Source organism: Notothenia coriiceps, unplaced genomic scaffold (assembly GCF_000735185.1).
Source record: "Notothenia coriiceps isolate Sejong01 unplaced genomic scaffold, NC01 NC01_scaffold00010035, whole genome shotgun sequence".
Lineage (NCBI taxonomy): Eukaryota > Metazoa > Chordata > Actinopteri > Perciformes > Nototheniidae > Notothenia > Notothenia coriiceps.
In genome coordinates, this window is record NW_011342736.1 from 45,080 (window position 1) to 104,829 (window position 59,750).

The 59,750-nt window shown below is 41.0% G+C and overlaps 3 protein-coding genes across 3 annotated transcripts in view; 1 reads left to right on the forward strand and 2 right to left on the reverse strand.

Annotated features, from left to right (window-relative positions):
* Positions 1 to 8,550: 8,550 nt before the first annotated feature.
* Positions 8,551 to 18,510, reverse strand: LOC104945795 (protein phosphatase 1H-like). Its single transcript, XM_010771511.1, has 4 exons — positions 18,506 to 18,510; positions 18,291 to 18,456; positions 15,187 to 15,543; positions 8,551 to 8,634 (listed from the first exon to the last, which is right to left on the reverse strand). The coding sequence occupies exons 1-4, from the start codon at positions 18,508 to 18,510 to the stop codon at positions 8,551 to 8,553; spliced, it is 612 nt and encodes a 203-aa protein (XP_010769813.1).
* Positions 18,511 to 23,682: 5,172 nt separating this feature from the next.
* On the forward strand, positions 23,683 to 40,429 carry LOC104945796 (protein phosphatase 1H-like). Its single transcript, XM_010771512.1, has 9 exons — positions 23,683 to 23,691; positions 23,941 to 23,946; positions 27,901 to 28,013; positions 28,171 to 28,255; positions 28,443 to 28,561; positions 33,244 to 33,307; positions 35,117 to 35,224; positions 38,313 to 38,464; positions 38,750 to 40,429. The coding sequence occupies exons 1-9, from the start codon at positions 23,683 to 23,685 to the stop codon at positions 38,895 to 38,897; spliced, it is 804 nt and encodes a 267-aa protein (XP_010769814.1). The 3' UTR covers positions 38,898 to 40,429.
* A 6,777-nt stretch (positions 40,430 to 47,206) lies between these two features.
* mon2 (MON2 homolog, regulator of endosome-to-Golgi trafficking) overlaps positions 47,207 to 59,750 on the reverse strand; it is a 22,867-nt gene continuing 10,323 nt past the window's right edge. The window contains exons 8-17 of the mRNA XM_010771513.1: positions 55,076 to 55,775; positions 54,176 to 54,319; positions 52,455 to 52,472; positions 51,800 to 51,928; positions 50,169 to 50,359; positions 50,026 to 50,086; positions 49,577 to 49,700; positions 49,103 to 49,310; positions 48,368 to 48,450; positions 47,207 to 47,926 (exon numbers count right to left, since the gene is read on the reverse strand). Coding sequence (XP_010769815.1) covers positions 47,763 to 47,926; positions 48,368 to 48,450; positions 49,103 to 49,310; positions 49,577 to 49,700; positions 50,026 to 50,086; positions 50,169 to 50,359; positions 51,800 to 51,928; positions 52,455 to 52,472; positions 54,176 to 54,319; positions 55,076 to 55,775 — 1,822 coding nt within the window. The 3' untranslated portion in view covers positions 47,207 to 47,762. The remainder of the gene's footprint in view (positions 47,927 to 48,367; positions 48,451 to 49,102; positions 49,311 to 49,576; positions 49,701 to 50,025; positions 50,087 to 50,168; positions 50,360 to 51,799; positions 51,929 to 52,454; positions 52,473 to 54,175; positions 54,320 to 55,075; positions 55,776 to 59,750) is intronic.

The following is a 59,750-nucleotide window of genomic DNA, read 5'->3' on the forward strand; positions in this document are numbered from 1 at the left end:
GCGTTGCAGAATTGGCTATTTGCATCATTATCACAGTGGTTAACAAACATACCAGCCTGCATTTGATACTATCTACCATGACATCCTACTTGAAAGACTAGAGCACTTAGTTGGCATAAAGGAACTGCTTTAAGGCTGGTTTACGGTCCTATTATCTAACGCTCTCAGTTTGTATGTGTCACGATGAATCTTCCATGCAAACCAAAGTTAGCATGGATGCCACGGGCTCATGCTTGGACTATTTTGTTCACATTATATATGTCCGTTTGCAATATATAAGGAGAGATCATGTCTGTAAATGTCATTGTTATGCGCAGACATGATATCAACTACATATTTATCTCAACAGCCTGAGAATAATTATCTAAATACAAATGCAAGACGCTCAAGGCACTTAAACGTGGATGACTTTAAACTTTGATGTAACGACTGCCAACTGATTTTGATACTGACGGCCATCCCAAATTACCTAAAGGATTCACTACTATGGATTGGCATTTAATTTGGTCAGTAGGAACTGTAAGGAACTTTGATTATACATGCAAATTCAATTTCAAGGACCGCTACTTTCCATCTACTTAATAGCAAAATCGGCATATCTTGCCATCCTCCGGACTACTCCATGCATTTGTTCTTCAGGCATGGATTACTCTTTATTATCAGGTTACCAAGAAGTCAGTTAAAGTCGCTTCAGCTGATTCAAACTGCTGTCAGGCACGTGTACTAACCAGTAGTTAGGAAAAGGGACCCACTTACTTCCTGTTCTGGCTGCTTACACTGGTCTCCCTATAGAACACATTGGATAGCATCTTAAAATTCTGTCTGCTCTCGCCTACAACCCCCTTAATGGGCAGGCGCCCATCGTCCTTTTTTGATAAAGCTTATAGTTAGGGGCTGATTAGATTTCAGCCTAGTTTTGCTGGCTATACGGCTTAAGACTGTCGGGGTACACCTTTACTTCTCCTTCTCCTCTGTCTGTACATGTGTACTCTCTCATGTTCAAATAACCAGCTGCCCCAAATGTTCTTTTTGGTGTCTCAATCTACGGCCGGGATTCTGAGTCGTGGCTGATCCTGTTGCTGTCGTCCTGGATCATGCAGTGCTGGTATGATATCCTTGTGGACTTCATCTTCTATTTTATAGACAACATGCTTTTCCAAACATTTGGACTACCCCTATGTTGTAAAATGTATTAATCTTTTCAATTTACACACGCATCCTATTGCACGTCTGTCCGTCTCCCGGAAGTTTTTCCTTGTAGCCTACGAGTGAGGGTCTAAGGACAGAGGGTGTCGTATTGTCATACTGATATTCTGTACAAACTGTGAAGTCCAACTGAGACAAATGTAACCATTTGGTGATATTGGGCTATATAAAATGAAAGCAACATTGATTGAATTGAATTGATTGATTGTTGGTGGTGCGGTGTAAATGACCAAAATGCCAATGTTATTCGCTCATTGAATGTGGCTCAAAAACACATTATACACATGGTTTGGGTCTGTTAGCGTTGAATATCTTTGAAAGGAAAGTGGTCCAATTTCAGACATAGGTGTCCGATTATGCATTATTGTACTTAAGGCAACACACACATGCAAATACTGCACCACAATTCCTAGAAATTCCAAACCTAGTGGTCAAATAAGGTTTACCCTGACAAGGTTCTCAGTTTACTCTGGTGACATCTGCTGGTCACAGAATGAAACAGCATATTATCTATAATAATAATAATAAAAAAACTAACCGATTCCAGCAGAGTTGAGCAGGTTTTTCATATGTGAAGTCTTTGGTTCATAATAGTTTTATAGTGAAATCAGCCTTATTTAACAGAAATTGCAACAGGTTAAAAATGATACCATGAATGTGAATAGAGCCTTTGCAATCATGGCAATACAATATCAATACCACTTTTTTTTAGGATGGAAAATAATCCAGGAGATCCACAGACCACCGGCCTCTGCATCATCGGGATACTCACACAACTGGTCCACCACCTCCAGATTAACCTCTTTGAGTGTGTGTGTGTGTGTGTGTGTGTGTGTTGTGTGTGTGTGTGTTGTGTGTGTGTGTGTGTGGTGTGTGTGTGTGTGTGTGTGTGTGTGTGTGGGCGGCCACCTGGTCCATCTGCGAGTCGTCATTAGTTGAAGAGCTAGTAGGCTGATCACACACACACACACCACACACACCACACACACACCACACACACACCACACACACACACACACACACACACACCACACACACAGCACACACACACACACACACACCACACACAACACACACACACACACACACACACACACACACACACACACACACACACACACACACACACACACACACACACACACACACACACACACACACACACACACACACAGGCTTAAACAGAGGCATTGTTCAAGCCTTCTTGGCCCCCGTTACCGTCATCATGATCGTGTGATGAGTAACACAGGGACAGTGCTGAAGGGAGATGATGGGCAAGGAGTGGACACAAATAGAAACAACCTAAATTAGCTTTCAGTAGAGTTGCAGTAGATAGTAGTCCAAATGTATTGACCAATAGTGAAGAATTACGTAATCTGGCCGGGGAAAGAGTCCTAAAATCATGACGACGTATTACAATTCTAAAGTCATAACAAAATCATGCTTTTTGGCCTATCATTTCTATTTTACGTATTTATTAAATTATGAAAGCAATCTATACAAAGCATGTGAAGACCCGATGTTTTTACTTTTGTGATAGATGAACATCTCATTTCAAATCCATTACTCTGCAGCTAATAACAGTCTTAATTGCCTGTGAGGGTTTTCTACTGGCCTTAGGAAATCAGTGATGTCAGGTGATGTCGGATGTTAGGTGCTAAGCCAAGGCCTGGCTTGCAGTTGGTATTTCACTATATATCACATTTGTCAAATGGGTTGAGATCAGAGTTGTGTTTTGGCCACTCATGATATTGAATATTAAACTAGAAACACAGAAGGAAGGAACTGTCATGTTGAAACAGGATGTGGTTTAGATCAGGGTCATATTCAGTGCACTGTGTGTAATAACTATGATTGATAACTGTGGCTGACTAACGTAGAGTACATCCTAGGCCTGCTGTGTGTAATTAGGTCAATAAAGCTCTTTGCTGGCAAACTCGTGAATTATTGATTAGATATAGTCTGCCAATTTGGCAACTCCACTTTGATTGGAGTTCATTTGCACTGGAGACATTCTGTATAATGAGTCAGGGCTCATCGTTTTAATGAGCATTCTTTGTATGTGAATATAAATTAGTTACAATAAGCCTGGTTTGTGATCTTCAGAGAGTCATATTATTTTCAGTTTTAAATCAAAAACTTGAATCGTTAAATTATACTTGTAAAAACATGAAAGAGGCAGAATAGATAGAAGATAAATAGTTAGCATTTTAATGAGCCTTGTGTCTATTACGAATATTAAAACATAATTATAATAATTGAAGGCATTCATTCATAATCAAAATGCTTTAAACTAATAATAATTACATGGCATTTTATAATGAATTTGAGGTAAAATTGTATAATACTTTCTAGTTACACTAAGATTTGTGTTGCAAGTCTATGCATTTTATGCATTATAAACACAATGCGTCATACTTCATATAGTAAATTATTAAAATGCAGTACATTTAATTATAAAAAGATAATTATGTATTACAATTATTGGAATAATAACACACTATAATCCTAACAAGAAATGTCAGAAAGGGACCAGCAATTATGAAGGATACATTTTAAGTCAGTATTACATGCTCTTCATGTGTCATGATGTTATAATTTAAAGCTATATGTGTCTATATGTATAATAAGACTGCCTTTTAAGAACATGTTAACGCATTAGATGTATGCTTATAAAGCGAAACATGGCCAAAATAATGTCTTAAATACATTCACATACTGTATAGAGTGAATTAATGGATGTATAGACAGCTTTGCTCAACTTCTCTGATTGTCTGGTTTTGCATGACCTTAAAAAGCGTGCTTAATCGATTACCATAAAGTATAATCATGTATGGTTTTCAGACATTTCCCATGTGAAGTATTATATCAGTATACTGGTATGTGTGTATGAAGCAGGAGGTGTGGGTAGTAAGAGCCAACATCAATTACTTAAGGCAAACAACGACGTAACTGAGAATTATTAGAAGTCAAAACGACTGGCTTGTACTTGAAAGAGAAGAATGACGTACATGTAAAGCCTTACAAATGCACATAAAAGAGATGCGATTCGTTTCTTAAAATCAGTTCTAGTTGTGATTTTGATGCTAAACAAGCAGAGTTCTATTTGAAGGCTAATCAGACGTCTGCCAACTTCCAGTAGACTGCTGATGAAAACAGTCCCTGTCTGTCCAAAAGGCAAAATATTTCCAGAGAACCTTTGTAATGAATGGATTTGAATCAATTCCCAGATGAGTGTAACAGTGCCAATTTGCATCAGTCTTTCATCATCTGTTTAAGTGGAGCAAAATTAAGTTGTTTTCTCAGACTTTCATTACTTTAAATAGATATATAGTTTACTTTATTAATCCCCTGAGGGATTTCAAAACATCATAACTGCAAGATTATTAAAATACACCAAATGTCAGACTTCGCCTTTCAGCATGCTGGTCCATCGATAGAAAGAAGCCGGTGAGTCTGATGTGTGGTTTGGCTTTTATACAGTATAGACTGCGGTATTGTATAACAGATACTTTTGTGAGGCTCACTTCTCCAAAATGCAGCACTTAGTGTGTTTTTAAATTCATGAATGTCTAGACACACATCCTAAAGATCAGATTTAAACCAACTAAAGGCCAGAAAAACTGACAAAATAATTTGAAAACGAGATCAAAGAATAGACAGAAAGTGATACTCCACAAATCTTGCCAGATTAGAGAAATATCTCTGGTTTTAACTGAAATGTTGTGGGTAACGTAACCTTCCTGTTTGTAATCTGGAATAAATGCTGATTCTGTGTGTGGAATAAATTAAAGAACACTATTTACCATAGTTGAATGTGAGTCAGTCCGCTGGCAACATTGTTTGAGGAAATAAGGCCGCCACAGTCAGTATCATATCCCAAATCTCTTCTGAATTTGTTTCCCTTGAATTGTTTTGCATTTATTGTTTGTAGACTGTCTCGGTTGTCCACTCACAGTGCACAAAGCAAATACTAAACATCAGCTTTATGCATTGTATGACTTATTCAGATTCTTTTTATAAGAATTGTCCTAACACCTGATATTTAACTGATTACAAGTTTATAAAATTTGTCCAAAAACTGTATGCATTGCTTCTGATTGTGGGATCAGGAACCCCCAGCTGTAAAACACAATGGATTTACAGTCTATGCACCGTTTATACAGATCTATGGTCTGCACCCTTTTTATATAGTCTATGGTCTGTACACTGTATGCAGGTATATGGTCGGCACTCGGCATCCTTTATGTACAGCCTATGGTCTGCACCCTTTGCAGTCTATGGTCCGCACCATTTAGTGTATACAGGTCTATGGTCTGCACATTGTATGCAGGTATATGGTCGGCAGTCTATGGTCCGCACCATTTATATTAACTGTATACAGTCTATGGTGCACGTTATATTCTATTGTCTGCACCCTTTATATACTGTATACAGGTATATGGTCTGCAGTCTGCACCCTTTATATGTACAGTCTATGGTGTGCACTCTTTATACAGTCTATGGTCTGCATACTTCATATGCAGTCTGTGGTCTGACTCTGCACCCTTTGCAGTCTATGGTCTGCACCCTTCATATGCAGTCTGTGGTCTGCACCCTTTATACAGTCTATGACTGCAGACTGCACCTTGCCTGCAAGAGGTAATCGTCATTGCGGGATTACCCACCTTTGACCTCCAGCATTGTCAACAGTAAACTGCTCACTGAGACGCCACAGCGACCTCGCCGAATCCACCAGCAGCAACCGGTTTGTCACATGACCAGCGTGCAGCTCTGTGTCTGCTGTGAGATCTTTTTTATTTCCGCGTTCACCCAATAGTAGCGCCAGGCTGAATGAGTGAATGTGTTTGTACCGCTGTGTGTCTACCTTTCACGCCGCCAAACTGCGTCGCCTTGCGGGGGGATACTCACGCAATCGCATCGCCTTGACCCACGCTGCAGCAGGACCATGCTAACGCGGGTGAAATCGGCAGTGGCCAATTTTATGGGAGGTATGATGACTGGTGGATCCAACGGAGACCATCCCGGAGGCTCGGATCTGCCGCTGAAATACCCGTACAGCAGACCGGAGTTCCTGGGTCTGTCCCCCGACGAGATTGAGTGCTCGGCGGATCACATTGCACGACCGATCCTCATCCTGAAGGAGACCAAGAGGCTGCCGTGGGCCACCGGCTACGCAGAGTGAGTATTTAACCTGTATGCGTCCATCTTTTCTTGCACAGCATCCTTTGGAAGTGAGCGATGAGATCACCCTGGATAAAGGCGTAAACATGAGCCCTTTTGTTGTTATTACTGCAGGATTCACGTGTGGAATAAAATAAAAATAGGCCCAGGTGCAGCAGCTTGCACACAAGCATATATTTCTATAGCTTACATCACAGTGTAAACATATACAGTTTCCTATAGGACGTGAAAACTAACATATCTACGCCATAGTCTTTATTATTGTGATGGCCTACCACATGAAAACATATTATAAGCTATCTGTTTTGCAACATCCTTGTAAGACAGGACATCTTAGTCATGTTTTCCATTATGAGCAATTAACTGAACCAACAAAGGTTTTATTTTGAATAGCAACAGCATGATTTATTGGCCCTTTGTATGAGACAAGGTAGGGAAGGTCTTACAAATAGTCACCATTTTGTACCCCTTTACCTTTTTCATTTCTTATGCAGTTCAGTTTAGAGCCAGAAAAACCTGTGCGGGTTCTTTACATGGACACACAGTAGATACTTGTAGAAAAGCAGGTTTGAAGTTCTGCTCATTCAATATTTCCTTCTTCTACTTGGCAACTGTCACCTGAATTGCATTGGACCTACTGTAAGATCACCTGTTTTATAATTGATATCACATTTTATGTGTTGGTGTACTTAATCTATTTGTCTCGTTGCCCCTGCAAAGCTGTGATAAAGCAGGGCTATGTTGTATTTTAAAAGGACATATTATAAACAGCGTTTAGTGCAGCAGCCTGACTCATGAAAAGCTAAGTTGTTACTTTGCTTCAGTAAACTGTGTAGTTAGTTCTGAGAGTGCAGCTGCAGAAAAATGGCATAGCATGAGAAAATGCAGACGTGGGGAAATGTTATTCTAACGTCAACAAACGCGAGCGGAAAGCCAGGAATGACTTGATTTGCATGCTGGTGGAAGAGCAGGGTGCTCTACGCCACCTCAGGCAAAGATAAGAGCTGTTTCAGAAAAACAAAACCTTTTCACGTCATGTACTTTACACTTAACTTGGACAGGACACAATTCAAAAGTGGGATAAACTCTTGTTCTCTTCATCCTCTAACGCTCGAGAACACAGAGTCACAATCACTTCCACTCACGCAGTCCCGGATAAAGTATCACTGGTTGCTTTGGAGGTCACAATTCAATCCTTCAGACTTTCCTAACTACACAGTGTGTGACACAGCAGTTTGTTGGCCTGAGGTCATACATTCACAAAAAAAAGTTAGAAAGCTCTGTTACATTTCCATGAGTGTCCTCTCCGTCAGTTTCTTTGAGTTGTTTAAATGATGACGTTACACATTCAGTAAGAAACTCACCCTATCTCTTTGCATCTAATGTTTCAACTTCACCAATCCAGTGTAGATGTCATCTTTAACACCACAAAGGAGGTCAGTTTCACTCCCCCAGGCAATTGTTTTCCGTGTATAAGGTGAAAACAAGACATTTAACTTGCAGATAGAGAGAGATTATGATATTATTCACAACCACTATTAATTAAGGAGCTATGTTTCCTTTTCACAGATAATGGTTTGGAAAAGATTGTCAAAAATAGTTTAGGTGATGTATTTCAAATGATGGTTTTGTCTGACCTTCAGTTGAATTTGATTCAATGTTATGTAGAGCACACAAAGCAGCAGCAAACCCTCACATTTCAGACACATTTTTGCTTCATTCAATACTTTTCATTTTTTAATTTCTGCTGATCGAGTGATTGATTATTTGAAAGTCAGAACTAAAACAGATCTAAGTGGGCTCTCCCTCCTACAGAATGAACAAATCCTTTGAAATGGTTTGATCCTCATACCCTCCTCCTGCTATTCTTCTTTATGCTAATCTGCCATGAAGAATTTGTCATCTCAAGAAAGAAAAGAAAACCCTACACATTCATGTGTTCTTAAGTAGGTTGCATAATTTGAGTTATTATTAGAATTATTTCTAGTTTGATATTGAAACATTGCACTCATGGTACTGACATGTCCATTTCTTGTAATAATAACTGAAAATATATGTTATATTATACAGAACAATTTCACAGCCCTGCTTCATGAATACATGCCACACTGATATCCGTGTGTGTGAGTGAGTGTGTGTGTGTGCCAGCTTGGCGGAGCCTCATGAGAAATACTGGGGATTTGTCAACAGCTGGCTGACCAGCGGGCTTTGTCGTTGTGAAATCTCACTGCCAGTGGAGAAAACCTGAGCCCAAATGAGATGAAGTGATGTCAGGGTTAACAGGGTCCTTCACCGATGGGTCTCTCCGACTGATAACACGCCGAATAGATACTGGCAGTGCAATTGAACACTTAATTTACAGCTTATTGGGTAGCGCTGTGAAGGGCTTTAATGCCTGATTATCTTCAACTTTGCATCTATATATACATCTTTTAGTTATATTTCTATTTATTATATTATAAAATGGAGCAACTGTCACAAAACCCGATTTCCCTTCTGGAATAAAGGAACTATTTATATTCTTGTTTTGAATATTATATACAGCCTATATTTTCTTTGAAGCAAGCATTGTTCAAAAGGAATCAGATAGGGGACTGTGTGCATTCTGACAATTTTAGTAAATACTAACAATCATGTCCAGATTATATGGGACAGTTAGTTGTCCTTTTTTACCTTTCTTATATTTTTGCAATATCCTTGTATTTTACCCCCATTTCCAATACCTAAAGCGGGTTTTATAGTGCTAGTATCAGTAGAAATGGCTGAAAAACCAAAAGTTTGGGAACATTCTGGATGAATTCCACCTTCTTCTCTCTACTCTTTTCCCTTCATACCCCTTTCTTTGAGTGGGCCTCTGACTGAGGTTAACCTGGGTTATTGTGTTGCACACTGTGGAGAAAGGAAGAGCAGTTGTGGCTCTATGAGGCTGATTCTGGGGCACAGTCTCTGAGTGCGTGCACTGTCAGATCCGGTGAGCACCATCATTTGGATGGATCAGTGGGTATTGCTCACCGCCCTCTCTTCTCCAGGCCTCCTTATTTAGACAGGCTACATTTACTGCTGCTTCTCTCTCCAGTCGCTTTCCACCCATCATGTGTTTTGTTCACATTGTTTAAAGGTGGGGTAGGTAAGTTTGAGAAACCGGCTCGAGATACACTTTTTGTTATATTCCATGGAATGCTCTTAACATCCCGATAGCAATGAATATTTTAAGTGCTTTGACAAAAAATCCATAAACAAATGTCATCAGTGGAAGCCGTAGTACTGTAAAAAGCACGACCAATCATCTGAGCCGGCCCGGCTAAAATAACTGGATGGCCTACCTGCCTGTCAGCCTTCCATCTGTGCACAAACTTATCTCGTGCCCTCATTGGTCATGTGCACGTCATGTGTTGGAGGAGGGGCTCTGTAAGGAAGTGGCAGATTTTCTCCGGTTGTGTATTTTCAAATCCTAGCGCACTCGAGCTGGTTTCTCCAAAATTACCTACCCCACCTTTAAAATGTGTTACTTCTGTATATGTTTATTACTGAAGTCACACTTAAATGTGGCGTTGTACTGGACTTTATTATATTGAGAGGTGTTATGTTCTTTTTTGTCCTTCCCATGTTATAGTGGTGTAGCTTATAAAGTGGCTACTGTGATCACCACCTTCAGATTAGTGTACACACATACAACAGTCTGCTTAATATCCATTTCCATTTTAAACTGAAGTTTCCCTCACTCCTGGTTTCTTCCTCATAGTTCTTCGGATGCACTCAAAAGTGATCTAAGTGAAAACATTAGGACAATAATCATTAGTTACATTCTTAGCTACATTGACTTCTTAACCTGGTTTCGGTTCCTCTTATGTTTTAAGCTGAACATCATTATGTATGTTCCCATACATATTCAAATTGCATAATTGGTCATAGCCTGTAACTTGTTTGCTCACTTTTTGTAGTGATGAGGGAAACTCCTCATGTAGAGCGTTAGTAAAAGTTAGACATGGAGTATTCTGGTTTTTAGAACAAATAGATGCTTGATAATAGCATAGAAGACAGCAAGTTTCTATCCAGTGATGAAAGGATTATGCCAAAGCCAAATGTTTACTTATGAACCAAAATGAAGAGGCTCACTAGGAACTCAGGGTGTCCGCGGGGTTTTAAAAAGTATTACAAGTTGATAAATCAATTTAGCGAAAATTAATGCTATTAAAAAGTATTAAACGGCTTTTTCCAAGGTATTACATTTTGTAGCTTGTTTTCAATAAGTATATAAATTGTCCAAAGAGGTTGTATTCTACAGTCTGCCTGAATGTAATCATTGCGTATGTGTGTAGTGTGATTCTGTGTAGTTTATTTATGGCCTCCCGTTGGATTGGACGTCATCTGAACAGGACATCGCACGCTCACTGCTTGATAGCGTGCGAAGGTCCGTTTACGCCGGTTGTTAAACAACATCGTTATGGGGAAATGCAAGTCTGCGTCCAAATGGTTGGAAGATGAGGAGGAAGGACAATCAATACTGTATGTAGTCAATGTGAGGTAAAGTGTGTCTCCAATGTAACCGGTTAAAACTCAAAGTGGCGATGAGGTCTTAAAATGTATGGAAAGGGTCTTAAAAGGTTTTACATTTGACTTCAGGATTCCTGCATATACCCTGAACGGTTAAATCATGTTATCAATATTAGAGATTTAATAGTGTATCTAAATAGGATTCACCTCAGCTCCCCTTCTCCTCTTTGTCTTTCCTATTTACCACATCCAACATGGTTGTTGGAGCAGTGGTGGCACTAAGAGGTCAAATAATAAGTTGTGACAAAGCTTTCCCAGCCATTCACTTATTCACTTACTCTTTCTGACCCAGGACCAATATAATCCTGAAACCTCGGCGGCGGTCTCATCAATACTTAATCAACATGCGGGTTTGTAGGCTAAACACTATAGCATCACCACTGCTCACTTTATGTTTTGTCTGCAGGTAAGCTTCACAGTGAGAGGGTATGAAGACTGTAGTTTGACATTCTCTAAGTGAAAATAAATAAAAGCTCCTGCTTAACATTGGTCATGGATTTACAATATAGCGAAGGGTTGAACATAAAAGCTATTAATATGCATGTCTTCATGTCCTTCTCTGTTTTAATCGTACAGTAGGTCAATCCATTTCTTTGTTCCTGGTAGTGTTTCACTCTAGAGGAGCTAAATGAAGTCAATGTTACCACTCAACTGTGGAGAGGAAGCACATGAGCAGCCCTCTTTATGTATAAAGCTTCCCAGTGCTCAATCACATGATACAGCACATGTTTTTGTGTTTCTGCTACATCAACACGCCACATCGCTTTGAGGCAGAAAAGACGTAATGCTGTTTCAGTTCAGTGCCACTTAGCCCTAACGTGTAGTTTAAATACGAGTTACCATTGAAAGAGAATGCTATAATCACATGGATCATCTTTATAGGTATCTTACATGATGCGCTGGAGGATACTGAGATGTTGCAAGAGTATACAACCACACAACTAGGAAACCAGTAACTTGAAGAATACAGAATTGAAGGAGGACATATTATGCTTATTTTCTGGTTCATTTTTGTATTTTGTTCCTCTTCTGTGACATTTCTCCATGTTTTAATGTTCAAAAAGGTCTTCATTTCTCTCATACTGTCTGTGCTGCAGCACCTCTTTTCACCCTTTGTCTGAAACCAGAGCCCAGTCTGCTCTGATTGGTTAGCTGGCCGACTGTGCTGTGATTGGTCAAACCTTATAGATGGACTTCGCCCTTAGCCTATCACGTACAATGTCTAGCATCGGAGTGCTAGACAATAGAAGCATGAGTGTAAACAGGAAGTGTGTGAAAGAGAAAATCCCTCTGGAGGGCGGAGCAAAGGGCCTTAGCAGACCTTTTACATGCATTACCAATCTGTCTACAAACTACAGGAGAGGGAAACCCCAGAAAGCATAATAGGGCCTCTTTAAAAGTAAAATGCAGTAATATTGTTTTCAAAGATAAGCTTGAGAATTTACAATAAATCCACAAAATATACATTGAAGTGCCGGAGGAGTATCAGTTACATATGAGGTAATGCATTGTTTCAATAGTTAACGATAATAACCTGTGTTTTGGAAACAGTGTGTAGTTGCCCTCAGGTCAGAATTCTCTGAGAACTTGGCATCACTAATGTGTGCGTTTAGTTGTGCAAGAAGAAAGATGATCCAGAAAAAAAGCAAGAATCTAGTTTCAAAAAATGTCATCCAATTGCCAAATAATCTGTTATTTTTGCAAAGTTATTCATGAAATGCTCATTCGGTTAAACATGAAGGAAACACAGGTAACACATTCACATCACATATATGACCTGTTGCTGACTGATGCAGTAAATCTTCAGGTCAAGTGTTACTGAAAAGAAAGAGATTCCCAGAATGCATGCACAATGTAGGTTACGACTCTGACAGAGTAATTAAGGTCGTGTCATTGTCTCAGACGTGAAGTGATGTCTCAGACGTGAAGAAATGAAACGAGGTAACTGAGTCGGACAGCCCTGCTCCTGCCTCGGGGTCTGGAAGGCTCTCCCTCTCGTATCGGAGATGAAGGGATCGACGGCTCATCTGTAATCTTGTGATCGACTGAGGTCAAAGGAACATGGCTCCCTGCTGTGCTTTGGTCTCAGACATGCATGATGAAGTGTGTGGCCTCTTTCCATCATCAAGTTAGGAGAGGAACACGTAAACTACACATACACTGTATACCTACATTACTGTTGGTCATTTTCCTGACTACATGATTTCATAAACTGATTTTAAGGTTGAATAAAAAAATCAAACTATGTGCACAATTTGAGAGTTGTGGCACAAACTGAAACCAAATGCTACCTGGAACATTTGCAGAAATTTAGAATAACACTTTGTTTTAAATGCCATGTTTTCTCTAAAACTAGTTCGCACTGTTGACACCCATACAGGTTACATTCTTAGGTCATATTGTGAAAACTATGGGCTCAGAACAGTCTCATAATACACACATGCACACAGAAGGATTCACACTTGTATTTCATGATCCGCAAAAGGATTCACACTTGTATTTCCGGATCCACACTTCTGTTTTTCAATGCACACACAAATGTGTTCCGTTTTATATACATGTAAATAAAATCCAAATACAGAAAAAAGTTTTACATATTTTTTTTCCTCACATATTTGTTTTCCGTTTAAATCGCCTGAACCTGCAAACACAAACCGCTTTCTGTGCACGAATCGCTGTGCATTCGTGTGTGGGTTTTTTGAGACTCCCCTGACGGTCAGCCGATTCGTACTTGTAATTTTTTCTATCTATAGCCAATCAGATGNTCATTTTCCTGACTACATGATTTCATAAACTGATTTTAAGGTTGAATAAAAAAATCTAACTATGTGCACAATTTGAGAGTTGTGGCACAAACTGAAACCAAATGCTACCTGGAACATTTGCAGCAATTCAGAATAACACTTTGTTTTAAATGCCATGTTTTCTCTAAAACTGTAGTGACTAATTAAGCAACAATTATATTAAAGTGCAGTCATCCCAATGTCCAACAATTGAGTGTAAGAGGATATTCCTGATATTAGAAATACCAGTTTGACAGACAAATGTGTGCATATATTATACTTTTCTGTGAGTTTCAACCACGTTTTTTAACAGTGGATGTAGTTCGCACTGTTGACACCCATACAGGTTACATTCTTAGGTCATGTTGTGAAAACTATGGGCTCAGAACAGTCTCATAATACACACATGCACACAGAAGGATTCACACTTGTATTTCATGATCCGCAATGAGACTGTTCTGAGCCCATAGTTTTCACAACATGACCTAAGAATGTAANCAATTAAATATCGTCCACCACAAAACGATCGTTCTTTTAATTTTTTTGGTGGTCTAATGGATAGTGAAGTGGGCTGATGATCGGAAGGCTGCGAGTTCAAATCCTGCCTGGAACATGACTACTAGTGTGCCCTTGAGCAAGGCCCTTAGCCCTCGGTTACTCCAGGGAGAATGTCCCTGTAATTGGTCATTGTAAATCGCTTTGGAATAATGCGTCTGCTACATGCCTAAATTGTAGATTGTAAATTATATTTTTGGGAGAATAAACCCCACAGATCCTCAACTCCGGTGTGTTTCACTCATTAACAACGCAACACAGAGCAAAAAGAACAAATAGAATCAAATTCTGTGGGAAACACTGTTATCATTAGTTTATGTTTTTATTTGTATTCTGAAAAAACACAACAGAGAGGTTTAGTTTAATTGGTGTTTTTTGTTTTGATATATATTTGTTTACCAAAAGAGTAAAATAAATGGAAATAATAATAAGGGATAGGGATTTTAAATTCTCATAAAATAGATAAATGGATAGTTTGGAGTGTAATTTCACTGGTTTTAAGTTGTTGAGAAAATTATTTAAAAACATGTTGCAACAGTCTATACCAGATTAACACTACCGTTTTTGTAATCAGAGGATCGCAATTAGCAATGGATTTATTTCATTGTGCAACAACTAGCTGTTTTCAAGCAAAGCAGATGGGAAGCTTTGATTTATGCTTTGGGAAAAGGGACAGGACTAGCCTTTCTCTTCATATACACATAAAACCATAGATGGAAGTAACTACTCCCGGCGATTTGACAGGGGGAAGTCCAATGTTATTCTGGGAATTATAGGAATTCACTATCTAAAGCAGCAAGGGAAAGTCTCTACAACATCCATGTGTGGTATTTTCACTGCACATTGAAAGGTCAACACGTACTATTAAACACTTTGAGACTTGTACTTCACACACGCCTCTTACCATGTCTTTGAAAGCGTTCTCGATGGCTCCGACCACCAGGCTCTCGTGTGAAACCTTCTTCTCCGTAAAGAAGCGTGTGGGGGGGTTGCTGGGTGAGCCCGGAGCCCCTGCGGCGCCGCGGAGCGAGGCGGCCCGGGTGAGGGCGCGCTGGGACGTCGGGGTGAGGTGGTGATTGATAGGCTCCTCCCCCAGGCACGTAGGGGGCAGCAGGTTGGGAGTGCAGATGATCTCCAACACCTCCTGAAGGTGCAGGGCCACGTGGTGATGCAGGAGGCGGGAAGCCATCACAGCCACCCCGGAGCCCGCGTGGCCATCGAACATCGCCCAGTAGTGGAGCGTTAACTCTTCAGAGCTGTCCTGGAGACAGGTAAGGGTCAGACAAACATTAGACAGTGACACGTTGAGCACTTAGGTCAATGAAGGAGTGGGTGGAGGAGTTTGGTAAGACCTTCATTCACCCTCATCAACTAACTAAACACTGGAAATTCATTTTTAGTTTAATAAAGCAACCTCATCCAGTGTGTGAATGATCATTATGTCTGTCAGTTGAGAATACTAGCCGTGTTTTTATAGTCACCAGAAAGGGTCATCACATGGTTCCTTAATAATATACCTTACTGTCAGAAAATGATAACAGCCAATCAAATATGTCAAGGTTCAATTAGCATTTCTAAATGAATGCTTGGACAACAATTACATCAAGTTTCTGATAACTCCAAGGAGTGGTTTGAATGAGTATATTTCTTGTTATCAAAAGGAATGAAAAGTAATGACTCATCATCCAAAATGATAAAAGATTATAATGTAATTCTTTATCCTTACAACATTATGATGTACTGCTGTGGTTCCTTACTTGAAAGGATGAACCGTATAATACAACCTTAGGCAGGGTAACACATTGATGATGGGTAAAAGGCCACAACCCAAATAGGTTGGGATCTACACATACAGTATATGGAGGCTGTGGCTTAGTGGATAGTGTGCTGGACTTCGAATCAGGGGATAGCAAGTTCAAGCCCCACTGCAGTCAGCATGTCGTTGTGTCCCTGGGCAAGACACTTCACCCCAACATTGGGGATTGTCCACAGTACTGAATGTATGTAAGTTGCTTTGGATAAAAGCGTCTAACAAATGAAATGTAATGTAATATCAGTGACCAGAAATATAAAAAGCCTTGTTCAAGAAGATGTTCGAAAGACTTTAGCCCCGAGTACAGCTGCCACAACAGAAACTGCATGGTCCAGGTGTTTAGGGCTTAACACATTATCCAAAGTTCAAGCATAAAGGCCATTGAAATAATAAAATGGGATTAAATATTGTAGGAGTTCAATAGGAATGCTTTAAGAAATGCAACAACTCTATGATCTTCAGCCCTCCTCCTGGAGCAAAGGGCCATGCTTTTTCCCGTCTGTTCGGATACTTGACTCTCTTTTAACTAATAAATCACACGTAATGAAAGTCTGGACATAGAGTTGCTATTGCACACATCTCACGAGGCCTTAACACACATATGTAAGTGAGGAGGAATAGACTTCCTCTGCATGGGAAGGGTTTATGCTGCATTTTTGTGTGAGTGTTGATCATTGCAAGAACAAAAGCTTTGATTGTTGGACTATTGCAACAGCCTCCTCCTCTATGGTTCACCTGCAGAATACATCCAGAACTCCGCCGCCCGTCTACTCACCCACACCCGAATCCGTGAACACATCACCCCCGTCCTCATCAAGCTCCACTGGCTCCCCATCCCCCAGAGAATTCAGTACAAAATCCTCCTGATGACATACAAAGCCCTCCATAGCCTGACCCCATCCTACCTGACTGACCTCCTCCACAGACACTCTCCCACTCGCTCCCTCCGCTCTGCCACTGCCAACCTCCTGTCCCTCCCCACTCGGACCAACCTCAAGTCTTGGGGCGACAGAGCCTTCTCCGTTGCTGCACCCATCCTCTGGAACTCACTACCCCAATCCATCAGAGATTCTTCCTCCCTCACCGCATTCAAAACATCACTCAAAACCCACCTGTTCAACACTGCATTCAACCACTGACCCCCCCCCCTATTTTCTGTTTTGTTTATCTCTTTTTCTTTGTTTTGTTTGTTGTTGTTTTTATTCTCTGTCAAAGCGTCTTTGAGTTTCTTGAAAAGCGCTATACAAGTCTCATGTATTATTATTATTTTCTAAATACACAGTAGTGCAAGCTGATGCTACAACATGAGCCGATGAAGCAAGCAAATAGCACTAGAAAGGCTTGACTCGTTGTGGTCCAGTACCTCTGCAGTAGTGAGTCATGAGGTACTTGCATGAGTTTGCTGTAGGCTCTGGCTGGGTCTAAGTAAAGTACTGGTGGGCTAAGGGGACATGTTATCTGCAGTATTACCTAATATAGATATCTTTTGCCTGTGGAAAATGAAATGACAAAGTGCTCAGTATAACCGGTTAGAGATAAAGGACAGTGAGGGAAAACAGTGCATGTCGAACCCGGAAGACAAATCGAACAACAGGAGATCAGTGTTCAGTTATTTCTACGCTTTTTCAGGTTAGTATCAGAAAATTGACCGAGTAGCCATTGTCAGTAGCTGGATAGAGTGTGTCAAAAACAGTGCTAGTTTATAATTCACAATACCTTTGTATATATGGTTTTTGGTCTAACTTAAAAGCTTTACTTGCTTTCACCTGGCTGTTGAGAGCTGAAGACCGAGGCTGTGATGTGTAAAGGACGCTGTGCTGTACGCACCAATAAACTGCTGATGGGACGGGATGAGGGAACACTGCGTCCCAACAGCAAGGACTACAGCCACCATTACCTGGATTTCATGGGTGAACAAATGCTTGAACGTCAAGGATCTTAGTCTATGTACAGTATTAACAAGATATCAAAAAGATGGCTCAGAAAATGTGCATTTGTCCTCAAGTTTTATCTCATGAATTCCTGTTATGTTAAAATCAGAAACAGGTTTATTACCAGGTAGGTTGACACATACGAGGATTTTGACTTGATGTCGTGGTGCGTACATAAAAGTAAAACAAAAATGTGATCCCAGTGAAAGATGATGGAAAGGAGGATATTTGTTATTTGGAAACAGACGTTTTAGTTCGACTCACATTGCAGTCCCGGGGGCTCAGACCCTCTCCGTTTGGCAGGGAAGACCTCCTGCGGGCCAGGGAGGTCCGGTTGGGTGTGGAGCATCCTGAGGGTCTCCGTTTGACCACCAACACCTCGCAGCAGGCCTGGTCCTCATTCAACGCACTCTTTCCTGCATTGATCACCCTAGATAGAGAGGGGATAACAGAACACAACAAGGGAAGGTGAGACATACTTCATTTTAAGGACAACTCGGATAAGAATATATATTTTTTTTAAATCAATCAATGACATGAAAAATAAATTAGATTATTTAAGAAATTGCATTAAAATTACTATACAATGCACTGTAAACATAACAATACTGTATAGATAACTTCGATCGCAAATCCGATAATCTTGCACTGCAAAATGAGGGCTTGGTATGTCTACTATTCAAGATAAAAACATAGGTCGGTTTAAAAATGTACAATCTCTTGCTGCTAAAGCTTGTTCAGATGACTGAGAGGATTGCTCTTTGCCTTTAAATGGTATTTTATGTATTTGGGTTGTCGAAAGTTCTTAAAAATAAATGCCAATTTGTAAGGAAGGTTTGTTGAAACATTAAAACAATGTTTCGTACAGTGAGAACAAATCACAACACTATGGTTTAACCATGGAAAACTGAAAGGGCAGAAAGAGAATCAAATACTCTCAGTCCCTCTTCACTTTTGAGAAACAGTTCAATACAAATTAGAAGATGCAAAAGTGCAAAATAATGCCATCAGCAAGCTGGACCTAACAGGCATGTTTTCTTTTAGCAAAGCTGCCCTTAAAACGTTACAATCATGGTTACAATGTATGAAAGGTTAGTCAGTGAGGATCGTGGGTCACTTGTGTGCTTCTCTGGAGTGGAAAACAATTTCAAAATCTAAGGGTACATGGGGGAGAAAATGTCATGCAATCCAGTGGGGACGATGACTCAAAGGAAGTTTAAATCAGGGAGGGATACTCCCTACAGAGCCTGAGGGAGGGAAGTCTGAGGGATGAACTATTTCCAAGAAGATCACTTGTCATCTCCACTCCCGTCATTTCAAGCACTCCCTTCTATCTGAAAAACAGTTCAGGAGCAGCTGTGTCATGCTCTAAACCAGTGGTTCTCAACCTGAGGTACGGCTCCCGCTAGTGGTACGCGGAGGAATCTGACATAAACAAAATATATTAATTTTTTTATTGTATTTAACCTTTACACATAACACAGACATATAAAATACTGAAAACACAACCAAGTAAACAAAAAGACGAAAAGCAGTCACTACATTGTGCACATTTGGGACATTAAGGTACTTATTACTGCAAGAGCAGCTGGTGGTAAGGACCTCAGACAACTTCAATGTAAAACAGGCTATTGGGACAAGTGCCATCAGTTTGAGGCTTGATTGAATAACATTAATTACAAAATAAATCATATCATCAAAACACTACAACGAATGAAAACAAGCTTGAGATAATTGAAACTGTGGTTTAAATAAGTTCTAATAGACTATTGTTGTTTTTAGATTTAGAAACGAAAACATTTTTTAAATGTATTTCTGGAGTTGCTAATGACGACCATACTACCCGCGAGAAGAATATTAGCAGCGAAAGTGAACAAGTGAATGAGGAGGAGGACAGTCATCAATCGAGCACAAGCGCAGGCTCCGCCAGCGAAGCAAAAGTGATATGCACAGCCGCTGTGATGGAGGAGAGAAGAGACTCAGGAAGAAGGCATTTGCTCAAAGAATGGAGAGAAGGCTGTGACCGAGGTCAAAAGTTGAAAAAGCACACACTTGTCCTTAATTGTTATCTTTTTTACTTTGCCACCACAGAAATGGCAATAGCAAACATCAGCAGACTGAAGATGAGCTATTAGCCCTTAGGCTCATTTGCTCCTGGAGGCTTTCATTATTATTGTGGACTGAATTCCCAAAAGGACATTTTCTGTTACGATGTAGGTTGTTGCAGCCGGCCTACATTCACACTTTGGTATAGGTCCAGGAAATGACATGTGTGTACAGCTGACATTTGTTGTGTGAGTACAAGTTATTATTTTGTTGTTTATATTCTCACTTGTGGTGTGTGAGTGAGCGAGTGATAAGAGAGAGAGAGAGAGAGAGAGAGAGAGAGAGAGAGAGAGAGAGAGACTGCCCTTTGTACATGTAGCTGTGGCTGACAATAAATGATGTTATTATGAATACATTTGCCTCCGAGTCCTGCATGAACTGTGCATAGACTGTATTTTTTTAACATTGGTCATAGGGTGGTACTCGGAGAGCCAACTATTTTCTCAGGTGGTACTTGGTGCTCGCTAGATGATACACTCATTTATTTGTTTATTTTAGGTCTTCAATGTCAAGTTTCTCCTTTATAACAGCAGTTCTTTTTTTACGATAAATGATGACTGCACAGTAAAATAGTCAAATATACACCATTTGCATATACATCTCAGTTTGAGACCTACACATGTGAGAGGACAGAAAAAGCACATACATACTGCATACTGTGACACCTAGGTTGTTCACTGCTGAGAGCTGCTGTTGTGGTTGTGGACAAGCACATGTTGCTAAATAATGCTCCAGGCAATCTACACACCATCATTTATAGTACTGCAGTGGCCCTATTAAAACTGAGAATGTGGTATTTTTTTAAATTAGAGTAGAGGACGACAGATAGACAAGGGGGCATGCAGAAACAAAAAGTATTATTCTGTTGGAAAGTGTATATTTGTGGAATTATTTCCTGTTTTACTTCAACAATCAATTGTCTAGAGATACTACGTAGAGACTGGTAGCATGTCTATATTTCATTAAGCAATGCCTTGAGTATGAATAATATAAAAATAAATCAGACATTCTATGGCTACACGTTGATGTGAGAGTTAGTCATGATTTCTTCCCTGCGGAGGATCCTACATTAATAATCCTAATTGGTCATGAAGCTGCAGAGATCCTCCGTCTCCAGCTAAGGAAACACTGCTGGTTGTAAAACCGTCAGGGTGTGGACTGAGCAGACCTTTTCTCAGTATGATTGATTTTAATTGGAGTCTTACACAATGGCCTATTCACCGCATCCGTGTCCTGAAAACTAAAAATAGCACACTCCCTGTCGTGTGTCAATACGACAGGGAGTGTGCTATTCAGAGTAAACACTGCATTTGACAGCACAGCTACCCAACTATTGTAATGAACCCACATTGCTTATATAAGTATAGAAAGAAGCTCACTTTCTATCCATCATGTGGTGAAACACAATTATCAACAATAATTTGCGACAAATAATGTCAAATATAAGATGGTTCCGGTTTCTCATGCTATTATAATTTAAATAAACAATGAATATCCTTTTACTTTGTAGTGTTGATTGGACTTTATTTTGGGGTCTGGAAAATTGCAATCACTATCCTACATTTTATAGTCTTATGTATTAAACCATGTTTTAAAAAACATCAACAGCACCACTTTACAAACCTCGTCACTGATAAAGACAATAACACAAAAGCAAAAACCACTCCGCAGATGTCATTTGTGCAAACACATACTTTCCTCTTTTTTTTCTGCATCCTAAATGGAGCATTACAGATTGTGGTTTTCAAATGCATCTCATGTTTGGACAGTTTGCGGTTTGCTCAGTTTTCTATGGGCTCAGAACAGTCTCATAATACACACATGCACACAGAATGACTCACACTTGTATTTCCGGATCCACACTTGTGTTTTTCAATGCACACACAAATGTGTTCCGATTAATATACATGTAATGAAATCCAAATACAGAAAAAAGTTTTAAATGTGTATTTTTTAGCCACACATATTTGTTTTCCGTTTAAAACCTCTGAACCTGCAAACTGCTTTCTCTGCATGGATCGCTGTGCATTCCTGTGTGGGTTTTTTGAGACTCCCCTGACGGTCAGCGGATTCGTACTTGTAATTTTTTCTATCTATAGCCAATCAGATGTCTCCTTCATTCTATCACATGAGCGCGCCCCCACGAGGGTATGATTTATNTATTTTATGAGAATTTAAAATCCCTATCCCTTATTATTATTTCCATTTATTTTACTCTTTTGGTAAACAAATATATATCAAAACAAAAAACACCAATTAAACTAAACCTCTCTGTTGTGTTTTTTCAGAATACAAATAAAAACATAAACTAATGATAACAGTGTTTCCCACTATCCATTAGACCACCAAAAAAAAAAAAAAATTAAAAGAAAGATCTTTTTGTCGCGGACGATATTTAATTGTACATAAATCAATGTATGGGAAACACTGGATAATATAAAATAAACCTAATTTACATAGCATGTTTCCTCACAGTGTTAAAAAGTGCTTTACAATAGATACAAACACTATAAATAATAAGATATCATATAGGTGAATACATCAATTGACATGAAATTCCTAATGATGTTTTAAGAAGAGATTCAAAAGCGCTGATATATTGAGCAAGCCTAATCTCAGCTGGTAAATTGTTCCAGAGTTTTGGGGCCAGGACTTCAAAAACCTGAAAGTATATATCAAACCAAACATGATTGTCTAATTGTTATTACAGCAATCAAACCCACATTAAAGTATGAACATGTAATACCCAAGAAATAGATTTGATGTCAGACCAGCAGTGTGAAGGCAGTCAGTCAGATAACACACACAAGCCACCTGGCCTTGCTTTAAGTGGATTCCGGAAACTTTCCTCATGCAGAGGCCAAGAGATTGAGACCAGAGCCAATGAAAACAGAGCAGGCCTGGGTTGAGAAAGATTTTGAGAGATTAAAAGTCACTCTCCTTCTCTTTAAATCCCTGTGGTTTAACATTTAGTAAATCATAGTTTGCTATGGCACAGTGCCTGAGAGTAAATATAAACAAGTAAACAACTTGAATTGTTGTTTACAACCGAAGGAAATGCAAGTTTATTTATATAGAACCTTTCAACACAAGGCAATTCAAAGTGCTTTACAAAAAGGAAAGACATTAAGAGACAAAACGCTCCTCTCCAAATGAAAGACAAATTGTTTGTTAATGTACAAATAGCCTATTCTAGCATAACCATGTGATTAAAACAAGAGTTAATCAAATACCTATACACATAGACTTCAATCAAATATATTACAGATTGCACAAAATGATTAAAAGGAGTAATATAGACACTAATTGATCTTCCACTAATGCTTGACCCAGGTCTGCAGAGCACAACGTCTTTAAAACATGTGTGATAGGTGAGATCATTTGGGGAGGTACAATGTTAGCTTGATAGAGGGCAGTGCAGCTCAATACAAAATCCATTTCTCAGTACAGCTGGTGTTTACACATCTTTACCACTAGGTGGTAGTGTGCAATCACCTGTTCTTACCAAACGTCTTGGCCATTAAAGAGGAACATTTGTATTGGGGCACGTATGGCTTGTGTAGGTGTACTTAATGATTGTATAAGGATCAGTTAATCAATGTAAAAAGGAGTCATCTGGTTAATGATGAGGTTTTTTTTTTCACCCAGTCACAAGGATTGGGTTTTGTGAAATACAGTTACACATTTCTTTATGTCCTATGGCAGGATTTAGAAATGATGATCCAGCTTTACACTATGAAGTTGGTGCATAATCTGTCTCTAAAATGTTTCTTTGCTGCTCTACTCTCTTTATCTTTTTCGTTGTCAGAGACATGTCTGTCCACATCTCCCAGCAATCAGCAAACATCTATGTCTCACTCTGCTTCCCGTCTCACTCTCACGTGTCTCTCTGGCTCTGAGTCTGCACTCTTTACCCTCCGTGTCCTCTCTCTTTCTTAAAGGAAAATCCACAATTTCAAACATTGCAGTTGATGTCACTGTGTCCACGAAGCACTGAAGCTACACAACTATCTAACAGTAGTCTAGAGGGTTTCTTCAGGAAGCTATGTATTAAAGCATATACATGTAGAATGGATTTCCAGTTGATTGCATTCATAGTGCGTTACGTATTGTATTCAGAGACCAGAGATGAGAAAATAAGGGTAGGCTATAACCACCTGAAATAACCATATCTACTTTCCTCGTAAGTAATCATTTTTTATGTATTAGATGCAATCACATTCACATGGTACACAATGAATCTTAGAAGAACTGTTGATAAGTTGCTACCAAAAAGTCAATTTTGTCATAATCTCCCCCCCAAAGTCCTCCAGTCTTAACAAGGTCTAATAAAGCTCATTCTTTACGATAAAAGGAAGTGTCAGCAACATTTGGGAAGGTTTGGTATGACTCTTAATCTTTGTCTTACAGACACTCACAGAGTCTCTGTATCTTATCAGAAGGATCCGCCTTTAATTCTCCTCTGACACGACTCACTGCATTCCTGTGGGAGCGGCCGGTGTGTGTGTGTGTGTGTGTGTGTGTGTGTGTGTGTGTGTGTGTGTGTGTGTGTGTGTGTGTGTGTGTGTGTGTGTGTAAGCCGATAAACACTCAGGGATGTGTAAACATCAAAAACAACGTCTTGTAGCTCCGAGACAAAGGCTTTTAAGTCAAGCTGTTGGTTACAGAAAACGAGGAGATGACATCACTAGCCAAATTTAGTTTAAAACATGTATTTGTGGCATTGGTACGTGCATTCTCAGGTACTGAGATTTAATCACTATCTCAGTATTTTAGGACTTTCATAATGATGTGAGCATTAATTTAACATTTTGGGGAAATGTACTACTTGGCTTTTTTTTTTGTTTTCACTAGCCACATAGTAGTGCCAGGAAAACAGCTAGCATGACTAGCCTTTAAGCTCAGTATTAAGTATGACAAATCTTGTTTGTATATTCTGTATAAAAAAAGTGGAGACTACAGAAAAACAGGCGATGAAATACTCATGCAACTCTTTGTAAAAACGACAACTGTTCACACCATGCTGTTGGGCATATTTAGTTATCTTAAGACAGAGCCAGCCAAGCTAGGCTAACTTCCTGCCTGTGGTAATATAATTTGTCACATTCATTTTCCCATCTTACTCTTGACAAGAAAGCCAAAAAGATTACTTCTCAAAATCACAAACTATATCAAGTTACCTTGAGACTTATTATGGGCATATTTATGAACACTAAAAAGACCCAGGCTTGAATCCTACTTCTACTTACAGTATGCTACGCTAAGCTACCTGCTTGAGCCACAGACCTCAATGTTATTGATCTTCTCTCGCGCAGACAGAATGTGTATTTCCCAAAATGTTAAACTTTTTATTTGAGCATGAGATACGACTTCAGGAAATGAAGGTTACTCAATATAATGTTTCAACATTTCTGTGTTAGTCAGGAGTCATCAAGAGTAGTTTAACCATCCATAATCTTTCTATATTTATTGATATTTAGTATCTCAGATCTTATTCGATGCGAAGTGGGTTATCACCAGGTGTGTGACTGTGTGACTGTGTTTCAGCGGGTTATTAATACTCTATATTAAAGGAGCCTTGGCAGAAGAATTAGCCCAAAGGTCCTGCTTGCCCTGAAAAACAACTGATGTGCCACTAATTTAACTAATCAGTTAAAATGATTAATTCCCTTAATGACCTGTCTCACAGTCCATCATCAGAGTTATCCATCATATCTGATGTTTCACATGTTTCTCTGCCAGCTCTGCTCTCTGTTATCTTTTCCTGGCCTAGTAGCTTCAGGCTCTCATTGATTCAACACATAACAATGCATCAGGAAGTCTTTGGCCTGACCTGTAGCTCATAGGTAGAACAGTGACTCAACCCAGCTTTTACCAATAAAGTCAAACCATCTTGTTCAGCGAGAAAGCTTTTTTGAACTTTGCTGTGAAGATAATGGCCTTCATGACAATATGTTGAATAACATAGCTACTAACTACTGTATCTATGAAACCTTATTATGTCAATTGTATTGAAATATGTTTTCTTAAATGGTCAAACACATAACTTAGCGGTCTTTTAGGATGTTCATAAAAGGTCATTAACAAACTACATGATTGGTTGTTTGGATGAGAGGTGTTCATGTGGTCTTTCTGTGTATGAAGTGTGTTCTCGAGGTTCTGTTATGTGCTGCTCAATACTTTTTGGTCTGTTTTTTAAGTATACTTTGATGTGTCACTGCTTTTAAAAAATTCAATTGGGTTTTAGTGGAGTATAATTATTTGACTATATCCAATCCATTTTATTTCTATAGCACATTTAAAAACAACAGAGTTGACATCAACAACTGTATACAAACATAGCATAAATACATAAAAACAGACAGGAAATGAAACAAATTTAAAACACGAGACAATGAAACCAGATCAGAAACCACAGACTGAGAAACTCTCCTACATCACTTAAAAACAATACAAAACACAACAGATAAAAACCCAAATGTAAAAGCAGAAGTGTGACCTGGCCTGTAAATGCCAGGGAAAAGAAGTGGGTTTTTAAACGAGATTTAAAAACAGGCAGAGTTGGACGAAGTCTAACCTGGAGGGGCAAGTCGTTCCTAATATGTAATTAGGTTGTCCTTAGATTAGATTTTCAATATGTATATATTACATTTGAAGAAGGGAAGAACACATTTAGCCTATCTGCCTTCCGGTTATTTCGCTCAGTTGTCAGACGTTTCCTTGCGGAAGTGGAGAGGAGAAAAGTGTAGATGTTTATGCAGGCACTTTCATTATTGAAGACTTTGCCTGCAGCAAAACGTATTGAATACAGGGAGAATAAATATGTATGGTTCGCAATGGATTTATAATTAATTCAGGGTGAAGGACACATTTGTTCCCCCCTTCCCAACACACACCCCAAAAAACCCTGCTACTTCTGTCCAAGAAGTCTTCATAAAATACAAAACACTCAAATTCAAAGTCATACATATATCTGGTTTATGCACACACATGCAAAACCTTCTACACACACATGCATTCCTGTCTCCTGTCAGAGAAACGCATACACTACAAAAACACACACATTCACAGTTGTAATCAGATGGAGGTCGTCTGCAGTGGAGCAGAAGGCGACATGCTTTTGTTGGTTTAGCATTCCTCTTGGGATGACATGTTAGGGAAGGCCTCGCTGCAAATGTGTTTGCCAACATCTTTCTTCCCGCTCACTGTGTGGAAGGTGACGGAGGGATTCGAGGAAGGCGAAGGGGACGTCCATTTTCTCGAGATAACTTGAAGACCTCTCAGTATAGCAACATTAAAGGGTTAAACCAAGTGTGAGCAGCTTGGTTCAAATGTATGTTGGCATTTTGATTAATTCGCTGACAGGTTAATCATTCATCTAATTAATGAACTGTTAGCATGGGATTTTTAAAATCATTTTTTTTGTTTAATTAGCAACAAATTAATATGGGCTAATTAACTGGTGTAATAACCAGCGGTCCCTCCTAACTTTCGTTCCTATCCTTTTGGTTTCCATTCTTGTTTTTTTATTGCTTCTTGACTTATGGTGCTTTTGATGGATGAATTCATTCTGGGGCTATAATTGATAATGGTATCATGGTGTTTTTTAAGTATTCTGGCATTATTTGATTCGGAATGAGGTTCTTTGTGCCACAGCGTGATAGGAAAACGTTTTTGTTGTCTGTTATGATTAGAAACATGATTGCATTGCAGAGGATGTGGTTGTGACCTCATCAGAGGATTCATTTGTATGTGTGTTTGTATTTAGGATGTGCAAATAGAGAAGGAGAAGGCCGTCTACAACATCTCAGGGGGCTGCACTGCTCTGGCGGTCGTCTATATGCTCGGGAAGCTCTACGTTGCTAACGCTGGGGACAGCAGGTGAGATACACATGCGCAAATGAAGGGGAACTTTTCTATGACACACAATGGCAGTATCTCTTTTGTCGGTCACCTTGTCGTGCCCTGCAGCCAGGAGGAGCAACAGTGTCCCGCCTCACATAAACACAGTTTTGTTTTGTCTCCCCCTCTTCCTCAGAGCTATCATTATCCGGGCAGGGGAAGTCATCCCCATGTCAGCAGAGTTCACGCCCGAGTCAGAGAGACAGCGACTGCAGTTCCTGGTAAGAAATAACCTTTTTCTGCTCCTTCCTAGTGAGCACAGCTGTCAGATATTAGCAGAGCTGACCTCCCCTCCTCTGTCTCTTACACTGCCTGCTCTCTTTGTCTGCTTAATAGACTATGGAATTGTTTTTCCTATCCCGTGGGCATGTCAATTTTCTTTTTCTGTTTTTTCTTTTTCATATCAAGGCCTACATGCAGCCCCACTTATTAGGGAACGAGTTTACACATCTGGAGTTCCCGAGGAGAGTCCAGAAAAAGGAGGTGGGGAAGAGGATGCTGTACCGTGACTTCACCATGTCCGGATGGTGGGTTCATTGATTCTTCACTGATTTACTGATTAGATTGATGCCAATGCACAAGGAACACAGCATGTAAACTGTGATGATGATCCCACATTGTTTTTTATTACCCATTTAATTTTTTACCCAAATCTTTCCAACCTTTATGTCAAAAATAATTTCAGCTTTTTATTCTCATATAAACATGCCTTCAGTACATTACTTTTTGATTATCTACCTGTGGGCAATTTACTGTAATGTGCCCCTTAAGAAATTGCCAATAATAGTGATTTCTACCCCATTGAGTGTGCAGCACTCTAAAGCCGCTCAAGGCTCCACTCTGAGTAGGAGGCCAAGAAGTGGCCATGACATTTCTGCTTCTGTGTGTGAAAGGCATTTGAGAAGGAATATGTGGGCATAGCAAGGACAGCTCTTATTCTTTCTGCGGAGAGAGAGAGAGAGGTTAAAAAAGGTCAAAGACATTTAGGAAAATGTGTGAGAAAGAAGAAAAGCGAGAGAGCATGCTGTACGGACTGAGATACAGATGAAAATGTGAAGGGAGAGAAAAGATGGAGGGGATCTAAGAGAAAGATTTCATGGGCAGCTCCAAGTGTACTCTATAATATGTCTTCGAAGTAGCAAAGTGTTTAACAACCTTATATAAAGTTTATATTCTTATAGTAAGTTGCAAACATTGCTAAGGTTACCTGTGTTGCAACGTTTACCAGAGCTGCATTACCACAATACAAAGAACAACCCTCCTTGAGATAAAGGTCCTGTATTGATGTACTTAAGGAAAGTAAGGATTGTTGTAAAAAGTGTATGTATTTATGTACAGTTCTTAAATATCTAGATTGTATACTTCTTCTACTCCAATACATATCACAAGGACGGTTTTTTATTTTTGAGCAGTAGATTTACATTATAATAATCGAAATCTGCAAAGTAACTAGCCTATAGAATATATGTAGTGTAATACAAAATGCATTTGCCTCCAATATGTAGTGGATTAAAAGTATGAAGTAGTATAATCAATATACTCAAGTGAAGTACAAGTACCTCAAACCTATACTTTTACTGTACTTAAAGGTGGGGTAGGTACGTTTGAGAAACCGGCTCGAGATACACTTGTTGTTATATTCCATGGAATGCTCTTAACATCCCGATAGCAATGAATATCTTAAGTGCTTTGACAAAAAATCCGTAAAAAAATGTCATCTGTGGAAGCCGTAGTACTGTAAAAAGCACGACCAATCATCTGAGCCGGCCCGGCTAAAGTAACTGGATGGCCTACCTGCCTGTCAGCCTTCCATCTGTGCACAAACTTATCTCGTGCCCTCATTGGTCATGTGCGCGTTCGTGTGTGTTGGAGGAGGGGCTCTGTGAGGAAGTGGCAGATGTTTCCCGGTTGTGTATTTTCAAATTCTAGCGCACTCGAGCTGGTTTCTCCAAAATTACCTACCCCACCTTTAAGTAGATAATCCTTAGTTACAATCCACCACTGATTTCCTATGCATGAAGATTTCTAAGGGATAGTTGAAAGGTGAGTGAGGAGAGATGTTTTCTGACACCTGCGTGCAGATGTGTTTAGCTGCGCCGCTCGGCTCAGCAGATGTAGGTCAGTCAGCCGCTGTGTTCCTAATGGGGCCCAGAACTCGTGCCCACTGTTTCAGCAGCGCAGACAGCCTGTGATGTATTTTTAATCAGGTTCCACCCATAGCCCAGTTCTGCTCGCTTCACCCGGACTAAGTCTGGGTCTTAAATTAGCACCCGTTGCGTTGCGGACTCCTCTGATGTACGCGAGTGTGACATAACTGTGTCATCTTGTATAGGTGCAGTTCAGACGCTCTATACGTGCAGAGGATCTTTTTTGAAAGCCTCTGTAGCTTTCCATGAACACTCTCCTGTCAGCGTGTGCAGCCAGTGTGCCCACATGCTGCGTGTATGTGGGTGTATTCTGACATCTACATCCCTCAAAGGCATCCATGATCAAGGCCACAGTGTAATGAAGGCATACATGCCTGCAGCCCACCTCTCTCTGTCTTCCTCCCTCACCTTCTCTTCCTCCCCCCTTCCCTCTGCTCGTAGGACTCTTCTGCTGCAATCTGTTATCGTTGTCCAGGATGGGCGGGCGGTTTTGTTTGTGTCCCTGTGTGATGGATGTTGAGCGGTCAGCCGTGTTCAGGTGAAGGGAAGGTTGGGAAGAGGGTGGTTGGCTGGTATGAGAAGGGAGGGGGGGGGGGGGAAACAAATGGAAATGACTTCAAAGACAAAAAGAAATAGTAGCAGCAAAGATTGAAAAAGGAGAAAATAAAATGCTAGGAAGAAATGCTGGTAAATTAAAGTAGGCAATAACAGCAGATGTATAGGCCACATAGGAGGGCACTGATAAGTGACAATGAAAGGCCCTCCAGCTGTCTCTCTTTACTGCCCACGCCCACTAAGGTGTCTGCTCTCCCCTTGATCCTATCGATAATGAATGTTAGAGGAGGGAGGCTAACCCACACCTACATCGCTGTCATCCACTTTCACTCCCTCTGCTTCTCCTCCCTCTCTCCTTCCCTTCTCTTTGTCCATTACGCCTTCGTAGCATTATGACTGATCGCTTACATTTAAAGAGGCTTTGGGTCACTGCCATTAACTCTGGCCTTGCTTTGCTCCTGAAAGCTCCACTCAATCTAGGAAAAAGCCTGATCAAGGTTGGCCAAAAACTTAGTTTGAACCCCGACTGCCAATTTGTCTGACTCATCCGGTGCTGACACAATGTCACCTCGAAGTCTGGACAGGTGTGTGTGTGTGTGTGTCTGCGTATGTGTGTGTTAGATGTATATATTAAAGTGTGTGCAGATTAGGATGCCGAGCACACACTGCTATTGATTCCCTGTCATCTCACTTTGCACCGGGAGGAGATGACATCACTCCTCACCTGCAGAGAGGATGATACCCTTCCTCCCCTGCATCCCTCTCTACCCCTCCCCCCTCCCCCTCTCTCTCTCTCTCTCTCTGCTGGTCACACTGCAACGTATCAGGCCACCAAACTGCCCTTAATTGTGAAAGCGCTCAGTGTTGTGGTCAAACAGAGCGGCCCTTGAGCAACTCTCCTCGCTGTGTTTTGGACTACGTGTCCCAGAGCGGGAAGCAGGTATCATAACAGGATTAATGTGTATGGCTCGCTTTCTGTCACACACTGCTTATCTCCAGTCTGACAGGATGGCTTCGCTGTAGACAAAAAGTCTCCGGAAGGGGACTGTCCCCGCCTGTGGGCTCTGGGGATTTCTTCCCAGACATCTTTGAAATAAGGACATGAAGAGTGTCTCTGTGTAACACTTCTTCAAGGTGAAATACCCAAATAGAGAAGTCTGTACCGATATGGCAAAAGGGTTTCCCCTTCTGAAAATAAGGGTAGGTTTAATTAGTGTCTCGCTAATGTGGGTTTTGCATCATCAAACTGCTGTTTTAGAGGTTTTTCCACACCATGAATATTGCAAACATTAGTGAGGAAACTATTGGTCGGGTGTTACAGCTCGCCGCTCTGAAGATTCTGCAGACTGTATTTCTCTGTTTGTGGCCTGCGTTCGCTGTGATAGTCCTCGCTCTGCACACTGTTAAAAAAAGTGCTGAGTGCAGCAGTACAGCGCTCGCCTAAGGTGGAAACATATGGTCTCTCTGAGTGGAACCAGCAGTAATGTAAAAACCATCCTGGGCCCTGCTAATCTGCTTCGCAGCAGCTGAAATACATCGGATGAGGTGTGTGGGGCAGACCTGGGTCACATGATATCTGCAAATAACATTTGAACACTAGAAAAAGAACTTTTAAAACCACAGATAGCTTTTATTTCTATTTTTTACCCCCAACATCTTGAATTCAAACGATTGTCATCACAGTTTCGAAAATGTTTTACCTTCTTCATTCCTATCCCTCAAGTCTAAAGGTTGAAATAAAGAATAACCTGCATTTCTAAATGTTATCCGATCCAGATAAGGTTGCCAGATTTTTTTATTGTAGCACCTGGTTTGAACGGAAAAACGTTGTCATGGCAGCTCTTCTGGAAATTAGCTCAAATGTGTAAGGTTTCTGGTGCTGTGGAGTGACACAGCTGTTCCACCTAAATCAAACAGTATACCAGCTATGAGATAAAAAGGCAAGGTTTCCCCACTGCTAGTTTCCAAGCTGAAGGTGAATAGTGTATCTCAAGACATGGCATGAAAACATGACGTATTATTCATTATTTTTCCTCGTACTGCCCCTCTGTCTGGTCCCAGTCTGAAGACGGTAAATTATTCATTAGTGGAGGAAGTTTAAACATTGCTCTGAGAGCAGGGGAATGTAAACGTGGACTCTCTTGCATCATTCAGCTGCCTTTCCTTCAGACTTTCAGATACAAACATGCACATAGACACAACTGCAGCAGACAGTCAAAGAAAAACGGACCAAGAATGTCTCATACATACATAGACGTCTCTTTCTTTGTCGCTAGGGAGACTTTTAAGAAAGAGAAAAAGGGGTAAAATATGCCAAGGCTGTGTCGTTCTCTGTGTGATGTCTGGACTTTTTCCCTCATCGTCTCTCTCTTCCCTCTTTCTCTTCGTGGCAGTCAGCTTGGCAGCAGGGCCTGCGGGGGGCGTGGGAGCGATGTATCTCCAGGGCACGTGTACGCTGCCTGCTATAAAGCAAAAACCCATTAAAGTGTCCTCTCTCCTCTGCGCAGGGCGTATAAAACCATCGAGGACGATGACCTCAAGTTTCCCCTGATCTACGGCGAAGGAAAGAAGGTAAGAAGTGCTGCGCGGCCGCTCGCTGACAGAGTTACTCCCACGGCCTTGTGAAGCCTGGGCTGTAATCAAAGCTCACCAGGGCACCATTAGTCAGCCCCCCACACACACACACACCCCCCCCCCCTGTCACTGTGTGGAGGAGACAGCCAGTGGAAGGCATTCCTGGCCTCTTTTTCCACGACTAATCATAACGTGTATAACAGAAAGTATCTCCGCTTTAATGGACTCTATGTCAGATTGGAGTCAACGATGGATGCCACTTATGAGATGTGTTAAAAGAAAGTGAATGTAAAGTGTCCAAAAAGTGACATAATGTAAAGCAATAATGACACTTACCAAGGTGCACATTATCCCACTTATTACACGGCCACATACTAAATACACTAACGACTTGAATTACTTGAAATTATTTTTATTGACTTGAAAATTATCGTTTTGCTTCTGCTAAGAAAAAATTAAACGTTCCACGGCGCACCAACGGCAGGAACTGTGGCAACAACAACAAGTATTTTCACAGTTTGTTTTACAATAACAAGTCCTTAAACAATGCCAGAGCCCCAACCGTGTTCCTGTTAGTGTTTACTTCCTGCCTGTCTTCTTCTGTTGATTTATATGACGTCTTTTAACCTCTTTCCTTTTCTCCCATGATCGCCCTTAGCAACAGCAATGTTATGCTTAGCAGCGGTGTGTTATCGAGTATTAATAACCTCTGAAATGTCCCAATTGACCAATCAGAATCGAGTATTCAACTAAGCCGTGTAATAATTGGAATATAACATTGCAAAACCCTTGACATGCAGGAAACTCTCGTCAGTGGTTTGACACGTGCTGTAACACAAAAGAAAAGGTCAGATTCTCCGCACACCGTCATGACATTTCCCTCAGTGCTGTACATGTGCCGCATCTTGTCCTTGGTGCATTGAGAAGGTCAGAGAGGAAACACGATAGATCTGAATATGTTCCCACTGTGGCCTCCTCCAGTATTCTAGTTAATGCAGCCCGAGAGTGAGTTTATGTTTGACGGATGTCTGGGGCAGATGTCACCTCGCCGTGCTCTCCGCCTGCAGCCGCTGTTCGGGTTCACCGCGGCACAGGCGGCCGTGCCCACGTCGCCTCCTCTCCCTTTGAAGTGAGGCGTGGAGATGGATGGCTAGATAGAGCAAGGGGGCTTTGTGCGAGGGGAGAGGAGCGTCGGATCACTTCAAAGACCCGGCGCGCAGCCTGCTGGGCCCCAACGCTCAACAATTAATCCCAGGATGTTTCCCCTTCTCCGCCGTAGGAGCTTTGAAACGCTCTCCCTTCTCTCCACCTCTCTGTCTGCTTAGCTCTCCGTCTCTCTGCTGCATACTGATCCACTCTCACTACTACCAGGCCTAACCCTCGTACCCCTCTCCCCGGCCCTGTGTGCCCCCCCCCCCTGTCTCATCGGCTGTACAGAAGATTCAATTAGCCCAGTTTCACAGACCTGTTCCAGCAGCCATTTTTTTTAGAGACGGTGGTACCATCCTGCGCTGACTGTAGGAACCAAGAGGAGTTTAGCACAGCTTACAAATGAGTTTAATGGTGTCTGAGGCCAGGGGTTTAGGAATTATGATTTGGCTTAAACTGTTGGTTTATCTGATTGCTCATCTTTCTTGAATATCTGCATTTAAAAAAAAAAAAAAAAATCTCTTTGGCAAGTGAAATGTGATTATAAGCATCAATACAAATGATGCTTATCATAAATAAACCAGAATTTCCCTTTAAGAATATATTGTTGCTTGTTTTGACTGAAATCGAGGTCCTCTTGCCTCTGATCTCTTGCAGGCTCGTGTGTTGGCGACCATCGGCGTCACCAGAGGTCTCGGGGACCACAATCTGAAAGTGCACGACTCTAACATCTACATTAAGCCCTTCCTGTCCTGCTGCCCAGAGGTAGGCTCCATGTATAATGCTGTCCTTCATTATGTCACCTCTCACAGTGTGCACAGACAAAGGGAAATCGCTCTTTTGAAATGATCCTTTACACATAAAAAAAGAGTGTAACCACTTCAAAGTTTGATGAGAGCTAGTGAGTTTAAACAAACAAATCCTCAAACGGTCACTTCAATTAGTGATTTCCTACATTTCGACTATTTTCATTGAACACAGGAGACTTTATGCTTAGTTTAGTTTAGTTTTTTGTTTTTTTTCGAGCGTGTAAAACTAAAGAAAATACAAATGAAACAAAAGGTGATACAGACATGATACAGTATACAAATGAATGCAATAACAAAACGAAACATATAATTAATAATCTGTAGTATCATTGTCTGATATCAATAAACAACAAAGCTTTAGCTAATTACACGTCCGAAAAGGGGTCGGAAGAAGTTTACACTTATTTAATCCGACCCCTTCTCCCTTTTTTTATTTTTTACATCTTAATATATGTTAACATACAATATAAATGTATACTTATAATCTTGAATAATTTCTATAATCATTCATATAATATATACAGGCAAGTTAGGAGAATGGTCTCTATATATGTATATATATACATGTGTACATACACAAATTCATAAATAGAATACAAAACAAGAATATAAACAGTTATGGTTTAGCAATTTCATCCCTGTACCTTGTGAGAATTGTGTCTTTATACCTCTTTTTGAATAGTTTTACAGAAATATAAACAAACAAAGGAACAACATAACACATCCTTGCATTTGATTAATAAATGTTTGCCTTCTCTTCTCTGAATTTGCTCATTTCGATTGTTTAATGTCAAGAGACGAAACTGCTATTTTAAATCTAAATCGAGTATTTCTGCTACTAAAATCACATCATTGGCGTCTTAGGTCTGCAACACTGAATAACGGAAATGCCCTTAGCATCATCAGTAGCAGTGTGCTTATAGTACGGTGGACCTTTCTCTTTGTTTCACCTCATTACCTCGGCGTCCTGAACAAACGAGAGCGCAGAGGTAGCGCTGTAAAATGCCTTCAGCCATTAACAGTCTGCACGGCGTGGTCAGCGGCACATTAAGATTCCCCCCAAGCCGTCGCTCTCAAACGTCTCCTTTCCTTCCCAGTGTGTACCGCACATGATTGCAGTAGTCAGCGCCTGGATTCTGTTGATCTTTAATTCATTGCCCTTTGAGTTCAGTCATAGTTCAGCCTCCTAATTGATGTTTTTTCAATGTTTTCCCTCAGATGCTTGTAGTCACTATTGTTCACTCTCAGATGACACACATTAATAGTATGTGTAAGAAGTGTCAAACCTGGTTAAAGGAAGATGCTGTGACACGGAGTCATCAGATCATCATGAGTTCAAATATGGCATTCAGCGGTCACAAATCAAACGCTGTGGTGGTGGTCATCCCCCTTCCTCCAGGAATAATTTATTGCTTTTGGAATAAATTCTACGAAACTGCCTCAGTCCTTTTATCTCCAAGAAAGCTGGGCTTAAATCACAAGGTTAACCACAACACAAAGAGGCTCATGATCCACGCTGAAGTCGTCCTCATTCCTTTACAAACGCTTTCCTTTAGCAGTAGCCTCTGCAGTATGTTGCTGTCTGTTGTGAAAAGGCCCGTGGTATCCCCCGTGGCAGCCAATGAATTACTTTGAGCAAACAAAACAAGGCGGTTTTTTTTATTTTGCCAAGGCCAAGGCCATTGGGAATTATTTTGCTTGGTATTTACAAAAGTATTTTTCCTCAGGCATAGTTGTGCCACAGTTAAATATCTCTTTGGAAGTCATCAAAGGTTAAGGCTTTCTAAATTCCAGAAAAACATAAATAAAGGTAAAACATTTTTTTAACATTTATTCCCTCCGTTTTTAAGTATCTGTATTTTTCAATTCAATAAAAAAAGGTATTTAGAAAATGCTTAAAGGTGACCTATCATAAAAAATGCACTTTTGTTTGTCTTTTATAAATGAATATGTGTCCCCGGTGTTCCAGGGAACTCACCAAGTGTCAGAAAACACAAACATCTCTATTTTCCTCCGTACCCAAATCTCTTAAAAAGGGGCTGCAACGGATCTGATACAGACTGATCCAGATTTGAACACTTATATGACGTCACAGAAGTGGCAGCCACGGACATTGCCGTTCGAAAGCGCTGGAGACGCTGTAGTACATATGCCAGGCCTGTAGATGGTGCTGTTCTCACAGAATCAGCCCATGCAAAGACAGTGTTAAATGGCTAAAATGCATGATCTGTTTGGTATTTTTAAAAATAAAAAGTATAAATATGCCTTATATAGGTATGGTCCTACACTATATTATTCAAATATAGCATGATAGGTCCACTTTAAGTAATATATCCTTCTACATTTTGCTCAATTCAGTGTTCACTTATACTATTTATTTCTGTAAAATAGCTTTGTCTCTTTGTGTAATTCACTTGGCAGTGTCTTTGCCAAGTCCCAATTTGATTGAAGCATAAGTAGTGTATCACTTCCTAGATTTGTTTATACAAACAAAAAATGTACTTTACATTTTACTTTAAAGATTAGTTTATGGGACTTTTTGGATGCCACAAAAGTTGCCCTTGTGAACTGTGGGGAAATGAAACTTAAATGGATTAGCTACCATCAAGAGTAATTACAAAGTTATATTTTGCATTTGGCCTGAACCTTCAAGATGCCTAGTCGGGGAAAGAGAGAATCATAAACGCTGACCATATATCCAACTTGGCAAAAAAACAAAACAAAGACTTGTCTCCAAACTGTTGGCAGAGTTGCTGCAAATTCAAGACCATCAACATAAATTCCAATATAAAAAATGGAATCAGCTAAATTGATGGTTGCTTTTCCCTGTACCATGGTAAAGAAATGCACTTCGATTGGATTGCAATTAGAACATTTGGGCCAAACATCTGGGGGGACTACAAAGTTAGCACTTGGACTAGAATAATGCATAATTCCAATTCTACCAAACTATTTATGTGACTGGTTCCTGCTGTAGGTTCAAATGATTCCTAGAAATGATGCACCTCTCAACCCTTGCCCGGTCTTTTCCCCTCCGCCTCCAGGTCAAAGTTTACCCTCTGGTGGAGTGCGAGCATGGGGCTGATGACGTTCTGGTGCTGGGAACCGACGGTCTGTGGGACGTCCTCTCTAACCAGGAAGCGTCCGAAGCCATCACCTGTTTCCTGGCAAACTGCGACCCCGACGACCAGCACAGGCACGTTTTACTCATCACACAGCTGCAGTCAGGGGCGGGCTGAACTTCCCCTCACCCCGGCCTTATTTGTAGAGGATGAACGCTGTTATCTTGTTGTAATTATGCAAATTTCCAAACATTTAGATAACTGTGATGTCAAGGAAGAGCTCGTAAGAATGTTAACAAGGCTTTGAGCTTAAAGTTAATCACAATATTTTTCAACATTCGTCTTCAGGCAGATGTGCTTACTTGATAAAATACTGCACTAGGATACGCCTTAATCATTCATCTTATTTGTTATGTCAGGTACACAATGGCAGCTCAGGACCTCGTGATGAGAGCACGAGGGGTGCTGAAGGATCGAGGCTGGAGGATATCCAACGACAGATTAGGCTCTGGAGACGACATCACTGCCTACATCATTCCCCTCATGTACGGCAACAAGCAGAACTAGCCCCAGCTACGAAACGTAACCCTGCCTTTGACTTCTGCAGATCCCCTCGTCCCCTGTGCTCTTTTTATTAAAGTGCTTTAGTGTGGAATCCTCTGCTCAGGGATCCAAGATGTCTCTGGTCACAAATGGGATGTTTTTTTTTTTGTTACCCCCTTGATAATCCTCAATCAGGATGATCTCTTTTTGTCTGGTCCTTTTTATAGAAAAAGAAACATGAAAAGCAGTGGAAGAGCTTTTTTTTTTCCTTTCAAATCTCGAAGAAGCCATCATAAACTTTGTAGTGGGGGAAGCCTAAGGTTGGGAGCATTAGACTCATGGACAGACGTGGTGATGTGCATCTCAGGATTGCAATTACTAACTAATGCACAATATTTATAAATGTGAAAATGTAAATAATCCTAGGTGTAAAACATTCGGTAAGTATGTTTAGTTGAGCACTTGTACAGTGTAAAAGAAACTAACCTGGAGACTGATGTCCTGCATATATGAATCATAAGTCCTCTGTTCCAGCTTTTTAATTAGCTACGTTCAATCATCTGCTATTCTTAGTCTGAAAAACGTGCAAATCTTCTCTGGACAGTATGTCTCCTGATGCTGCACTTTCAATAACTTACTTATAATGAAGGAATACTGATTCCGTTAAATGAAGGAATATAAATATGAAGACAGGACCAGTTCCCTAGTACTCCCTAGGATACTAATTATAGTATTAAATCAAACCCAAGATTTAAGAAGGAAAAACTAAGTCTTTCTGTTCCATCCATTCTACCTCATCATTTATTTCCTTGTTTTGTATATTATGCTAACTCATACTGTCATAGTCCTCTTCTAGTGGCTGTTTTCATGCTACATCAGGTGCATCGTCAGCTGTTTCCTGTGCCATTATTTGAGTTACATTGTTATACCGTACCTGCAAGATTTGTAAAAACGTCTTTAGAGAATCTCTCAAGAAAGTAAAAACGCCTCACAGGGAACTGTGTGATAGGTAAAGTGTTGTACAAGATATATATTTTTCATATATATTAGGCTCAAAAACCCTTTGTCATGCACTCATGTTTACCCTTTTCTCAGTATCCGTTGGATGTGTTGTTCCTAATAAGAAAAACCCCAACTTTATGAATAGCAGGTGCCTATAATAAAGACAATTGCTTTTAATGTGTCACGTGAAAGGAAGTATAAGACTATCACTGCAGACAATTCATTAGACAGCAATTACCCTATGTGTCTACAATCAATATTGTTGGCTGAATCCGTGGCGTTCCATATTTTGATTTAATTGTATTTTTCAGCTTGTCAACATGTTGTAACCTAAAGGCTGTACGAGTGGCTGAAGCTGGTGAACAATGGAACAGAGTAATTTAAATGTAAAAATGTAAATAATGTTTCAAGTGTATACTTTTCTTGTTTCTTTTGCTGTTAGTAATGTACATCTTACTGAACACTTTATTTGTACTGTTTTGGAAACCAAGGAACAGTGACAACAAATTGTGTAAATGCTCTTTTTTTCTGCTCTATTAAAAAAATTAACCTTTTTTTCTTTACTCTGCTGTGTTATTAATAATAAAATGGTGTACTTACTGTAAATACAATATGTGGATAATCCTGTGATGCTCTTAGTGAGCACACTACGTCTGTGTATGCAAACAGACTTATAGTATTTAAAAAGCATTAATGGATTTCATTTTTGTTAATCCTAAAACCAGTCATGACCTTCCTGTACTGTGTTTAGCTGCTACTTATGTGTTTGAATTCTATATATTAGGATATTTGGCTGGCAAATCCTAAAGGGAATGTAAGTCTTAAAATAAGTTCTGTAGAAATATCTTGGCTTGAATCGGGCCAAACTCCCTTACACTTCAGTAACTTTAGAATAAGACCATCACCTCTTCTGACAAACTGTGTCAAGCGTGTCCCAAAGCAATATGATGAAGGGTATCAGTTCACAGAACAGACTGACAGAAGATTTCATGGTGGCGGTGGCTGCTGCGAGGGTGTAATTTGACACTGAAGCACACACTCACTTACTCGACTTGACAAAAAAGTGCACGAGATTTGCGTCCCTATTTCAACTGGTCTTACCCTTCAGTGTCTCACTTGAATAAGTAAAAGCGGGAGTGACAATGAGGAATCACTTTTTTGGTGCAATCCTTAAGTGCTGTGATACCAAATACCTGACATACCTGAGACCAAAGATGTAGATCAAATCACAGGATAACGCTTTCAGGGTTCATGAGATGACTGAGATATCGTTTGAAAAATGCATTCCAAAGTCATGAAACCTGATTTTATGACATTATGGACCCCCTAGTAGTCTATGGTTTGGTGGGAATGAGCATGTCGTATGTGCTCTATTGTACATTAGCACATAGATAGTTTTCCTTATGAAAGCCAGTATTAGGGACTTTTTCGGGTGCCACTTCTTCAAGAAGACATTATGCTCATTTTCAGATTCAAATGTGTATTTAGTGCCTCTACTATGACATGTCTTCATGCTTTAATGTTAAAAAAGCTCTTTATTTTTCACATACTTCCTGTGCTGCAGCAAATATTTTCACCCTCTCCCAGTCTGCTCTGATTGGTCGGCCGGCAGGTTGTGTTGTGATTGGTCAACTGCTAAGAGACATCCCGCCCCTTAGCCTATCACATGTGTTGGAGCACTAGCGTAGAGGATTTTAGCCTTTGCAGACCATTAACATGCACAAAAACGTATATAAAAAAACTACTGGAAAGGCAAAACAAAACAAAGATGGCTTCTTTAAAGCCAGCATTTTTTACACTGGAATTATTTATAAATACAATTTTAGCACAGATTTGGGATGAAATCGTATTGTTACAATCAGCCACGGCTGCAGACTGGTAGGTTAGGTGCCCAACGCTATCAGATTCTTATAAAATGTAGAATATAAATGTACGCCAAAATACAATGGCAATAGCAAGCTGAAATAGGCCTTTTTTTTAACCTGTCATTGTAAGAAAAGCACAGGTGTCGTTAATAAGATGGCTCTTTTATAGTCATGTATAAGCAATGCCAGTGAGACAGTGAGTCAGCATGCACAATACCAGGACCCCGAAGATAACGCAGCTAAAAAATATTTCAATATCAACACCTGTTCCTCCCTGGGATATATCAACATGCTTTGTGTGAGAAAAAAGAAAGCTTCATATGGAATAACTTTTTATTTTGTCCCTTGAAAAGCATTTTGTAACGCATCAAGGCATATAAAACAAAGAATCATGACAAATGAAGCATCAATGAGAACCTTTAAAGCAGTCTGCACATCTGACTTGTATCAGGGAGCCTAATCAGTGAGAATGTTTGCACCTGAGAGCAATTAGGAGGCACTGCTGCAGTACAACTTAATATGAGCAGGTCATTTGAACTGAATTTCATTATATTTTTTTACCGGATATCTTTTTTTATTATCTTATTTTTTACCTATGTATTTTCTTACTAAAGTGATTGTTTCTATTGTCTGAAATAAAGCTTAAAGTAAACAAGGCACAAAAGATGGGAAGTAAAGGCACTGAATGTTAGCAGGGATCCAGGGAAGGTTTATGGACCACCCATGTCTTCAACAATTGTAAACAATCACTTGTACTTGATTCATGCTACCCACATGCAAAGATCAGGGTATGATTTCCTCACACACATACCCCTATGAATGCCTACACACACTCAAGACGATAATAACGTGCTCTCGTGGGAGTCTCACACTCCGGGTCCTCTGCAGGAGCTGAGGGCCATCTGGTCCCCACAGGCCAGCGCCGCACCCTCCTCCTCTCAGGCCAGTTCTGATCTGGCACTCCACTCCTACTCCTGTGTGTGGTCCAGATTGTATGACGGCAATGATGACACAGTCATTCCTGTGGGCGGCTGGTTTTTCCAAGGTTACAGCTCTCCCACCCCACCGTGGACAGATCAGAGGGAGATGCTGAGTGGGCCTGCAGCGAGATACTCATCTCTCGTGCTGAAAAGGTGACATGCTGCCGGGGCCGCAGCCTCTAAGACTGCTTTCAGAGGAGGACACATGCAAAAGATACTATTCTTTTTTTATATTCTTTTAACCTTTTTCGTTATAGATAGCCAATCACTTTGTCAGTATGTATTCCTTATGTCCAACTAACAGTTAACCTGACTTACCTAAAGCTATACAGTTTAATGTATAATACAACACATCACATTTGATATGTTGAAACCATGAAATGTGTTTGCTTCAAAGAGGACTGAAAGGAGCACTGTGTAGGATAAAGGGAGATCAATCACATTTGATTTATTTAGCCCAATATCACACATGTGTCTAAGGGGGATTTACAGTTTGTACGCCATACGACCCACTCTGTTCTTAAAGATCTATTGGCGGAAATAAAACAATATAGATTGCTATTTGTAATAGTGTGTAGAGTAAAGTCACATTCCTTTTTGTGTAACCTAAGAAGGAGGGTAGGCCCTCTTCAAAAGATTCCATCATGTTTCTACAGAGCTGACTAACCAGAGAAGGCCTTTCACTTTTTTACATTAACTGAAGGCCACCATATAGATTCTCGTCATGTCTGGAAAGGTAGTTGTGAGCAGAGTGGTATTCAGCAAATTAAATTCCAATCTCACTTTTCAATGCCACAACATCCTACACACTGCTTCTTAAAACGATGAATCAATGTTTAAAACATTGGCCAAATAAATTCCTGTTGATTATCAAAACGAATACCAGAAATTGTGAAAAACAATCAACATTTTCAGAGCCCACGGTGACGACTTCTGGTTTCTAGTTTACCCAACCAAAAGCCTAAAAACCAAAGGATAAATGTTAATGTTGGAGTAATTAATCAACAGTAATTGATTGGCAATTGTTATCAACTGACTCATCGTTATTTTTCACAAAGAAAATGTTGGAAATGTGGTGATAACTTATGTTTTATTGTGAGAATGCGTCGGTTTATTTGGTCATAAATTGTAGTTACTTAAATAATTCTATATTTTTGATTGATGGTGGGTCAAACAATGTATTTAAATACTGAATCCCTTTGTGTCATTAAGGCTTTTATGATGGTAAATTCCCACTCTTCTTATGTTTTATAGACTAATCTATTCAGTCATTTGAGGGTATTTACATAATGATAAACAGACATTACACTACAAAGAAAATAATTGTTTCATAAACCTTTATTTGACAAACGAAAAACAAAGCACTTTTTTGGCCTTTTGCTTGGAAAATGACCTTTACTGACAAATTGTTTTCAATAGATTTTCGGACAATCAACTCTGCACTAATTCAAACATGTTGCACTACAGAGGCGGCACGTGTGAAGGTATTTGGATAACACACATAAGGGTCAACTGTCCTGTCATGATGGGTGCGGCTGCTTCAGCGGTGCAGCTGTGATACCCGTCTGAGCGGGCATTTTCCACCGGGGGCTCAAATTAACTTGCTTTAGGGCTTCGGCTGCCTGAAGTATGATTTATCTGCAGGCCGGCTCAAATGAGAGCTTTGACACAAGATGGATGAGGACAGGGCTGCCTCTGAGCTGCTCACTGTTCCATAGACTGGCTCTCCTCACAGTCAGGATATGATAAATGATGTTTGGTTTTACCCTGGAGGCCGGATCACTTGTATTTCTAAAATTAGACAGACTCTTATGTAAATATATGTAATGCAGACCTGTAGGACTGCTGCTCAACATGCACCGTTTTTCAACCTAGGTGTCTCTCCGGAACAGCATTTATAGTTTGATATCAGCACAGATGATACTGGGCAAAGCCGTGTCCCATGATGATGAACATAACTCTGCCTAACACACTATCATGTGTGAACTCATACATATTTCATGGGAGTCTTCTCGGAAGGTCAAACGCAGGATTCAATCTTCAGTCAGTCATTGAGACAGAGAGGGGCGGGCTCTCATCTGGGCTGAGGGGAGTCTGAACTCAAAGACTGCGGCCCCTGCACGGTTTCATCGACCCTGGCCCCTGCAGGCAATCAAAGCTCATTACCCACTCTGCTCCCCACCCCCATCACGAGACCCCTGACTGCCCATACTAATGTGATACCGCGGAGCCAGATGCTGTTGGGCAGCAGAGGGAGGATTTCAAAAGGTTAACCCTCAACGCATGACCCACATCAGGCTGCACTCCCAGACCTCTGTGAGGACATCACTGCCTGTGGGGGGGGGAGGTCATGTGGTGTCTGTCTGTGCGTGCACACCCATGGAGTTCAAATGCTAAACCTCATCATCCAGATTTAGCATAATAATCAGATTATTACCAACAGCACAGATTTATGTCTCTGAGCTCATCCCTGCATATAAGAGGTGTTTAGGTGCAACACTCTCTGCTCCAGTGTGTGCTGGTATGCAGCATTATCAACAAAGGAGAGCCATAAAGCCAGTATATCATAGCAGATGTATTGCAGGATACCTCTGTGGGCAGCAGGAGCCACGTCACTCCTCTCCTTTTAGCAACAGCACTGTTGACCTACATGCTTTCTACACAGCCAACTCCGCATGCGGTGCTGACAAACTATGCAAATCCATACGATATCGACTTCTTCGTGCATTTTTTAAAATGTGCATACACATTATGGAAACTTGCATTTCGGATTCCCAGCCAATACATGCAAGATTCGCCCTCCTGCCTGCAAAAAAGCACCGATTCAAGTCGAAATTATGTAAAATTAAAACTGCATACAAAGTGTTTTTATTCTCCAAATTCGTGCACTATTTTATTGGATGAAACATGAAACAGCAAACGGGTTCAGTTCAAAAAGCAGTAACATTACAGCTGAATATTTAACATGGTGCGACACTAGCGTTGTGAATTACCTGTTTAAACCGAATAACAGCGTTGTGAGCGGGGCTTTCTTTTTTCCTCGGCCGAAGTGGAGGCACCAGCACTAGCAAGGCAGTAGATTGCGCAGTCATCTCCATAGCGGGCAGTGTCACAACCCAACCAACAGCACAAACTACTACCTCAGCCAGTGCATGGTGAAAGAGCGAGGCGAAGACGACGATATTAGAAGAAAAAGACGGAAAAAAGGTCGAAAGAAATGCACCGTCTGGACTGTACAGCGACATTCCCATGCAGATTGTCCGACCTCTCTTCTTCTGTGCAGACTTGAAATAAGAGGGAAAACCCGCCCAAGCAGACCTGCTCCCTCCGCGCTCTTCCTCCTCCCACTCCTCTTCGTCCTCCTCCTCCTCCTCCTCCTCATTGCAAACCACAAAACGGTCCCTTCCCCTCATATGACCCAGTAGATAATCCGAAACTCGGACCTGGGGATCTTCATGGGACATTGTAGGGGAGCCGAGGGGTCCCTAAAGCATGGGAAGGCTATCTATGTCTGCATGGGAAACGAGCACAAAGTTTAGAGTGTAGCTGTTTTCTATTCCTGAGCTTCAGTCAGCTATAACCCCACCTACTGTTCAGTACAAGGAGATATACTTCCACACATGTTCAAAAAATTATCTTTTAAATGTCCCTCAACTTCAAATGTGGATACAATATCAAAAACAGGAAACTACAATAAATATGTGTTAAACTTCTGTAACACAAAGGCTTAATTACAATCTGCAATATGAATGGTGTTGTGGTATTTTGGGAGTTATATAGGTCTGTTCATGAAGTAACCAACAGTCACTAACTATATAGATAGCAGTATTGCTAAATTATGACTAAGCACAACACAAAAGTGTGGAGAAAATAACAATATAACAATTGTATGGTGAAATATTTAGATTAAGTGCATCTTATTAAATCACTTTCCCTGTGTGAGCTGGCTTGTTTCTTAGTTGGAAACGGACTAATTCACGTTTGGCACTCAACGATTTGATGTCATTGTAATCACAATGACATCATTGGTTTTGAAGCCTCATGTTGGGCATTTAAGCCGACACCATCTTGTTTTTTGGAACAAGCATTGACACAAGAGGGTGTAGCAGAGTACCACAGTGTTGAGCAACACATTTTAAGAGGTTTAAATCTTCCTTTTATGATCTAAAAACAAACCGTGAAAGACTTACATTTGTAGGACTAAAACTCGGAGAGCACCTAGGATGGCCTTTGTAGAAACCTGTCAATCACAAATGAACCATTCCCCCTATCTACTTAAAATAAATACATTTCCTAAATAAACATGATCCTGTATTGAAGAAGACTTTAATCTAGCAGGTCATTGGCTAATTTGAAAGTAGAGCCATTATTAATCCAGGACAACTTTAAAAAAGGGAATTTATATGCCTTAATATTTATGTTTTTCAAGATGGTGCGTTAATGAACTTAACATGCATTGTAACTGAGCACACTCGGAGCACAGAGCTGATCGTAGAATTATCCCATTTATTTTACACAGACAGGTACATCCCTTCTCAGATGGCTGGCTATAGATGACATGGAATGTTACAGTAAGATTTGTTTTCTTGCATAAAATCCTTACTGTTGAAAATGTTGGAAAAGTTTAAGTGTTAATTTTTAAGATCAAGAAAGCCCCAGTTGTTGCATTTTTTTGTGAATTACATCATCAACACTATCACCACACACTGTACATCGATTCCACCTCATCAGGAGAATAAAACAAACAGGCAACACTGCAATCTTTTTCAAATCTCTGTAGTTAACTCAAGAGTGCAGTCAGTCTGAATGAGAATGGAGTGGCCAGATGAGTAATCGGCTCACATGAGAAGCGTACGATGATGCGCATGAAGGTCGGGGGGGGGCGTTGGCCTCATTGGATCTCTCTTCGTCAGGGGTCACTTCATGTCACTGTAGATGGGGCTCACGTTGAGTTCATGTCCGTGCACTTGTGAAGCACGTGGGTGGAGAAGACACATTCAAGATTTCTTTGTTATAAAAAAAACAAATTTGAGTGAGCCTGGTCAGGACTCTCCGTTCTGGACTCTGGACACAGGTGGCTGCATAAAGTCTTTAAAGGGCCCCAGGGCCTCCTTCAGGGCCGAGCTCACCTCAGTCGAGGAGCATGTTATGCACTCTACAAGTGTCGGGTACAGGGCGATCACTTGAGCCCATGTGTTGCCATCCACTGTAGAGAGTAAACAAGAGGGAACAAGAGGGAAGAAAATACAAAGGGGGGAGTGGGGAGGGGAGGGGAGGAAGAGGAGAATATGAATTGTGATGGAAGGCAATCAAAGAAATCATTTCCTTCATGAAATTCCCACAGGCGTACGGAAATGAGTTTTGCTCTGAATAAAGGGCGATGTAGTGCAAACATCTTGAAGGGCACTTCAAAAATGTAATTTTCAAATGCCTCACTTCAGAACGATGGCGGTTAAAATAATGATTTCTAGTAATTGACCTTGCTGGAGACGTAAACAGCTCCACCCAGATTGGAGATAAAACTCATTTGAAAAATGGTCCCAACTGTACTCTGACACATTTAGCTGAAATGAATAAATGATGTTTGTATCATAGTGTCACCTCTTCCAAAGATCTATTTAATCCATTTCAAAAGTTTGACACTCACCATTCTCTGGCTGTGTCTTTTTAAGCGAGTCCATCAAAGTGCTGATGGCTTTCAACACAAAGATAATCTCCGTCACTTGTTGCCTAAAAAGAGAAATACCAAAGACCTTTATTAGCTACAACCTGTACAAAAAACCTGAAGATGTTACAGTTAGAAGATTTTTGTGTGGCTCAAAAGATATAAGCTAACAAAGGAGATGAGGATTTAACGTATTTGACCACTGAAAGAAAGAAAGCATGTGGTAGGCACTTTTATTGAACCACATATTTCTTGAGTTTCTTAAAATGTGTGTGTCTGAATTTAAATAACCTTGCAATTGCTCTTCATATGTATTTTGTAATTATCCTATTCTTCTCAACCCCCCCCACCACCGTCCTTTAGTCATTTTCTGTACTAATGGTGCAATTTCCCCATGGGCATGATTTAACTTCCATCACGTCTTGAGAAAAAAAAAGAAAATGCAGTATGATACATGACACCGAAGCCTTTAATGTGGTGCCAGTTTGTAAAAGTGTAGTACAGTGGTTTTGTGTTGTTTACGAAAAGAGAAAAGGACAAGTGATGGATGCGGGACTGGAGCTCTGGTGGTCTTTTTTCTTTCTTGCGAAATGTCTCAGTGTTAATGATGACACGAACAATAAACAGTGTTAAGGGGCAGGTTTCTGGTGAGAAAATCAGTTAACAATCATATTAAAAAAGAATAATTCATATTAAGAGGTGTATGGTTGGGTGTACCTGGGCAGGGGGCAGCGTCCGCTCAACCTCTCGTCCTCTACGTAGCGTCGGAGAACATCCTGGGACCGCTTGAGGAGCACAGACAGCGCCATGCGAGAGATGTAGCCCTCCTGTGGAGTGGACACCTTGTTGCTGAAGGAAAACTGCAGCAGCGTCTCGAAACACACCTTAGAAAACTCCTCCCTCATCCTCACATCGATCTCGGCCTCTGTCACGAGAAAAACATTTGAACATATGAGACGTTCTGCTGAGGCTGCTCTCCAGAGTGATTTACAATGAGGGCAGACACAGGGCTTGCACAACATATGAAGAGTTTGACAGCAGCCATTGTTAGAGATGAGCCACAGGGAGGGCCCAAGGACTTAATGGTTTCAGTGTGACTCCAGCGCGCGGCCACCCTCGCCGCCCCGCGAGCGCCGATAATACGCAAAAACAACAACAGAGCTGAAGTGAAATGCAAAAGGGACGTCTTACCTGTAAATGAGGGAGACTGCGAGTGAATGGAGCCTTTATTGAGCATGGCCATTATCTGGCCAACAAAGTCTTTGGGGATGAAGTTGGCAAACGGTAAAATCTCTGTGCTGATCAGCTGGACCACCTCAAATAAAAAAGACACAATGACGATGTGGGTCACCTTCAGAATCCAAATCAGAAACAGGTTTATTGCCAAGTAGGTTTACACATACGAGGAATTGTGTTATTATAACATTAAAATGTAGCAATATTTACATGGAATATAGATGAGATATAGATATACCCGTAAAAATAAAGTATAATACAATTAAATATGTGCAGTATTGGTATGCTTCACATTTCAGAGGGTTGTGCAGGTCTGACAGTGTTAAAATGTGTGCATTAATGTAATGCATAGAGTCTATATAATAAAGAGACACTGATATACTGGATGCTAGGAAAGTATTTACCTCTACATCAATGGCTTCATTCTTCTGAAACTCTTGGATAGAAACGTTATCTGGGGGTGTGCTATATATGGAAAAAAACAACGAAATAATGAGTTTGGTTCCTTAAAAAGGTGCGTATTCAACCTTATTGCCTGAATCTGTACCTTTTGGTAAAAAGAAAGTCTTCAAAGGCATTGGCCAACTCCGGCCACATAGTGTCGAACTTTCCAGACGAGGCGTGCTGCCGCGCCACCGGCAGCCCGATAGACAGCACCTTGAGCAGAGATGAAACGGCCAGCTTCCAGGTGCTCTCTGATGGACAGGCGTACTTCAAACCCAAGGGCATTCTTAAAGTCTTGAATGTGAAAGGGGAAACAAAGGAGAAGACGGCAATTACATAACATCTTGAGACTGAAACACAGAGAATGACTTCAAGGTAAAATATATCAAATGAAATGCAGCTGAAAACCTTTCACCACCTCTTTTAAAAACTGAAATGTGGAGAAACTTGTATTTATAGAGCCAACATCAAAGTCAGGACATTCTCTTCACTAGCAGTTTTCATTCTACAGAACGAAAAAAAAAAATATTTTTTGAAAACTTCCTCTTCTGAGAGAACAGCTGGGCTCCCTTAGGTTGGGATTTTGCAAGCATTGCCTTTTTGTTTTGGAGACGGGAAAGAATGGGAGCCAGATTTGGATTTGCCTATGGGGAACCTTTAGTGCTTTGGTTTTAGATTTCTTACAAACAGACTATGGGAAAGTGCGTTTAAACACAGGTGTTAGAAACGAGACGGTCAACTTTGAGAAAAATTAAGGATTTCCACGACTTGCACTAAGGACATATTTCAGATAGGGCAGAAAAATGCTGCTGATCTTGTGCCACAACTTCACTTTACACTTACCTTAATGTTTCAACCTTAAGATCATCACTATCAAGTCAGACAGACAAGTGAAGTGAAAGTTGCCCAGAGGCAGATGGACATTGACAGATTCCTTTTAGACAGCAAACAGAATTAACTAATGATTTCAAAATATACTAAACGTTATGCATATACATTATCTGCATTCCATTTTACTTTAGACAAACATCCCTTTGGAAATTAAATCACAAGATCCAGTCAGTCAGTTCACCACACATTGACGGTTTGCATGTTTGCCGTTAGAAGAAATGGCATGACACAAAAAACAATGAATACAGACTATTCAATCGCATAGTTGTCTATAATCAAGCTGAATTTAATGGGATACTTCATCAACCTATAGGTCTGTCACTATGAGCAACTAGATACATGCAGTCATTTGATCCATTGTTTATATAAACTAGTGTTTACAGTGCAGCAAAAAATAACACTGGGTTTAAAGAATTGGTGGTTTGCCTTAGTCAGCATATGTACAACACCTGTTTTTGAAGGTATGCCAGAAGATCAACTTGCCTAAAGGTTTCTTAGGAGAGCAGCAGCAATGTTCTACCTTGTGTAATTCTGGGTTAATAAACTATATAATAAAACACCCAACAGGCTGAACAGGCTTCAACAACAACTTCTGCTCAATGGGCTGCCAGAAGGAACAGTTGAGAGAGAAAACGTGTCTAGCCTAATTTTAACATTTTACACTCGACAATAGAAAATGCATGGAAATGAACTTTAACACGCTTTTCAAATTGACAAAAAGTGTGAGATTGTACATCCCAACTTTTTGTTTTGTTGCTTTTGGTACAATTTGTCAGAATGATAGTCTTGGAAAACATTACCAGGATTTTCTTCCCCACGATGACCCTCTCTTGGTGATAATACCTTGATGATGTTCTGCAGAACTTTCTCGTTGATGACAGCTTTGTGGCACGCCGTTTTATGGTACAGGTCCACCACCACCTCCAAGGAGCGCTCAGCAAAGGGCACGTAGTTTAAGGCAACCCATTCTGCCTGCGGGGCAAGAGGATTGAAGAGAAACAGGATATTTAAGTCGGACTCATCTGAAAACCTTTATTTGTACTTATAACCAGAATCACATTGAAAGCCGTTTTTAAAAAGGCACACTTTGTATATGAGTAACACAGAGTTTGTTTTTCAGGTTTTTAGTTTAGTTTTTTAGGCTTACCTAAGCTGACATGTTACAGCCACACAAAGGACTTAATGCTACAAAGTGTGTCTTTAAGAAATATTAACAGAACCACACATGTGCGAATGAACATCACCAAAAAACACAAAATCAACTGAAAATGGAGCTGCTCAGGGGCTGTGCACACAGACGCATAACCACCAGTTAGTGGCAGGCAGAGAGGGGGGGGGGAGCATGGAGTGAGGAGACGCAGATGAGACGTGAGAGCCGACCATGCGGTGTGATATCTCATCTACCGCAGAGGGAGGCTCGCCACCTTTCAGCACAGCTTAGTAAAACTATAGAGGGGACGAGGGTGGGGGGGCTGAAGGAGATGATGACGGAACTCACCGGTGCAAAGAGCTGGATCTAAAATGGTTATCCAGTGAGAAAGAGAATGAGAGAAAATCGCAATTAAACTGGTGTTTGGGTTGTAACCAATTTGCAGAGGCTTGTTGTCCGAAGGAGATTCTATAACCAGGACTGAATTAGGGGAACACTTCTATACGGTGTCCGACAGGTGCCAACACGCTACAACGCTCAAAAACACTTCCATTAGGAGACAACGCACTGCAAGTTTAAAAAAAACAATGTAAATATAAAAATGCTAATCTGCCAAAACACATTGACAGAATTAATCTATTTACCAAATTGACAACACATGCGCAGCATTTACTAAAGGCGCTGCACAAACGTAATGCAGCAAATCCAAAACACGACCAAGCTCAAAAGACAACGGAAAAGGGGACCAACAGTTACGGCCCGTCCACACTACAGCTTCGACTGCTTCAAAAACGGTTTCCAACGCGTCTGCCCATTCACTTTGAATGGGGTGACGTCACCTCGCTTTTCGCCGAACTGAATTGTGGGTAGCAGAGCGGAGCTTTCCTGGCGTTTAAGGCTGCAAACGTTGATCAATGTTCAACTTTTGAAGCTTCTGAAGCTTTCGGTGGACGCGTCAGCCAATCAAATCATATGCCAGTACAAGCTCTAGCCAATCAAACCGCTGCTTGTGTGTCAGGGGCGGGAGATTCATGTGATTGGTTGTTGGTCGAGCTTCAGACACGCCGGCCGACAAGCTTTTTTTGAAGCTGTAGTGTGGACGGGCCGTTACAGTTTGAAATCCCAGAGCTTCAACATTGTTTTCTAAACGCTGCGCATGTGTTGCCAAGTTGATGAAGATGTTCCTCTATTTGCATTGGCACTTTTGTGTTTTTATATTTGCATAGTTTCTGATGCTGCCAGGCGTTTCTCTTAATGGAAATGTTTTGGGCGGTGGTAGCGCGTTTGCACTTGACGGCCACCGTACTCTTAGCACCAAAAGCCAACGAGGCATTAAAGACCACCCAAAGAATTTGTTTGGCTGGGTGGAAATGTTGTTTGACGCTCTCAATGAAACAACTTAAAACAGATTCAGACTCTGAGGGCCAAGTCTGGACCCCGCATGCAGGACTAACAGCCTCAGGATGTCAGACACGAAAATGTGTGGCGCTAACATTTCTCTGTACCAGACTGCAACTCTCAGCGTTTCCCTGAACACATAGCACCTGCTGGATGTTGTAAGTTTAGGCAACAACAATGACTACCGTAAGTAAGATATCAGTGTTGTGAACAGACTCCTCTGATCTTAAGAAGAAAGGAGAATTGTTTGTGGTTTGTAGTCTTGCTTAAGATCACTGGCAAACAAATGTGTTCTTTAAATGACTTTGAACTTTGTTTGAACTTAAAAGTAGTGAAAGATGTCTCTGGTGTGCTGCCAGCAGGAGGTAGCACGAGGAAGGGAAGATGAGGGAGAAATGGCTCGGGGCCACTAATGGAGGTCCTGAGGAACCTGTCAATCTCCCTGAGGGCCGTGATAGGGGCTTCATAAGGACAAGACTAAAAGGGAAAGGGAGCAGGGGTGCTTCATGAACATCAAAGAAGAGGGATGATCTTGTAGAGGATGGCTGGAGAGAGAAGCTCAACAAGTAACAGAGTACACCATCCAACATTTTAATGAAACAAACTGTAAAAAGGACGTCAATCGCAAATGATAACCAGGCAGTTAAACGGCCGATTCTGTTTCCTCGTACCTGGTTGTATTTGGCATTGGCCACGTGTTTGGTTTCCATCCTGCCGTACTGAGGAGGCTTGCAGGAGAACTCCACGAAGAGTAGCAGCTGTTCGAAGATGGCCGGGTACATGACCTGCAGGTTCTCCGGTCCCACACAGATGGCCTGCAGCAGGGAGGGAAGGGAGGAACAAACACTGCTGACATCCACCACGGGACTGCGTATTGCATCATTTAGCACACTGACACATTGTTTCCTGGACTGAGTTGACACTGAATGGGAAGAAATAACTTTGGCTCGACAGGGAAGGTAAGGGTCTGCTTTTACCAGAGACATGGTACTCATTTAGAGTCAGCGCTTCAAGTTAAAAAGGTACAAGAAAAAACGTTGTTCCAATTACATTCAGTTTATCAGTCCAATAAAAACATTGCTCACATTTTGTGGGTCCTATTTCTCAAATGGAAAGATTTGCTTTGCTTTCACAACTGTTTGGTGAAGTAAACAATTAAAAAGGACATCACCTTGGACTCTGATAAATTGTGACATAAGGATAATCGATTATTAAAATGGTAATCAGTGGAAGCCCTTTAGAAGTTATTTGTAGTATTGAGATATATAGGTAACACAAATCACAATCAAGCATTAAGGCTGTTCCTAACCCGCAATAGGAGATAACTATGTTTACTTGCTATAATTGATCTCCTTGGCTATATCTTTTAAGATCATTTTTTATTCTAAGTCTAAAGTCAAGAGATGGACAGGAGGATGAATTCAACGAAGGTCTCCTGCTGGATACAAACTGGAGACCTCATCATCTACGACCCCTAACTCAACCTAACGGACAACATACAGTACAGTATGTTAAGAGCCTTTTCGTTAGCCTTATTTTGATTTCCTGACAACACATTTTGCTCTGCCCACCTTCTGCAAGACATCCAGCGCGGTGAGCACGGCCTCCTGCAGGCTGGTGAGCACCGCCTCAGTGTAGGAGGGCAGGATGAAGGGCGAGGCGTCGCTGCTGATGGGCACGGACACGGCCCCGTGGAGGATGACCCCCAGCTTCTTCAGGTCCTCCATACTGAAGTTGGATTTGATGTGCTGGTAGAGCGCCGGGAAAATCTGGATCAACGCTGTGAGGAAGGGCTGGCTGGGGATGAAGGAGAACTTCTCCGTGGGGCCGCTGGGGGGCCGCGTGCTGTCCGTTCCTGTTCGATACCACGTGTTCCACGCCGACCACCACAACGCAGAGTCCTCTAAGGCTGACTCCTCTCCGGGGGGAGGGGCCTGCAGCTCGGCGCCGTTGTACCGCGTCAGCCGCTCGACCAGAGAGTCCGAGCGCACCAGGGGTCTGCCGGGGCCGTACGCCGAGAGGGGGTCGATGAGAACAGGGGGGACGCCGATGGCAGTGAACGCGTCCCCTGCTTTGTCCCAGTCTCTAACAGGCGTGACGATCTGGAGGATCTCCTGAAAGCTCTTGAGGGCAGCCAGGGACACCTCGTTGTTTTTGCTGAGCGCCGCCGACTGGATGTGGTTCAGCAGCACCTCCCAGGCCTCGAAGAAATCCCCTGCAGACACACAGCACGATGACGGAGGGGTGCGAGACTGACAATTAGCGGCATTACTGGCAGTTCATATTTGCTAATTCATATTTTTTTATATTTTCACTTACTTTATAATGCTGCTACTTTTGTTCTTATTTTTAATACCATGTGTATTTATTAGATTTTTTGTTTATTCGCATATGCTTGCCTCTTTTTTAATACGTTAGTCTACTCATTTTATTAGCTTTTTATCTGCACTGCGCGCTTTCCTTTTCATAATGTTAATGGTGTGTGATGAATAAAGGATTTCTGATTCATGTTGTACATAAAGGGCCACAAATAGCACTTTGATCAGTGAGATTTTGAAACCAACATAACACATAGAAGTTAAAGAGGACTGACAATTATACTTAGAACCGCAGGTCACAGTTGTCTGTTAATGTTATCATTATGAAAATCTGCCTATTTAATTAGCGGCACTACTGGCACTTAATATTGGCTAAACATATTTTTATATTTTCACTTTCACAGGTTTTGAAACCAACATAACACATTGAAGTTAAAGAGGACACATTCTGACAACTATACTTAGAACTGCAGGTTCACAGACATACATTTTAATATGTAATTGCTATTGTTTACAGTTCCGTGGTGGCAAACTGCAGAAGTGTGGCATACCTTATGTACAGCAACATCACATAAAGGGCTTGAGTACCATATCAGATGAAGCCTGGCTATCCTCATCCACCACTCACGTGACACCGCTGAAAAGCAGTGGGCGGAGACGTGGGTGCTGACACTAGCCGGGGTGGCACGCATCTTCAACACCAGGCGCTATCTCCTCCAGCAGCTAGGTGAGCCAGGCTTCATCTGATATGGTACTCAAGCCCTTTATGTGATGTTGCTGTACATAAGGTATGCCACACTTCTGCAGTTTGCCACCACGGAACTGTAAACNCTCTTGCGGGCCACATAAAATGAAGTCGCGGGCCGGATTTGGCCCCCGGGCCTTGAGTTTGACACCCCTGATCTAGAGGCTATACTGTAGGTCAAGTGATGCAATATAAACTAAAGGAAGGACCGATTTTCCAAGATCAGAACGAGCTCGGGGGGCCTTAATCATACGCCTATCATTTGAGTGGGTTAGATATGGTCCAGTGTTATTGTGATATATGGCGGATACCCAGTAACCACTTTGTAAGTAAGAACATATCAATATTTCTCCTGCCTCTCTGCAAGAGAAGACCAAACTAAATGATTAGACAGGTAACAAGGTCTTAGTCAAAGATAGAGCAAGTCTAAGGTTGTATGGAAGCATCATGTTTATCAATCACAACGCATCCCCTTTCTACTAATCATATAAAAACTGGTTCCTTTTCTGTATGAGGAGCTCGTTTACTGTTGCTGTTAGCTCACAAGATTTGGTATGGAATTTGTAATTCAGCCGGATGCCAAAATATTTATATACCAATATCTATAATAGATTTGTTTGCTGCAGATTATAATCAATATGTCTGGCTCAAGGAACAAGCATGCATTTTGATTTTGTTTCAATTTAAGTTTAGGTGTCAATTCTCAAGTGTAGCTGTGTGTTACTATAATTTGTAGCAAGGCTACGCCAACAAGAATATGGTTAAATAAATAGTAAAACAAAATGTCTGCCTTATTTATTACTACAGTGTATTTATGACTTGTTTGTGAAAGGTTGGGTCCTTCTCTTTTCCAATAGTATTAAAGTTGATAATTCCTTGTTTTGCATTATTTGATCTAATTTAACAGCACTGAAGCACTCTGCAGACATTTGATAGATTCTCTCTACAGTATTCAGGACATGCAAAACCCAATATTGATCTGTGGTTTGCGGAATTATTTATCTTGGAGTGTGGCTGTTCCCGCGAGATTACTTTATGGTAATATGATAGCCAAACTGCCAGCAGCGTTTTACCGACCTTCCTCTCCAATTAATGCCCGCACTCCTTAACCCCGCTTCCCATTTTCACCCACAGTGGAACATTTCAGACTACTTCTTCCAAAGAGGCGAGGCCATCACACAGGACCTGGAGAGGGAGGAGGAGGCTCTGCAGAAGCAGGCCAAGGAGAAGGGAGAGACCCTGAACAGGCCTTTCCACCCCGCCCCCCCCTTCGACTGCCTGTGGCTTTGTCTGTACGCCAAGCTGGGCGAGATGTGTGTGGACCCCCGGCCCGCTGTGCGTAAAAGCGCTGGGCAGACACTGTTCTCCACCATAGCTGCCCACGGGACCCTGCTGCAGCAGCCCACATGGCACATTGTGGTCTGGAAGGTAACACCCAAGGAGTTGTAAATTATATTTAATCGTATTGAATAAAGTTAAATCAAAGATGTATAAAAAGTACAGAGTCAGGGGAGGGGCTCTGTTCTTTCCTATGAGAGCTGCTTGGTGGTTCATGCAGCCAAAATGTCTTGACTTTTGAGTGCAACATTAATTTGATCTGTCCTGGATCTTCTTTTATCAGCAACCCCTGATTTAAAGATGCGTACGAGCTTTAGACGCCAGTGAGTGTTTACTGACTGAAATTGTAAAAATCTCTTAAACTTGTATGAAGTACAGACCTTCGTTTGGGAATCCAACCAAAAATCTAATCAAAAAGTCTTTGAGAGCGGGACAAGGGAGGTCAGGAGGCTAAAAGCCTAGATAATGTCCAGGTTTAATTCTTGCACCACGCCATAGAGGAGGGAAAATAACTCTGGATTTGACTACAAGTGGAATTTACAACTTTAATAATAATAATAATAATAATAATAATAAATGGAATTTATAAAGCGCCTTTCACGGGACCCAAGGTCGCTGTACATGGTGGACAAAACAAAACAGACAATGAGGAGCGAACAAAACAAGAAAAAAATAAAATAAAAGAAAGAAACCAGAGGGACCAGGAAAGGACTAGGGTCCGAAGGCCAGGGTGAACAGGTGCGTTTTTAGTGAGGATTTGAAGATGTCCAGTGAGGCAGCGTTCCGGATCTCGGGAGGAAGTGCATTCCAGAGGGTGGGGGCGCAACACTGAACGCCCTGTCACCCACAGTATGAAGGCGAGAGCCGGGGATGGAAAGCAGGCCCGTGTCTGAGGACCGCAGACTCCGAGAGGGGCTTAGGGATTAGGGATGCCAGCGATTATTCGATTTTTCGAATATTTGTTACAGTCTCCATAATTGAAAATTATTTTTAAAATTCGATTTTATTTATATATATTTTTTTATTATTATTTATGTTTTTCTTTTTTTTCCTGGCTTAGCTTCAACCAAAATATAGACTAATGCTAATAATAGTAATAGTATTAATAATTCGGCGGCGAATAATCGATTAATATTCACCAGGGCTATCCGATTTTCGTTTCTGGCATCCCTAGTAGGGATGTAGGAGGTAAGTACTGGGGGGCGAGGGTATGGAGGGACTTGTACGTGAGAAGGAGTGTTTTGTAGTGAATCCGGGACTTGACCGGCAGCCAGTGGAGGTGGATGAGGGTGGGGGTAGCAAGTAAGAAGTAAGAAACATGGCTTAGTGGCGGGGTGAGGAAGCCTGGCGGCAGAGTTCTGGACATATTGGAGCCTGGCCAGGGTTTTGCTGGGAACCCGGACAGGACTCCATTGCAGTAGTCCAGACGGGATGTGATGAAGGCGTGTATGAGCGTTTCTGTCACGGAGTCGGAGAGTGAGGGGCGGAGTCTGGCAATGTTTTTGAGATGGTATCTTAATGATTATGTGCTTTTCAAGTGTTCGTGCCGGGTACTTGATTAACCTCAAAAAATATTAAACTCTGATCTACAGACGGCTCTTTCCTAAGTAAGTCAAAAGAAAAAAGGAGTTGTAATTTACTATGTGGCCGCTTCAAAAAATTGCTTCAAGAAATATCGGGGTTGACAGAAACTCCTGCAGGAGTGCGCCGGATCGTCCACCTTTGTCATGGACCACCACTGTGCTTCCCTCCAAGTTTGCGAGTCTTTTCTCGAAATCCTCTGTCGGAAAACCCAGATATTAGTAAATTTAATTCTAAACATTATGTTTAATATTCTAAGACTCT

What these genes read in the sequence shown, in the direction of transcription:
- LOC104945795 (XM_010771511.1), bottom strand. An exon ending in TGAGCCCCCGGGACTGCAAT is followed by an intron (nt 15,544 to 18,290) that starts GTGAGTCGAACT and finishes ACCTGTCTCCAG; the next exon opens with GACAGCTCTGAAGAGTTAAC. An exon ending in AGAACGCTTTCAAAGACATG is followed by an intron (nt 8,635 to 15,186) that starts GTAAGAGGCGTG and finishes ATTTGGGCTCAG; the next exon opens with GTTTTCTCCACTGGCAGTGA.
- LOC104945796 (XM_010771512.1), top strand. An exon ending in TCCTGTCCTGCTGCCCAGAG is followed by an intron (nt 35,225 to 38,312) that starts GTAGGCTCCATG and finishes CTCCGCCTCCAG; the next exon opens with GTCAAAGTTTACCCTCTGGT. An exon ending in GACCCCGACGACCAGCACAG is followed by an intron (nt 38,465 to 38,749) that starts GCACGTTTTACT and finishes TTGTTATGTCAG; the next exon opens with GTACACAATGGCAGCTCAGG.